Genomic DNA, 72,089 nt, shown 5'->3' with positions numbered 1-72,089 from the left:
GTTTATCTTCTCTTGTCCAAACTTACAGTTACTATGAGGTGATAGTGTTTATTTTCGAGCCAATTTGAGTTAAATTTTCAGTAAGATGCTTTGAGGCAATGTATTAAAAAGTTTAGCAGTCACTAAACCCATTACGTCTATTACATTTTGTTCATATAATAACTGAAACTCTTGGTAACAAAATCAACATTGAATAAATAATTTTACCTCTTTCTCCATATTTTGTTTCCTTTTTGCATGGTTAATCTTTCATGTGTCCATAGATCTCTCATATGTCTTTTTGATAATATAATTTCCCATGATTTATATCACAATAATATTTATGACTGTATTGGACTCCCAAGGGTTTCAGAAAATGTCTCTGTTCCCTTAACCTCCAGAGCTCAAACTACCCATTGCCATATTTTAGTCCACATATTTTTTTTGAAATGGAAAACACACTGGAAATAATCTGGTTATCGGAACTTGTGTTGAAAGTCCTCCATGCTCATAAATATTTGCACAGAGCGTAGAAATCTGTATGGATATTCTCTAATGCAGAGCAAAATATCACATGTGACATATGAATTTAAATTACAAACAGTCCCCCAAACATCTCAGTAGAATAAATCACTATAAGAGCTGTCCATTTCTCCTTCCACATGGAAATGCCTCCATTCAGAAGCCCTCCTCAGAATCAGCTAGTGAGTGCTCTGTCTCTGGAGTCCATGTCATCCACATACAGAGGCTTGTCCCCTTTGTTCAACATGGTTTACAATTTTACACATCTTCAACCATTGCTAATCTCCACAAAGCTGAAAATTACACAAGTGTGATGACATCTGCAGAGTCACTGAATTTCAATTCAATATCTATCTGTATTCCTTATGTTTCTTGGCCTGTGTTCCTACATTTTATCACTGAAATGCCATATTTTTATATTTATATTTGTTGTCTCACATTTTTATTCTTTTATTGAAGCAAGGAAAACAGCTGGGATCCCTAATTTGAAGTGACTTGAAGTGGTATATATTAATGACTTGTAAAAAGCCTAAAGCCAGAATAGTTTTAAACCTCTTTATATTACACAACTTGAGTTTCAGTTACACCTGAGAGCCTTCTTTACTGTTTCATAAAAGATCTATTTCCCCCCAAACCTTCATTTATTTCTAAGAATAATGTACACATTTAATATGTCTTCTTGATTTTTAATGCAAAATAATGTATGTGTATGGTGTGTCTGTTACTGGGAAAATGATGTTGAACACCTCGGCTTTTTTTGAAGGCAAGATTTTAGTTAACAGACAGTTGGTACAGCATGAACAGCAGAAGTTTATCAGTAAAAGAGAGTACATCCTGAGACGTGGAGAGGCTGACCCAAGAGAGGGGAGCAGAGCCGCCTTACATTGTACGAAAGCTTTTGTTTCTATGGGTAAAATTGAATCCCCCTCTCCTTTATCTCTCTTTCTTCCCCTGAGGTGCCTAGTCCTCTGGCATTTAGCAATGCATTTCTTTGATTTAGGGGCATGTGTAAACACATCCCTTAATCCTGTTGGGCCAGTAAGGTATTGGTTACTGACAAACAGGATGTGTTCCCCCTTCTCTGACTTTTAACAACACATCTATTTGATTTAGAGGAATGCGTAAGCCTGGAATTCTGCTGGGCAGCTGCCAGGCATCTTGACCAAAGTAGGAGCTGCAGCAAGGGGCTTTCTAACTGGGGCTACATTTTTTCCTACTCCTGTTCATTTTGAATGTGTCTACCTACCCTATTGTGTCTAGCCATCTGTAGTTTCATACATACTTAATAAGTATACTATGTCTATCTTCAAGGAATGGTTTTGCTGGTAGGAACAAAAAGGAGATGAAATTTATTTTTATGATTCATTTATGAGATAGAAAAATTATAGGCGATCAGGAAAATGGCCGCTATAGATGGGACTAAAGAGGAAAACATAACAAAGCCAGAGGAAATAACTTTATTCAAGCTGCAGGACCATCAGAGTAAAACTCAGGTGTAGGGGGGGAGGGAATTCAGTTTGTAATAAAGACATACAAGCTGAAAAGCCGGCCAAAACTCTTAGCCCAGGTACAGGGAAGGGAGCCAATCAGCTTGTAGTTAACAATTTCAAACTGCAGAGAACGTGCACAGTCTGAAGAGATAAGGTAATATAGCCTCTTGTCAATCACAGGTGTCAGTCAAGTGGTCCCACACCTAGAGAGGAACAGCACATCCCAGATAAAACCTGCAGACTCCTGCAAACCACACCTTTTTGAGCTTTGCTTTTGTTCAGGGGCCCTTTCCAAACTCTTTGGAGTGTACTTTCTCTTTTAATAATGACCCTTGAGCCACTACTTTTTGCCCTGCCCCCTTCTATTTCTTTGAAGTGTACTTTTTTTTTTTTTTTCCCCCTAATAAACTGTTCTTTCACTACTTTACCTCTGTATCTTGTTCGGTTCTTTGCTGGAGATGCCAAGAACCTGAACACAGTGTCAAAGTGGGTCCACTCTCCAGTTAACATATTTCAGCCAGGAACAGCCCGCCACTTCTCTGCCTCCTGGTTCCACGGCCCCCCACCCCGACCCTCCCCACCCCCAGCTTGGTGTTGCAGCAGCAGCCACCAGGAGGGGCCACAAGAGCCTGGTTCTGCCACCGCCAGGCCTCTGGGAGTAGTGCCCACGCTCCCGTAGCCACCCCTAAATCCACTTTTCTAGTTTACACTTCTACGAGTGTTTCTCTTGTGCCTGTTCTCTTACACTTTTGCAATAAACTACTGCTTAAAACCTTGCTTGCCTCTCAGGATCTCTGTTTCCATTCTTTGGTAAGGGCATGATCATTTTCCCGGGGAAAACACATCAGGATTCTAAATCATTTACACTTTCATCTTATCTGTACTACAAGTCTTATTCTTTAAGCTAGCCCTTTACTCGTTATATATAACGCTTTTGAAGAGGTGGAATGTTCTGTGCCTGAATCCCATGATTGGCCTCATTCCACGCGCAGCCGCTGTGCTGTCTAACCTGGCATTCCGGCACATGCACCTAATTGCAGCTTGCCATCCACTGGTTCAGTTCAGTATTTCCTAGTGCTACCTTCTTTTCTATCTGTACACATTGCTATTCTTTATTTCAGGATCTGTGCCTTAAGCAAAGAGGAATTCAAGGTAGTGACAAGGTCGGCACCCAGATAATCTGTTAATAAAGCCACTTCGTTGTTGTTGGTAAGCTAATGAAATTAATACGTTTCAAGAATCCAGGTCCGTGAAATTTTGAAGTGTTTTTGCTAAACTGATCTTTATTACCTTTGAGAGAAATGTTGCCCCTCTGCTTTTTGTGTACTCTTAAGTCCTCACACCAACAGTGGAGAAATAGTGTATGTTTCCTTATGAGACTCTTTTTTAAATCTTTCATTTGATAAACGTCTATATAAAAAATCAGAACAGAACCATGAGCCAGCCCAGTGCATCCATAAACCAACGCAAGCAAACTTCAATTTCTGCCAATCCTGCTTCATCCATACCATACTTTCCCTCCTCCATTCTTAATTCACAGCATGTCCATGACATTCAATTATTTCACCAATATATATTTCAGTTTGCACTTCTATAACAAAAGTTTCTTTTTTAAAAATAATAAAATACTGTTATCCAAACATTTAACAAAAATACATAATAGCCAATCTGTGTTCAAAATTTTAATTACTCTATAAACACCATAGTTTTTAAAATATCAGAATCAAATTAAAATCTATGTATTTTAATTGGCTAATATGTTTCTTAATTCTTTAATAAAAAACACTTTTATCTTTAGAATAGATTTCGATTTAGAGAAAATAGCAAAGATATTCTTGACCGCTCCTATAATGGTTAATTTTATGTGTTAACTTGACTGGTTATGGGGAGGCCGGTTACATATTATTTCTGGGTGTGATTGTGAGGGTGTCTGGATGAGATTAGCATTTGAATCAGTGTACTCAGTAGACTACCCAGCCCAAGAGATCATCCAATCCCCTGAGTGATTTCAAAAGAACCAAAAGCAGAGTAAGGAGGAATTTACCCTTTTTTTCTGAGACAGCGTTCTATGATTTTCTAGTTAAATCTCAGTCTTTGAGTGGTTTTGTGTCACAGTGCTATGGCTTTAGAAGAGGTATCCCAGTCCTATATTTTTGTTTTGTTTTATTTTGTTTTCACCTTGCTTCTTACTTCCCTCCCTGATTATAGCATTTCTAATTTACTTTTTTAAAATCACTGACCTCTGTTGACTATGCTTTTTGTTTGTTTGCTTTCTTTTTCCTTACAATAGAAAGGAAGACTAGTGTCATAGGAATTCCCAACCCCCCAAGGGGGTTAGGCTCTCACAAAGTCTTTTTCCCTGGAGAGAAGGTTTTTTGAATTTATTTTTTATTTTATTTTTTTTCGTCTTTTTCTCTCTAAAAATTATTTGACGTAATATCCTTTGAATCCCAGCTAATATTTATAAAATATTAGTAAGCTTCTTATTCAATTTTTGTATATTATTTTTATCCTCCTCCATTGTGATAGATTACTATATCTATATTGTCAGAACATATAGGTGCTGCATGTCATAATTCATCTGTTAAAACCATATTCACAGTCCTACAGGTAAATATATATGAAACACTAACAGACATCTTGTAGTTTCTCCATTTCTTTTGTTGTCTAAAACTCATTCTCTAGTAAATTCTTTATGAAGGAAACAATGTCCTAAGTATTTAGTTGTCATTACAGTTTGTCTGCAGCTTTATAGTCGAAAATCAGTTTGGCTGGATCAAATCCTAGGTTCATGGTCATTTCCTTTTCTTATGTATCATAAGTATGAGTATATTCCTCCCTTATTTTCTGACATAAAGTGCTGTTATTGTACAACATGATGATAATCTATTTTTCTTTCCCTCGTAAGTGTTTTTATTGGATATCCACAGGATTTTTTGTTTTAATCCCAGTTGTTTTACCAGAACATGTTTCACTGTTGGCAATTCTGGATCTTTTTGTCTATATTTGTGTTGTATTCCTTCAAGTTGTAGTTACTAGTCTTCTTTTTTATTTTAATCTCAGGAGTGTTTCCTTGCAGTTACAACTTTTAATATATTTTGTTCTTTGATTTAGACTTCTTTTTCACAGAATCACATAATGTGCTTCGAATCATTTTGTCTCTCTGCTATGTTTGTTATCTTTTCTCATACCTTTTATCTATCTTTTCCATTTCTCTTTGATTCTTAAAACTTTTTTCTGTTTACCCTCTGTTTTTATGTTATCAGTTATGCTTATGTACTCTTGCCTTTCCCCCACTAGTTTAGTCTTCAATTCTAAAACGAGTTCTCTAACTCTTTCCTGAATTCTATTATTTCAGTTACGATTGTTTTACCAATTCTGGTTTAGGTCATTCTTTCAAATCATTCATTATTTAAAAAACAGTTTAGGTCATTTTGAAAGATTGAATTATAGCCCTCCTCTGATTTACCCTTGTGTCTGACTCAGCATATTCTAGATCAATGTTAATGATCCTAAAGTGTTCATTTCTGCTGAGAGCCCGTTGTACAGTATTCAGCGAGGGCTACTGTGTATTGAATGAAACATTCCAGTCTGCTTCAGTCCATCCACTACCTTTCGTCTGATAACTACATTATGGGTCTCATCAGACATGTTCTTTGTCCATTTTCAAGGTTCTATCCCTGCAGGCCTCATCTATTCTGGTCTTGGTTCTGCTATTAATACTTTTAACAGAAAGCAGAAAATCACTTAACTTCTCTGAGTTCTATTTAGAGTCCTCCCCAGTAAAATGTGGGTTATATATATTTTAAAGAATTACATTGTAAAAAATTTAATAAATATAAATGCGCAACACAGTGCCTCACTCTATAAGTGGTGGTTACTTTTGTTATCATTTGACGAATCTTGATATAAATTATGAAATCTCTTAAGCAAAAGTGTTCAAGTACCTCTTTTTAGTAATGAGGAAATCACATTTCCTTCCAAAAATATGGAATTACATATTTTTCACTGATAACTTCGTTGAATTCTTTTTCATTTTATACTTATATGCGTTCTTGCTTCTCTAACTTGAATTTACCTTCTCTATTTTATTATTTGCTACAATTTTATATCTGTCACTTTCCTGATTTTTTTTTTTCAGTGAAATAAAGGTCCTGACATGCTGAACAGTTGCTCAATTCTGAAATTCTGCCAAAAAAAAAAAAAAAATAGAAGATGTGCTTAAAAAGACTCTTAGAAAGCACCTATGTTACACATGTGGACAAAATAAAGAAAAGGTCAATGTGAGTGGAAGTTGAAATGTCTCCTTTTAGAGGTCTTTTAAAGATAACTCTGCACTTAATATGGATCTTCTCCCCACTTTTATAACATGTATTCCTCTCTTGTATTTATTTTTATTTTATTTTATGTCACATTCTGATTTCAAATGTCTTCCTTCCTTCCTTCCTTCCTTCCTTCCTTCCTTCCTTCCTTCCTTCCTTCCTTCCTTCTTTCCTTTCTTTTCTTGCTCTTTTATTGCTTTAGTGGCTTTTACTTGGAGACACAGACATTTAAATGAATAAATGGGAGGGGAGAAATACAGATGTCCCAAAGGAGAAGAGGGACTACTACCGTGTTTCCCTGAAAATAAGACCTAGCCGGACCATCAGCTCTAATGCGTCTTTTGGAGCAAAGATTAATATAAAACCTAGTCATATTTTAATATAATATTATTTTATATTATAACTATTATATTTCATATTGTATTATTTAATATAATATTTTAATATGACTGGGTCTTATACAATATAATACAATACAATATAATATATAATATAAGACAGGGTATAATATAATATAATATAATACTGGGTCTTATATTAATTTTTGCCCCAAAAGATGCATTATAGTTGATGGTACAGCTAGGTCTTATTTTTAGGGAAATATGGTATCTAGCTGTTCTGGAAAGTTCTGTCTCCATCATACTGAGCTTTGACTAGGCATAGTATGCATAACCCAACTGAATTATGTAACCAAATTCACGGACAGTGTTTGGAGAAAGGTTGATTTGAGTTCAGGGCCCAAATGATGAGGTGGATTTTTGTTTTGTTTCATTGTTGTTTTGGTGATGACTCAAGTCTCCAAGGCTATTGCAGTTCTGTTTGTGCATAGTATAGGTATAAGGTAGTGATTGCTTGTCCTGGTTGTGCGTAAGGTCATCCCTAAAACCATGGGTCCCACTCCCCAACAGTCTGATTCAGGAAACTGAAAAATATAGTCATAGTTATTAACATCTTAGATTTAATATTAGCTATGAGACTTGGTAGTTAGGTAGTCTTAGGCAAGTTGCTCAATTTCTCTGAGACATTTATTTTTTTTTAATGAAATGATGGTAATAACATACATGTAATAGTTTTGGGGAGCTATTTATCATAGTGCTTAAGTTGGAAAGAACATGTATCAATGTCAAATTTTAATATTTCTTAAAAATATTCGAATCATGGAAGTTGATTGAACCAAGGTGGTGATTTGTGATATTAGAACTCAAAGACAACTTTAGAGCATGTGTCTTTTGTGTCCCAATCGTTTTCTCTCATGTTCAGAATTTTAACTGAGACACAATAGTAGTTCTGTCCATACTCAGTGGCATTTGAAGGTAATTTTCGCTCTCCATCTCCCCATAAATATTCAATAGTAGTTCAAAGAAAGAAAAAAATCATAGATCTGACGTTAAACTCTAGTACATTTTCCAGAAGAGAGGTGCTATCAATATGGCATATCTTCCTATGGCAAGATATGTTACCTCAGCACATTTGCTCTCAGTAACAACCAAGCCTCCTCAGAAAAAGGATGACTTCCTGGGTGTCGTACCTTCAGAGGAGAAATGATTACAGTTATCTTCTCAGGTTTTTGGAGTACATAGACTTGATACACTTATCATCTACATGTCTTGTTAACTGTTCTCACTGCAATAATAAATACTTTGTTTTAAAACCAGTTTCTTTTTCAATTTCCTAATCAATTATGTCAGTGATAGAAGAAAAGACTTTGTAGAGGATATAAAGGCATATAAAACAGAGATGCATTTAAAGATTCATATTATTTTTATATTAGATACTACATAGATCCCATTTGGTCAGGGTATAGTTCTTTTTTATAATCCCTAATTTTTAATCCCATCTTAATGTCCATTTGACCTGATGCTTTATAGATCCTAGTTAGGTGTTTTTTTTTTTTTTTTCCTTTGTTTGTTTTCATTGTTGTTGTTTGCTTGTGTATTTGATTTTCAGTATATCAAAAGCATTTCGGGCTACATGATTCTCAAGATTCCTTTTAATTGTAAAACTCAATCATAGATTCATTTTAATTTATTTTGAACTCTATTGTCTTATTTCAGAATAACATACATTTCAACATCTTCAAATTGGAGGAAAAAAAGCTCTCTTGTCATCATGGCAAATTTTGAATAATAATGCTGTGGATGAGTCATTGGGAGATAATGATAATTCAGTAGCTCATAGCATTACCCAAACACTGTGTATATATAACTCAATCGACTCAGCAAAGTCATACACAAGCTGAATGTTTTCAGGAGTAAGAGTTTCTTGCTTCAGAGCAAGGAATTCATGAAATTGTCTTAAATCTACAATGGTTACTCAATCTTTCTGATACGCAAGATCAAATATGTGGCCTATTGTTTATTATCTATTTGCATTTTATATCCCTCCCCTTTCTGAATGTGAGCTCGTTCAGAAAATATTTTTTTCTGTTTTTCTTACTTTTTGTTTTCTCAGACTATAGGTTAGTACTGGCACATCGTAGATGCTCACTAAATGTGTATTGAATGAAAACAAATTGCATTCAAATGTACAATCATTAGTTACAGAATTATAATTTAAGGCTATTTATGTTGGTAATGATGTATCAATTGAAAATCTTCACTGAAATTTGTCATATCGTTATGATCTTCCCCCCTTTCCCAACTTAATAAAGTATTATAAAAATTAGAATTTATCATTTAGTTTTAAAAATAAACATAATTTATTGAACTTTAATTTGATTTGATTATTCCTAGCAAAAGAGCAAGACATGGCATCTGACAAAGTAAAGCTTCCTATGGCTTTCTCCATAGAAAAAACAACATAGCTGTATAGTTTGAGAATTGTAGCTTCTGAAAAAAATCATCAAACAAAAAGTATCCTTTTTTTTTTTTTCAGATCACTGTGGTTTAAATATTTTTTGCACTTATAAAAAGATATTCTATTTGAGAGGGAGAATTTTTTTCAGAAAGTCACTCGAACTATTTACTCTTTCAATTCCTAAATTATTTCTATACTGTTACTTGCAATCAGAAGGGACAGAGGTCAGTGGTAGGCAGGGAAATAAACCTAAACTCTGGTATTCACTTGACTGCAGTCTATCCTGTTGTACTTAACCCTTTTATTATGGTTATGTTGCGTTCTGAACACACAGTCTTGTCTTTGCTCAAAAATGGTCCATGGTTTTGAGTGAATCTTTCTATGTTTTGTCTTCTCAGCTCCTTACTTAAGTTTCTGGAAATGAAGTTCCTTGAAGACAGGATCTATATGTTTTCTCTGCATATCATTATTGCCTTGTACAGAACTTGACATACTAGGTGCAGGCCAATAAACTGTTAAATGAATAAGTGAATAAATGAAGTGAATCCATGAAAGAATGAAGCTAGAAGTAAACTCAAAGCCCTTTGCTTATCTTTCTGCCGTTGAACATGATTATACTTAGTCAACTCCAAAGAGTAGGGTGGATCCTCTTCAATAAAGATTGTTAGTCCTCATGTTCCTTTGTTCGCAGCAGGCACCAAGCCTCAGTGCTTCCAGGAAGGGTGATGACCCTCATGCCTAATGATCACTTTAAGTTTATTTCCTTGTGCTGGCTTGTGTTCCACAGACAAATTACAGTGTTCAGGCAATTATTGCGATAACTCAGGTAATAAACCTGCTTTTGCTAAAAGATTCATTGCAGTACAAGTGGAAAACACCATTAGATAACATTTTTATAGAGAGGATTGAAGTCCCCATTTAACTGTTTTGGGGGGAGGGCAATATGTAAACCCCAAATAATTAATATTTCTTTCTTAATAGATGTATGTCTCTTTTGACCTGTTTTATCACTTCAGCCTTCCATTTTCTTCTGTCATATCTGCAAGTTACCTGAACAAAGTGAGTACCACATTAGAATCAGTGTTTTAAGTTCTACCATTTCTATCATTGTTACTAAATGATAGAGCTATGTTTGTAGAGAACTTCAGTAATAATTGTCCTGTTTTAAGCAATGTCCCAATGTAAGCAAACATGTAAAGGACCCCTTAATGGTAAAATATTCCTTGAAGACTTGATGACCTTTCAACATTACATCCAGCTGTACAATTTGATTTTGTAAATATTCTCAAATTGTGTAGCCGGCAGTATTTTTCTCAGGAAAAAAATCAATAGTAATTTGTTTTTATATCACATATGGTACCTGCGAGTCTCATTCAAGGCTGTCTGTGATGCCAGCAGCTGTGAGAGCTTTCAGAGTTTGGGAGGTGGATAGAATATGCTTCACAGGAAAGTTTCTCATGCAAGGCTCCTGCGTACTATTTATATGGCACAGTAGGTTTACACAGTGCTGTCCAGAAAAGATGAATTTCAGTCTAAGATTGTCAATCTTTACGAAATCAGAAACCAGGGCAGTGCACTAAACCACTGCAAATGGAAACAGAAACAGTGGGCCTAAGGAGAATTTTGCCTAAAGGCACAAATCACTCTGTCTGTATCCTCCAATTAGACAGAGAAAAACAGTGAATTATAACAAGGCTGCTCCAGAATCTGAATTTTGATCAGTAATCAGAATTTTCATAGTAGTAATAATTTATAAACACAATTAGGGACACTGAGGTTTCAAGTATATGATTTCCCCTTCTCTGCCTTTTAACATTTTATCAGAGTAAGAGGTGAAATTTTTCAAATAAGAACCATCGTGATGACCTACAAAAACTAAATAACAATTACAGCTTTCTATGAAAGATCAATAGCAAATACTAGATTGATTAGTAACTAACACACAAAAGAGAAGACTTTGATATTTTTCTCTGCCTGCTATCATTATTTCAGAGCAAACTCCCTTTGTTAACTAATGTCTACGAATTTTATAAAACATGAAAAACAGGAAGAGGGCAACAACACAAATACTGTATATAAAGTCTCTATATATTAGTTAGTGGTTAATTATTGGTAATGGACTGCATACTTATGTATTAGCTGTTAACTCGTTACTTCTGACTACCATTTTGCTTTCCAAAATATATTATTTTGGAATATTCCCTGGAGGAAATCTTACCTTTTCTCTTAGGATTATCCATCAAAACTTAGTAGCTATGTGTATAAAAAATCTTGAAGATGTGCAACTCCAAAAGAAATACACCCAGTTTCATTTTATAAAAGCTTCTTATGACCTCAGTGATCGGTAACAAGCTTTGGAAAGTGGGTGAGTGCTGCTGATAATATTGTTCATAAGCTTGGACAATTATTATTTTGCACTTTAAATTACAATTAGGTCCTTCCATTAAAAAGAAAGCTATATATAAGGCACTTTTTCAGATTGACATAATGGGCTTATGTCAGTTTCTTTTGGGACTTGCAACCCAGAAATACTATAATGAGATGTCATCTACACTTGCCAAGTCATATTATATGATTTAGCTACAGCTATAAGGAAGGGATATGAGTGCTTCTTTTCCCTGGTGAAGAATTTAACTAAAGTTTCTGTAGCCTTGGCCAATCAGGCATACTGTATTCTGGTAATGGAATTGCAGTTACTCAATGTTCCACTTAAAGACAGCATTGAAAATCTTGTCAGGAAACTTTCACATGTCTGGGGAGAAGAGTCCTTGATGTTGAATGGACAGGAAATTTTTTCTTACACAGTTTGGGAATGAAGGTACAGATAACTGCAACCATAGTCTCACTAAAAATGTTTGCCATCAGCAGTATATAGTTAGTTGCTCCTTGTTACCCTGAGAAGTAGACGGAAATTTGACTAAAGCTAAACTACCCTGAAATTCTAAGCATCATTTCTTCTTTCAGACTTATTGGTTTTTTATGAAAATAACATTTTACTGAGGAAATACAATTCTTCAGATTCTAGCTACTAACTAAAGGGGCAAATGGATCTTCCAATGAAACAAAACCAAAACAGAGTGTATTAAAAGCAGATAGTTAGAACTAGAGAACTCCACGAGTACCTCAAAACTTCTGTTATGTCCTTCCTACACCTGCAAAGTGAGACTATTCTAACAGAAACTGGTGAGAACTGAGGACATTTCATTGGACCTTAGTCCCAAAGAAGTAGGATATGCTGTTCTGAAGGAGAGAATTAGTGATTAGAGCCCAAGGAAAATGTGTCTCTTTTTGGATAAGCTTTGCTTTTCACGATGTCTTCCACAAGGAGTGGGCCATGGTAATTGAGAACTCAAGTAACTATAAGTGTATGTCTAAATGTTTTTGAGTTGGTAATTGATTGAAGGTTTAGGATTTGAACAGCCTACATAATAGAAGTATAATTAGAACTATAATTTAATTGAAATTGTGGTAATTATCGGTTTTCATTTACAATATTCCAGGTAAAAAAGTCATTTGATCATCAGTAGGATTAGCTCATACTGTGTATGTCCAAATAATATAAAGTTTCAACTTCTGATTATTAAATCATGTTTTAAAATAGCAATCATTTTTGAGTAACAAAGAAGTCATTAGTACTGTTCAGCAAATATTTCCTGCTCTTAGCTCACTAGGGACATGTTTTCTGGCCCTTTTATGAGTGGGATGAACATGTGAGTAGTTTTGGCACATGAGTTGTGAGCAGGAGTGATGTGTGTTACTTCTGGGCCAGAATATTTGATGGCTGATACAAAGTTGTCTTTTGATGTTGATTCAGAGTTTACTTTCTTTCTGATGTCATACCCAATCACGGCTGCTTCATCTGCCTTCCTCTAGGATATTAATGATGCACAATAGAATCATTGGCCACCTACGATGGACATATAGCCGAAAATGGAAAAACAAACAAACAAACAAAACACTTGAACATTTTGAGCCAAAATGATAAAGAGATTTAGAGTTGCTTGGCCAATCACAACTTAGCCTATGCTAAAAAAAAAAGTTTTGAATTAAGAAAAAAATATATTTATATATGAAGGCACTGTGGTCCAAAATCAGTAAACTATTAAGAATTTCGTATTTACGAGGAGCCTCAGTATTAAACAGCCGATGTAATAGCCTGGTAACTTTAGTTCTCTTGAATCTCTCATAATGCTTTAATTGTTCTTGAGAGAGTTAAGTCCAGACTGTTGTTTATTTTCTATTCTGAAAGCATCACTGCCAATGCTTTAGATTTAAGATATATATGTATATATATATACATATATATACACATACATACATACATACATATATACATACATGCATATATATATACATACATACATATATATAAATATATATGCATATGTATGCATATGCATACATATATGTATGTATATGTATATATGTGTGTGTGTGTGTGTGTGTGTGTGTGTATATATATATCTCAAGTGAAATTGACAGGGCTTGGTAATAAATTGGATGTAGGGAATGAAGTAGAGGGAGGTGTCAATCTTGGCTCTCAGGTTTCTGATTGAATGTCTGGATAGATGGCAATGATTTTCACTGAGATAAGGAACATTGACAGAGAGCCAGTGCTTTGAATGAAGACTGTAAGTTCACTTTTGGGCATGTTGACTTTAAATCACCTCTGAGACATTAAAGGGCAGATGCAAGATGCTAATTAGATAGAAAAGTCTGGACTTCAAAGGAGAGGTCTGAAATTCAATGTACATTTGTGAATTATCTGTATCTGGGATAAGTCATGTGCATGAATGAGATGGTGGAGGGAGAAAGAATGGCATGAGAAACAGAGAGGCTTTAAGGCCAAAACTTGGATATTAATGTTTATTATACAGACCAAATGCGAAGCAGATATTGAAGGAGCTATAAAGACGGGATACATAAATAAAATTGGGGGAGTATTTCATAATAAAAAAACATTGCATAATAAAAGCCAAGAGAAGAATGTCTTTTAAGAATTGTTCCATAGTGTTGATGGTGCTGAAAATGCAAGTAAAATGTGTACTATGAGATTTAGCAAAATTGAGATCACTGTTGACTTCACTAACTTCATAAGAGCTGTTTCAGAGTAGCTTGGAAGTAGGGCATCATTTAAAAAAAAAAAATGTGATGCTATTTTAAGTAGATTTTTTCCCTCTTCATTTCTACCTACTTTATTGGTTTTTTGGTGTGTTTTTTTTTAATTTGTAGGAAAAAAATGCAGAAAATACATTTGATAAAATATGGACAGTGCTTAATTAAAATCTTAAAAGCACTGCAATAGTAATATAGCATATATTATATGAAACACTTTCATGTACATTAATTCATAAGAACCCTGGGATCCTACCTTTACGAACACTGTTTTAAAATGTATAAATGAACACCTACTTCATTGCTTTAAAAGTAATCATTTACAGAACAACGTCTCAATATTTTGTTCACAAATTGAACAATTCTGAAAATAGCAGTTTATTTACTTACATCTTAATTTTTCAGAAAGTCTATGTGCTGATGAAAGATTAAAATGTACATGCTTTTTACTAATCAGAAACTACTTTAGTATTAAATTTCTATCTAAACAGTGAATATAGATATTAAAACGTAAGTCAGATGTTCAAGGGGTTTAGTAGGAGAATTAAGGCAAGCTCTTTCAATGGAAGATATAGCATATATAGCTCCATTTTGAAAGAGAACAAACAGGCAGGAAATCTGACTGAGCTTTATCTGTTTGGACAAGAATTTCCCTAGAAACTCATGAAGGACAGTTGTCCATTTCTAGCTCTCCAAATAAGACATGTACAATTAAATCCAGCACATGTGCTATTTCTTCAAACATCTATAAAAATAGCTTTTAAAATATAAGATTAATTGAGCACTAATATGCTTTGAAGCTACTCTCTCATTTTGAATTAGCACAAATGCCATGCATGAAATCATTGAGACTGCATTTATGGCAGACCATGAATGAGTAAAGTGGAATAGTAACAAATCTGAAAACAACAAACTGATTAGTGTATGATTTAATGTGATTTAAGTTCCATTTTATTAACTTAAAAGCTCAAATGAAAGAGTAGTGCATATTAGACTGAAAAAAAACTCAAAGTTGATCTTTCATTTATTACTTAGTGTCTATTTAATTTATTTTATTTGCCAAATGTTTGCAACAGTGAAGTGATCTAATTCATGGTCCCATTTGTTAAATATTTTGATTTATTCAAGTATCTCTTTTAAATATTCATTTACTTGTTGCTAATTATTATCATTGGAAAAAATAAAAATTCTGTCCCTCAAATACAAGTCTATTTTACTAAAACAAAACCTCTTTTGATTTATGTGGGTGCATATGCTGATTTTAATTTTAGAGAGAAATTTTATCTGAGAGGCAACTGGACATTAACCTTTACATCTTAAAATAAATGTCCTGGAAAACAATTCAATCAGCCCATATTATCATTATATCAATACAACAGTCAGAGCATGTTTAATGGTAGCAATCTAACAAGAGGTTAGGAAACTAACAAATATTTAGGCTGGAGTCAGTGGCTAATTAAAATCATATAAACAGGATCAGATATCCAAACCTCCAAATTTATTGTGGGCCTTTTAAAACTCAAAATCCAATGAGCAGAGCCTTTAAAGAATAAATAAAGATGGATGGATGGATGGACAGATAGATGCTGGGCGTAAGATAATTTTCTCTTAAAAGGTCCTTAAAGCTTTTTCTGTATCTGTCTCAGTTTTAAAGTAGCTTTTTAGTATTCCATTTGTAATTATAATTTATTTAGCCAGTCATCTGATGATGAACAGTTAGCTTGTTCCCAATGTTTTACTACAAAAATAAGTTACAAGATGCCACAATGAACATATTTTATGTGTGTATATGTGTATTCTAATATAATAATATACTTTTAAAATTAAACCTAAGAATAGCATATGTACATTTAAAATTTTGACATTGCCAAATTTCTTTGTATTGAAGTAATACTAACTTACATTTCCGTCAATCATAGATAATGTTTCCACTTTCCCACATCATTTTTAACACAGTCTAGTAGGAAAAAACATAATATAATTATAACTTTGAGTGACATTATGTACCTTTTCATATATTTAAGGATTATTTATATATTTTTAAGTGAAACTTCAATGTTGTTTATCTGTTTTTTCTAGTGTTTATTATTTTTTGGAGGTAATATTTTCATGTAGCTTTTTGTATATTTAGAAAATTAGACTTCATCTCAAATGTGTAAAGATTTTTCTTTCTTCTTGTTGTTTTATTTTGCCATTTAGATAATTTTAGTATTACATAATCAAATCCATTAAACTTTCATGGTTTTTGGGTTTCTATCATCATTAAAAAATCATCTAGTCTCCAATATATTTCTAATTTAAAAAAATTTTTAGTTCACATATAATTTTTGTATACATTTATATTTGTCATTCATTTTCAATTTATTTTAAGAATGGTGATTCAATACATTTATTTTCCAAAATGATGACCATTGATCATGCAGATATTATGAAACCATTTATTGAAAAATCAATTTTCACCGTTTAGTTGCAAAATTGCTCTTAAATATATATTAAATTTATACATATATATTAATATTGATTTACATATACATACATATGAGTATGTATACTCTTCTGAACTTTATGTTCTATTTTACTCTATTCATGCTTTACTATTGCTTTATAATATATTTTAATATATTTATTGCTTTATAATATATTTTAAATCCAATAAAATCCTTTCTCCTATTTTGGCATCTTTATTTTTCCATATGAATTTAGATCCTTTTTTTTTTTTTTCTGGATCTAAAAATCAAAGTCCTTTTGGCATTTGTATTGTGACTTTATTAATTGAAGTTTAGTATAAGAATTGGCATATTTATGATACTGAATGTTCCTCCAAGAATGGCATATAGAATGAATTATCCTTTGGGATATATTTTCTTACCTCATCATTGTAAAATAGGTTATGTATGTGATAAACAGTATGCTGTGAGACAATTGTACTCTTTTTCTTCACTTGTGATTTACAATGAACCTTATCTGTGCTTTGCTCTCCACAAATGACCTAACTCTTGACTTCACAGAGTAAATAAAATCCAACAAAGTTTCTTCAATTTTCTGTTGTAACATTCTTACTTTCTTGATTCTGTATCAAACCTTTCCCCCTTTCTTTCAGAAAAAAGCTAGAAATAGTTTTTTTCTGAGCTATGCATTACTTGTTATCCAAATACATCTTTTCCTGCTCATCAGAGTAAACTGTCCATTGCCTTTGGTATTTAAATTTTCCCTCTAAATATTTTCAGATATATCCACTTCTTTCTATCTATGCCACCATTGTGACTGTCCCAAATATCAGCATCCTTTGCCTACATAGTTGGAATAACTTCCTAACTGCTCTGCATAGGTCTGGTGCCAATTTCCACCCACTCTCCCCAAATCCATTCACCAAATTTTCATTCACAGCGTTCTTTTTCTTTCTTTTTTTTAATTAAAGTTTATTGGGGTGACAACTGTTAGTAAAGTTACATAGATTTCAGGTGTACAAACCTGTATTACACCATCTATAAATTTCATTGTGTGTTCACCACCCAGAGTCAGTTCTTCCATCACAATATATTTGATCCCCTTTACCCTCATCTACCACTTCCCTCCCTCGTTACCCTCTGGTAACCACTAAACTATTGTCTGTGTCTATGAGTTTTTGTTTCTCATTTGTTTGTCTTGTTCTTTTATTGTTTTTGGTTTATATACCACATATCAGTGAAATCATATGGTTCTCTGCTTTTTTTGTCTGACTTATTTCGCTTAGCATTATATTCTCAAGATCAATCCATATTGGCACAAACGGTGACACTTTTCAACTACTTTTCAACTACACATTTTATTGTTACACTGTCTTGCTAAAAATCCTTCATTGATTCTCATTGCTTTGGGAATGAAGGCCAAAATTCTGACCCTGTCTTACAGAAAGGAGCCTACGCATTTTGGCTTGTTCACTTTTCTAGACTGATCTTGTTCTAGTCCTTGTGACATTTGATATGCTCCCAAGGTAGCCAGTTCAGTGTCTTGAAACTTAAATCCACTGTGTTCTCTATCAGTGCAGAATTGTTGCTTTTCTCTTTGCCTATAACTTTCTTCTTTTAGCTTCCCTACCTCCAAAGGAAAGCTCTCTTAATTCGGGTCAATTTTACTATTTACTGACTTATTAGCAGCAGTGGAACATAGTAATTGAGAGTATAATATGGAGAATCAGAATTCCAGGGTTTGAATCCTGGTTCTACCACTTATATACTGTGTGATCTTGGGTATTTTCTTAACTAGTCTACACCTCAGTTTCTGATTTAAATGAAGATGGCACTAGAATCTACTTTACAGAATTGTGATAATACATGAAGCACTTAAGACGTTGTATAGCTCTGAATAAGTAGTCCATAACATTGATTTGTCCTCTTACATCCATTCCTGCCCTCTTTCTTCAGGCCATTTTTCACAAAACTGAGCTTTTCAAAGCAAGAGTATGTTGGAAAATCTTCAATATCTATATAGCAAAGAGCAAATCCTTTCCTTTCTTGATTCAACACATATTTGTTGCGAGTCTTTATTAGGCATGTTGTTGTGTGGAATGATACTAAAACAGTGGTGAACTAATCACATGCAATACACTGCCTTAAAGGGTACTTTCTAATGGGAAAGTCGGACCTATTATTTATAGAATCTAACTCTCTTAGATTCTAAAGAAGAATTTAAGAGTGTTATGAAACAGTGAAACTGTGTATCATGGGCCCCTCATGGTTTAGAGGCCCAGAAATAGTTTCCTTAGGGAAGTTAATTTCTAGCATAACCTGATAATATGACCAGAAATTATTGAGGAGGACACTGGTGACTTCAGTAAAAATGAATTGGGCTTATAGGTCTTTAATTTGGTTTGAGTCCTGTCATGATCTTGCCCCAGTTTGCTTTTCCAGCTCCTTCTGTTGTTATTGCCCTTTCAAAAGCCGTGCATAGGCCATAAAAATTATCTAAATTTCCCCAAAGATACCAGATTCTCTTGACTCAAAGCCTTTGCATATATTCTTCTTTCCCCCTTGGGCTGATTTTCTCATCCTATTTCTTAGATAACCCTCCTTTTTCAGGTCTCAGCTTGGCTATTTCTTCTCTGACATTTGGCAATGCTTCCTACACCTCCTAAAGTTGAATTAAGATTTTTTTTTCAATCTTGGTTCTCTAAATTAGTTTTTTTTTTATACATACCTACATTTTTTTTCATAAATAATACTGTACTGTATTTGTCTCCTTAGTTTGTAAACATCCATGAAGACAAGGGCTACGTTCTGTTCTGTTTCCTTAGTTCCAAACACAGTGTCTGGACCACTGTAGGTGGTCAAGAAATATTTGTTGAATGGGTATACAAATTTAAAATATAAAAATAAAATGCAAGTCATATGTATAAATCAGAATGCAGTGTTTTCTAATATACTGTTGGATAATGTAGTGTGTGCCAAGATGTAGGAAAGATGACATCACCCCTTCTCAATCTAAATAATAGAGCATCCTTCTTCCTAACAGAACAAAATCAGAAAAACATTATAGCACAGAAATGGCTTTGGAAAGTGAACTGTCATTTTGAATAAATGTAGTGGAGCACACCACTCCACTACTCTAATAAATATTGGAATTATTGTGTTTTCATATTGCAAGTGAATGTGCATATTCTCACATTTAAAACTGATGTATGAAAATGGTCCTAGCGAGATTGAAAGGAACTATAAAAATCTATGTCCATACAATGACTTACACAAAATGTTCAGAATTATTTATTATTTATAATTGCAAAAAAACAGGCAATAATCCAAATTCCATCAACTAGTGAAATAGTAAACAAAATGCATCAGAATAGCATACTTTTCAGCAATAATAATTAACAGACAACAAAGACATGCTATGGCATGGATAAACCCCCAAAACATTCTAAAATAGTGAAAGAAACACAGACACAAAAGACTATGTGTTAGATGATTGCATTTATATAAAATTTCTAAAAAAGACAAATCTTTGAGAGACAAAAAGCAGTGTTTGCCTGGGATTAGGAGTGAGTTTACGGATTTGACTGTAAATGGTCAGGAGTGAATCTTTTATGGTGATGGAAATGTTTTTCTGTTGTGATGGTTTCACAACTGCATAAATCCACTAAAGGTCATTGAAATATAAATATCAGTGGGTGACTTTTATAGTATATAAATTATACCTCAATGAAGCTCTTTACAAAAAGATTGAAACAAATACATCCTAGTGCATTTTGATTGGAGTAGAAATTCATATAGACTTTTGGAGGAAATTTTGGTAACATATATCAAATGCCTGAAGATTACATTCTCTTTGACATAGCAATTACACTTCTGAAATTTTTGCCCAAAGGAATAATAGATAAATTATAGACAGATACATAGTTTATACAAAATAATTTCATTTCAGCATTTTTTTTGTTAAAAACACAAAATGTCCTTTACTTGTAATCATCTTAAAATTTTCCTTTTGTTTGCATATAATTAGTGCCTTAATAAAATATACAAATTCTGGTTTTAAGATGAATTAGTAGTAAAATAAATTAGAATTACCTTAAATGTTCCAAGGGAGTAATGGAAGGGTTAGCTAACTCTCCTCCATTATCAGTGATCTCCTTTGTAATGGAAATAATACGACTTCTTTTCGCCCTCACCCATACCACCAGCTTTAGCTGACTGCGTGGCTGAGGACACAGAAACTGTTTTTTCTAGCGTATCTCAATAGCCAGATGTACAAATGGCAAATGGAATGCGAATGAAACTGATGTGTTCAATTTCTGGATCATGCCTCTTAACATGAAATTACTTATACTATACTTTTTTTTTTTCATCCTGTCAATTGGAGTGTAAATGTGTTGGTGAGGCAATTTAGATCATGTGAATGATGGCAATATATTGTAGGTTATAACAGAGTCAAAAGATAGAAGGAATCTGGGCCCTGAGTGATCTCACGACGCTGAGTTGTTCTTCTAGCCTGGACTGGTCATTCTCGATGTAAAAGAGAAATATACTTAGATTGTATATGAACTGCTATTGTCCTTGTTCTCATTGTTAGAGCAGCTTATAACACTTTCTAATATAGGAGAGTTCAAGTCAAAATAATGCATAATACATTTAAATGAGATTTAACCATTAATTATATATTAGAATTGACTATTTAAAGCTTTTGGCACGAGGTATTATATATGCTATATTGCCAGATTTAAAAAAAGTTTATATATACATACATACATATATATATATGCAATGTACACAATGTATGTATGTTGTGTATTATGCCTTCTCTCTCTCTTCCTCTATGTAAATAGATAGATAGATAGATAGATAGATAGATAGATAGATGATATAGATATCATTCCATCAGTTGACACACCAAGTTATAACAGCACTCAACATTGACAAAGCATGGAAACAGTTTACCTAGTACAGATATTTGGGATTTCAAAGGTAAAAATGTATTATGTGCAGGATGATAAAATGATGCTAAGATATTTATTCATACCACACATACCAGTATAGCAGTATGGTATTTTCCATTATTGTTTAATGCTTTATCTTTGAGAACTCATAAATTCATAGGACTTCAACTCACTTCAGATCTATTTCTCTAAGCCCAACAATTTCTTTGAGTCCAAAACCTAATGTACATACAAAGTTGAGGTAAATATAGCATCTGTTTATGAGACGCAGGAGGAAACTTGGCTTCAAGGAATCTATTTGGTGCCTAGGACCACTGACTGTGTGCTACAGGGATAGATCTGAGATTGTTGTGATATTGAACAGTGAAAGCTATCTGACTAGGAAGTGAGCTGGTTTGGAGGTACTGGAGCTATCCTCTTTATTCTATTATAAGCTAGTCAACTGCTGAAGATATGAGATGCTGTAGAGGAAAGGAAACGTATGTGTTGGCCTAACTGCTGATTCAGGCTCCTGATCAGTTCTGAAGTCACCACTTTTCGTTGTCACCATGAATTGCCGGACAATGCCACACCTTTTTTTCTTTCTTTCTTTTTTTAAAACATGATAGTATTTTTAATGTATTAATCTTCTAAACCAAAAGTATAAATAAACATTCTGGGCTAGTTTGACCCAGGGGCATTTTCCTAGTGTGTATGTTTTTTTTTTTGTTTGATTGTTTTTTGTTTTTTTTATTAGTTTCAGGTGTACAAAACAATGTAACACTTAGACTACTACACCCCTCACAAAGTGATACCCCCCAGTCTGCTGTCCTTCTGACATGGCATACAGCTGTTACAATTCCATGGTCTATATTCCCTGTGCTGTACTCCCTATCCCGTGCTGTGTGTGTGTGTGTGTGTGTGTGTGTGTGTGTGTGTGTGTGTGTTTAATTATAGTTATCCCCCTTGTTGTTGTTTTCAACTTCATTTTATTTTTTTTGTTAGCTTGCATGATTGCCTTTAAAACGTTTAAACAATGCAAAATATATAAAGTGGCAGCATCTACCCCAACCTGGCCCAAATAATTTTAGTAGCTAGAATGGTATTTTCCCTTACAGAACTGTTTATGAACCTCTACATATATAATATTTCCTACAGTATTGAATAAAATACACACAAATGGGATCATACAATCCATACAGTTCAACAACTTATTTTTCTCATTTAGTAATACTGTATTAGACATTAAAGAGTATTTCTTTCTTTTTTTTTTAAATTAGTTTCAGGTGTACAAAACAATGTAATAGTTAGACATTTACACCCCTTGCAAAGTGATAACCCCCCCAATCTACTACCTCTCTGACATCGCATACAGCTGTAACAATTCCATTGACTATACTCCCTATACTGTACTTTACATCCCGTGATTATATATATATGTGTGTATATATATATACACACATATATATATATACACATATATATATATAATTATAGTTGACATTCAATATTATTCAGCTTCAGCCTCAGGTGTACAGCACAGTGGTCAGACATCTACACTCACATATAGTCGGGGATATGAAAGACAGTATGAGGAATATAATCAATAATATTGTAAAGACAATGCCACATCTTGAATGCTTGCTACAAAGTATTTCCTCTCTGAAATAATAATTCTCTTAATTTTTGAAAATTTTATTGCATATTAAGCTTCAAGGCCTATGCTAGCTACATTTATCTTCATAATTAGAGTTTTTGCTATAGTTACTAGAAACTCATTGCTATGGTGTGCTATTATTCGATTTTTTTTTCCAGTTTCTTAGGGCCTCAAATACTGTCTTTTTGGGGATATTTTTCAAAAACAACACATCTTCCATAAAAAAAAAATTGCTATTTTTTTTTGGCTTCTGGAAAGTTTACAGTTAATTTCTAGCTTTATAGATTTGGTAACCATTTTTAAGTTTACTTACACAAGCAAGTAAGTGTATGTTATCTATGGTATTAAAATACAAATTTTACATGTTGGTGTAACAGAAGACACAAAGAATGTTAACTAGAAAAGTACTCAGAAACATCTTCAAGTTTTGAGATAGAAACAACTGCTGTTTTATATGTCCCTACTAAAATTATAAAGATGATTAAACAAAATCAAAGCACTTGTGACTAATTTTTCTATTAAAAGTTAAAATTAACACTCTGCTTTTCAATACCTACTCTTTTAATCTTCTGCAGACTGGTAGTTTAGCCATGGGGAAGAAAAAAAAAGAACGCTGATTGATATGTGCCTTTGATGAGTTTCGTAAAGCTAGGTGCAACTGCAGGCTATGATTCAGAAGTCCCATAGCTGAGTTAGAAGGGGCCTGTATATTGCCAAGGGAATACACTATCTGACCTAAATTAGCCTAACAGCGTATTCAAATGCAAAGTGAAAATGCTAAGCACTTAGGTGTTTTCAGGTCCAGTTCAGCTCCCTAAATGGAAAAACTGGCTTGATAGAGAAAGTGCCTGGCGGCAGAGATAGTGCCCTGAACGTGGCAGGCAGACATGATCTGGTTACATCCCCATGCACATTCTGTCTACAAACCACATAATAAATGTGCGTCAGCCAGGGTGAAGTGAAATGACGAGCAATATACAACAGAAATATGAACTAGCTGAACACATCAGCAAGTGAAAGCCTGGCCTCCCATCTTTATTGTGAGATGTCATTTCCATTGTGTTATGTTTCTTCCACGCTAGTCCTCCTCATTTTTCTTCTTTGCACTTTCTCCCCAGACTTGGATGGAGTCAGTTAACATTCACCTGCTCTATTATCCCCACCACTGAATAAAAGAGATATGGCTGAAAATTCAAAGGTGCTTGCTGCTGCGTGAATAAGGGCAGCCGGCACTTGCCTCAGCAAAACAACAGCAGGTGAAACATGGTGAAATGCACATATTTATAGATGACCCTGCAGTATTTACAATGTGAAGCTGGAGTCTCTCCGGGGGAGATCTGGCTCTGGGTGACTGCGCCATCGGGGTCAGTTCAAGGCAGCTGACGGGCTTTCTATATATGGCCCGGGGAACAGCTGTTAAGTTTTGAGAGGAGAGCATTTAAAACAAGTTTTGGACCTGTTAAAGGCTAATAATAATTGAAATGAGAAATGGCAGGACTGGGAGCATAAGATGCCATAATCCTGACGTTAGGGAAACATTTCCCAAAGAAATGATTTAATGTCAAGTTATCGTTGTTAAAACAAAAATATTTCATTATTTTTAGGGTCTTAGTAACAAGTAGAACAAAAAAATCAATGCAATAAAGTTTATAATTTTGATTATGTGACTCTCTCATTGAGTAGCACTTTAGCAGAAAAGCAGATAGGCTCTGATTAGCCTGATAAATATAGAAATGTATTGATCACCCAGACAGACTCCTTGAAGTGTTCCCTGCATGAGGTCAATGCATCTTTAAAAAGAGAGAAAGAAGCTGTAGCCTGTCTTTCCAGGCTCCAACTAACTTTGTGGAGCTGACATCTCAATAAATGACAGAGAGCTGTATTGACTTCTCTATGGCCTATGCACAAACACAAAGGGATTACGTTGAGCAGCATTTACAGAAATGTACAGAGCCCAGTTTTGATTCCAATATATGGACGTAAATATTATCAGTGCTAAAGAGTCCAAAGTAGTGGAGAGAAGTGTGGACAAATTTGCATTAAAGGATGGGAGATTTCTGTAAAGTCGGAATATTTTGGCTGCAACCAATTCTGATCCATTCACCTCAACTCCGCTCCTTTTTGCTTATACAATGAATGAAATATGTTTTCGCCTTCAAAGCCTTTTACCCACCCCTACTTTTTGTGGCTGTGAATTATCTCTAAGCACCCATACTAAACCCAAACAAGAAAGTGTTCCTGCTGAATGTCATCCTATCACTCCAGCTTCCACTAGGAATTTTGAAATCTTGATGGAAACTCCCGAATAGGCCCCTGGCGACTTTCCCTTCTTCCATGTACACCTTTGGTTCAATTCTCTCTTTTTCCGGGGTAAATAAAGAACTATATCATTCCTCTTAGTAGCCAACTATATTTGTCATAAAATTATGTTATATGAAGCACATAGCAAATATAAAAGAAAGTAAGCACTTCCTCAGAAAGCAGCTCTCATGGACTATAAACATTTTTGTTAAAATAGCAATTATGTAAAACGTCTCAATTATTTCTTTATGGCAAATATTTTCAAGACCAAAGTAGTCAACATCCACTCAATAAGCTTTAAAGCTAAACTTGTCATTTAAGTGTCACGATTTTATTCCCAAGTTACTCAAAGATTTTTAGAAATAAGACTCATCCTATTCATCTTAGAGCTTTTTATCATGGCCATTAGAAGTGTAACTCAGCCCAAAATAAACCAGGCTAGAACTGAAGGCATTTAGACTAAAGACATCTCTATTTTAAAATATGAGTATTGAAATCGTATTATCAACTCATGTCATGTTTCTAGGATCATGTGATACATTTTATACAGTTTACTATTTTATATCTATATCTATGCCTTCAAGAAGATTTAGAACAGCTATTATAAAAAATTAGGGGAAATCAGAAACTGTGTATACAATAATCAAACTGAAAGAAACATTGGAGATTTTAAAAGATACAAGTCTCTCATTGCATATTTATTTATGTGTCTCCTCAGTTAATAAAAGACAGTTGGTAAATATCATGCTAAGGGTTTTGTAAATATCATTTCAACCATTTCAAGAATTCTTTAAATTTGATATTACTAACATTACTCCCATTTTATTAATGAGAAAACTGACACCAAAATAAGTTAAATAATAAACCTATAGCTTGTAAGTGGCAGAAGAGGCAGTCAAACCTTGCTGTATGTATACCGTATCTACCTCTTAAACATTAGTATACTGCATTTCTATTCAGCAATGGAAAACAAAGTAACGAATAGAATGCCAAAGCCAAGCAAAGTAATTAAGGTCTCTGATCTAACTAATAGCAAAGCAAGAATTGAGGCTGGAATCCCCTGACTCAGAATCATTGATACATTTTTACTACATAAAAATACATATATATATATATATATATATATATATATATATTAGACCTATTTGTATAAATATGGTGTGGTACATATCATCTTATGACTGTTGTATTTATAACTTACACAATTTCATTATATAAAAATGACTAAAACATTTAATATTTTATTATTTCAGTGATAAACTTTGCAATTTTGCCCATTGTTGTTGAAATGGATACTCAAAAACATCTCTCCCATCTATTTTACCAAAAATCTTATGGTAAATCCTGGAAAGAATTACTCAATAAATGAGTCATTTGCATTTTTGGGTGGTTTAGTTTAATTGAATGATTCAGTTACTCTCCTTTGAATATCTGTCTGCATTTAATTACATGGAAAGCACAGAAATGTGGTGGTCACCATTAATTGTTGACTTAATTAATTTTTGGTTGGTTTAGTGGATTTTGGAAGAGAAAAATTTGATATTGGCACCCCAGGGGATTTGTATGGAATAAAGCTGGGTGAGCTTCACCTACACAATACAGCTTAGGATGATACCTCAAGCTCCAGGAGACTGGGTAACTGCATGGTCAGAAACTAAGGAAATCTGCCAAAAGGGATGGAAAAGTCACCACAGGTACTTCAGGTAGCTGTTTATTTTACCAAGGGAATTAGCTGTGATTCCATGTGGTGCTATAAGAGGTGTAAAGGGAGAACATCCCCCAAAATAACAAGCCAGTAGGACTATGAGGGGTCAAGAATGAAAAATGACAAGCTTGCCTTTACTCATACTGTTTTGTTTTCCTGGGACAACATTCAATCTCCCCGTATCCACCTATTAAATCCGACTCCCCACAGATAGCCCTCTTTTGTTTGTCCATGCCAGAAAAACGGGGTCAGTAGTTTAGCACCAACCTTTGTAAAGGTTGTTCATCTGTGATTCAAAAACTCAAATACCTTCCACATCCATGCAGGTGACTTAAAAAAGAAAACAGGCAGTGTTACTCTAGGCAGACTGAAGGGGGCATCACCTCCAGTCACTGAATGCTCATCATTTACCTTAAAACTTGAGTTGACATTGTTTTCTGAGATGTGTTGCGTCTTTTGCCAATTTAACAGTGCCTGCTGAGAGCCTGATGATTTATGGTTGCTGAAGGAAAGTCCATTATTATACTCCACAGTGGTACAAAAAGCTGGGAAAGTGTCTTCCAATATTGAATACAAGTAGCTCCTATGCGAAATGGCAACAATTTTGAGGCCCTTGAGCCTATATTTTATACATTTTTTTAGTGGTTATTCACTGTATAGATATTGGTTCACACCAACATCTTTGGAACTTTTTCTTCTACCTTTCAATTTATTGCTTCTAATTGGTTGTGGCCTAGGACTCTGGGCTTTTTGGAATTTTGCATAAAATTAGTATAGATTTGAGCAAGCAATCAGAGCTATCTGTAAAGTGCAAGATACATTTTAATGTAATATTTGATAGCTGTTAAGTATATGTAACCTAGAGGTAAATTTAAAAGTTTAATAAATATTTATTATAAACTCACTGTCAAACTTAAGAATTATTAAATACTGATAATACTGATACTATTTGTCTGTTCTTCCCCAATTTCATGTCCTAAGTTCCCTACCAGAACTAACTACCACTCGGAATTTTATACATATCACTCCTTTGCTTTTTTAAAAAATACTATTACTACATATTTAAGTGTAAACAATATGTTGCTGAATTTTCTTATTTTTGAGATTTATGAAAATATCAAATATTATGTTATCCACTATGAATTGCATTTTTTCTCTTTACATTTCTCAGACTCATCTATGTTGTTTTACATAGTTACAATTCATTCTTTCCATTCTTTCATAACATTCCACTTGATGATTGCAACGTTTATTTATCCACACTCTTATCAATGTATTGTTTTTAGTTTTTTTACTTTTTTGTACAATACTGTTCTGAACATCTTTCCTGGTATACATAGGCGGTCATTTCTCTCAAACAGTGTGTGCAAACTTTACTATTATTTACATTAAGGGATTAATTTTTATGTATCTGGTACACATTTAAAATAAGGAGTCTTCCAATCCATGAATATGGTATGTTACTCCACTTATTTAACTTTCTTAAGTATCTTTCAATAAAGTTTCATATTGTTTCCACAGAGACCATTCGCCTCATCCAATCTCTTTATTCCCTCCTTCTAGAATTACAATCAGAAGGTAGACCTTCACATTTATCCCATCTCTTAACTATTTTCATATTTTCTATTTTGTTGTGTCTCTGAGCTATGATATGGGTACTTTCTTCAGATCTCTTCCAGTTTTCTAATAACCTTTTGACTCTTTTGTTATCTACCCGTTAATTGTAAGTCTTTATTCTAGAATTTTACTTTGTTCTTTTCCAAATCAGTCTTGTTACTGTAAGTTCTTATTCACTAAAAAACAAAACAAAACAAACAAAAAAACCCTGTCTTTTTTTTTTCTTTTGAATATTTCATGTTATTTTATAATTTTTCTAATTCCCTAATCTGGAAAGGAGTCCTTGGGGATCTAAAGTTGTCTGCTGAGTCGCCCTTATATTATCCCATTTTATGAGTTCTTTTGTACTTAAAAAATTTCTTAGCTATATTAGTTTGAACTTAATTGGTGAGACCACTGGGATGCTTATTTAGGGGTGTTTTCTTCTAGAGAAGATTTAATTTGTTTCTGCAGGGGCCCAGAACCTACTATGAACATGGGAGGCCATTTTATAACCTCTTTAGGATTTCCATCTTGATCCACACATTTTAGATCCAGCTTCTGCACTTTATGGCAGGCCCAAGGACTTGGCTGTAATCTCAGCATCACTATAGGTATTAGTGCTTAGGGCAATCATATGCCACTCACAGCTGCCTTCTCTAGTTAAAGTTTGTTGTTATTGTTGTTTTGACTTTTTTTTTATTACCATCGTAGATTTTCCTTGTTCTGAACCCATCAATATCTTTCAAAGCATGTTTTATTCAGATTTTAGTAGTATTGTAGTAAGAAGTCCTTTAGAGTAGCTAGTCTACCTACCTTCTTCATTGTCAGAAATGGAAGTCTAAGTGCACGATGTTGACTTCATGTCTCTTTCGCATCTACTCACTGAATAATGAATGCTTTTCATTAACAAAATAGAGAATATAATCAGCAGGATAGAATCATTGCTTGTGTGGATATATGTGGGGAAATGTGTTTGTATACCTGTGCTCGATTTAGACAAATAACTGTATATGTTACTTTGGAGAATTGAAATTAATGAACTTCTTTGTGGACTATACAAGTATTAAAAAAATGGAAGCTAATTTGTTTTTATCTTTTGGATATAATGGGATTCAAATAAGAATCAGATGCTAATTTCCATTAATGAGATGTCTCTGATGCTATGAAAAACAAGGTTTTTGTTTTATTGTAAACTATCAACTATTAAATAAATAAATACTTTTACATGTTCAAATTAAAATGAGAAGGCACATTCTTGTTGGAAGTATACTTATAGCATTTCATTCTTCTAATTAGGTGGACACCTTTTCCCCTCCTTTTCACATGGAATACATATAAATATGTAGTTAAGTAAATGCCAGTTTTTAGACCAAAAGGGATTTAATAGTGTCTGAGAAAAAATTCACCTATCTGCTCATTGTTTTATGCTAAGGAAATACCATAAATTACCCATATAACCTTAAAATTCTTTGGGTCTTTCAGTGTATACTGTACATATCATCTTTTGATAGAATATTCCATACTTGTCATGGTTTTGCTTTATTATTTTGGCAAGTACTGTCAAGTTTGTGTATGCATCAGAATGGCTAAACAGGTCTCCAGGGTGTCCCACGAGGTGGTGGAAGATAAACCCTAGGGTTGAAGAGGAGATACGGGATATTGCATAGAGACACAATGCTGTCAGAGTACCCAGCTATAATTGGGATTGGAAAGGCCACTACAATTTAACAGTCATGTAAAAAATAGTTTTTATTGAACAGACAGAAGAATTAGGTGGTAGTAGGGAGGTTTATACTGCATGACACACACTAACAAAATTCATTATGGCATATTGTTATTATTGTAATTAGTTTTGTGAGTATAAAATTAAAGCACTTATACGCAGATTTAGGTGTTAGAGTTAGTGACTTTAAAAGGCTTAAATATTGAATTACATTCTCAGGATTTTACACTTTATTTTTTTTTCTCTGTTCCTTTTTGTAGTTTCTACTCTCAAAAAATGAACCTCCCAAAAATATATAGCTGTTGGTTGGTGTTTGAATAAGTGATTCATTCCTGTTTGACCGTATGCTTTCTGATCTGAATTATATATTGTTGTGTAATAACACCTAAAACTTACTGTCTTTTGAAAAAAACTATGCTGGATTGGAGGAGTGTCCTAATTGATTATTCAAAATGAGTATTATAAGCACAGCTGTGTCTTTTGATGATTATTCTTAATTATTGGAAGTAGAATAATCATGATTATTCTACTAATTCATAAAAAAACATGTAAAACAAAATTCATAAAATGAATTAAGCTAGGTTACTGTAAATTTACTTCATTAAGGTGTAATGTGAAATAGTGGAACTGTCTTTTCCCTTAATCATAAAAATAACTGTTTTATACTGACCTTTCCATAAAAAATTCTTAAATATGCCTAAGATTGTATGATAAATAAAAATACTAGAATTACTCTTGTGCTTAATTACAGAAAAGAAGAATAATTTAATTCTATACTGTGACAAGGAATACTGGAAATTGAACTCAATATGTATCAAGTAGCTGGGATAACAATCCATAATTAATTTGATAAATACTTTTAAAAAGTCACAAAAGAATCGTCATAAATGCATAGATTGTGATATAGCGTAGATAATCGAATTGCTTGTATAATTATAAATTTTAGAAATGCAATATCTTCTGTTTTGCTCATGCAATAAAAATTTGAACCTAAAGCCTCCTAATTATACATTCAATATATATGCGTACTATAGGTGTTAATCATGCAATTAATCTTTCCAAATGTGATAAAGAAGAGGATTAGGGTAGAAGCTGAATGTATGAGTTTTTAGAGATAACTGATGGTTGAAAATCTAGGCAGCTGAGCTGGGTTTTGTTTATTTTTCTCTGGAAATAAGAATCATGGGTCAGAGCACATAGGAGAAATATTGAAATCAAACTGGAATTTGAAAAGAGATCATCTCTCAGAGAGTCAGCAAGCCTGAATGCGATTAGAGAGAATAAGTGGAATAATTTGAAGAAAAATTAAGACTTCTGTGAGACACCTTTATCAGGGGAGACCAGAGTCATGAAGCATAATGTAGCTATAGGAAGGTAATAAAAAGAAAGATTATGGACCAAATGGGCAGGAAAAAATTGGAGATGAAAAAAATAAATTTCTGTAAAAACATTGGGTGCTTGTTAGGCTAAGGGCGTGGAATATCAACTAAAACAGAGGCTGATGGTCTTATGGTAGTGTTTTAACCTCCTGCGTAGATAGAAGCATGGAAGGCAGGCTGGTATAGTCCTTTGAATGGGCAAATTGGTCTGATTAAGCCATACTAATTGTATGCATCTTATGACTGAGCAGTTTTGTTCCCAGGCATATATCCCATATATATATGTGAAGGTGTTAATTACAACAGTGTTTGTAATTGGAGGCAGAAGTTGGAGGCAGAAGTTGGAGGCAATTTGGATATCATCACTGGGAAAGTGCATATGAGTAAATGTATACCATGGGAATCTTTCAGCAATTCAACACAGTGAATCAGGTATACAGTAGTCCCTCCTTATCCACAGTTTTACTTGCCATGGTCTGTTACCTGCAGTCAACCATAGTCCAGAAATATTAAATGGAAAATTCCTGAAATGAACAATTCATAAGCTTTAAATTTCATTCCATTCTGAGTAGTGTGATGAAATCTCACAGCACCCTGCTCTGTCCTGGCTAGGACATGAACATCCCTTAGTCCAGGCTTTCCATACTAGATAGCTACCCACAATTTGGTCACTTACTAGCCAACTTAGTTATCAGAACTACAGTTGTGGTATCCAGTTACAGTGCTTGGGTTCCAGTAACCTTTATTTTACTTAATGTTTGATTCACCTCCTTTCTTCTCATCATGTAGACATTGTATCATTTCACATCAAAAGAAGTATGAGTACAGTACAATAAGGCATTTTGGGAAAGAGAGAGACAGACTGCATTCACATAACATTTATTGCAGTGTCTTGTTATAATTGTTGTATTTTATTATTAGTTGTGAATATCTTACTGTGCCTGATTTATAAATTAAACTTTATCATAGATATGTATGTATAGGAAAAACATAGTACCGTGTTTCCCTGAAAGTAAGACCTAGCCAGACAATCAGCTCTAATGTGTCTTTTGGAGCAAAAATTAATACAAGACTTGGTCTTATTTTACTATAAGACCCGGTCTTATGTAATGTAATATAGTATAGTATAGTATAATATAATATAATAATACAATATAATATAATGCTGGGTCTTACACTAATTTTTGCTCCAAAAGACGCATTAGAGCTGATTGTCTGGCTAGGTCTTATTTTCGGGGAAACGGTATATATAGAGTTCAGTATTATCTGCAGTTTGAGCATCCACTGGGAGTCTTGGAACATAAGCTCTATGAATAAGTGGGGACTACTGTAGATATAATAACATGTGCAGATTCTTTTGTTTCTTTTTTTAAAGATTTTTTAAAAATTTAGCTACCATATAATATTATATTAGTTTCAGATGTACATCATAGTTATTAAACATTCAGGTCTTTTTTACTTTTTAAAGTCAACTTTATTGATTTAATTCACATACAGTAAATTTTACCTTTTTAAGGATATATTTTGACAAATTTTGACAAACCTGTACAGTCAGGTAAATACATCCATAATCAAAATATACAAAATATCCATCCCCTCAAAAGTTTCCTTGTGTCCCTTTGCAGTTAATTTCCTCTACCACACTCATTCCCTGCAACCACTAATTTATTTTTGGTATTTGTAGGTTTGCCTTTTCTAGAATATTACAGAAATAGAGTCATACTGTATGTAGTCTACTTAGCCTGGATTCTTTCCCTTAATTAACATTATGCTTTTGAGATTCTTCTGGTGTGAAAATATCAACACTTGTTTGTATCATTGAGTAGTATTCTATTATTGAGCTGCAACCAAAATGTGTTTATCCTTTCAGCAATTGATGGATATTTGGGTTATTTCCAGATCTGGAAATAACCATCGAAAACTTCCTTTTCACACTTTATTTATTTTGATATTCAATATTATTTTATATTAATTTCAAGTGTACAACATAGTGGTTAGACATTTACATAATTTAAGAAGTGATCCCCCGACTAGTCTAGTACCCACCTGATGCTATACATAGTTATTATCATATTATTGGTTATATTCTCTATGCTTTACATCCTCATGACTGTTTGTAACTACCAATTTGTACTTCTTAATCCCTTCCCCTTTCTCACCCCGCCCCCAACCCCTCTCTCATCTGGCAACCATCAAAATGTTCTCTGTATCTATGAGTTTGTTTCTGTTTTGTTTGTTCTTTTGATTCCACATATAAGCAAAATCACATTGCATCTGTCTTTCTTTGTCTGACATACTCCATGCAGATCACAAAAACTCTCTTCTATCCATGGCCGAGCAATATTCCATTGTATATATGTACCACCTTATCTGCTTATCCATTGATGGACACCCAGGCTGCCTCCACACCTTGGCCATTGTAAACAATGCTGCAATGAACATATGGATATATTCGTACCTTCAAAGTAGTGTTTTGGGTTTCTTTGGATAAATACCCAGAAGTGGAATTACTGAGTCCTTCTTTGTCTCTTGTTATAGGCTTTGTTTTAAAGTCTATTTGTCTGGTATAAGTATTGCTACCTCAGCTTTTTTGTTTGTTTCCATTTTTATTAAATATATTTTTCCATCTCTTTACTTTCAGTCTGTGGGTGCTTTTTGATCTGAAGTGAGTCTCTTGTAGACAGCATATGTAAGAGTCTTGTGTTCTTATCCATTCAGCCACCTTATCTTTTCATTGAAGCATTCAATCCATTTACATTTAAAGTAATTGTTGATAGATATGTAGTTATTGCCATTTTGTTATTCATATTTTTTATTTTTATTTTTATTTTCATTTTAAAAAAGTCCCTTTAAGATCCTTGTGATACTAGTTTGGTGGTAATGAGCTCCTTTAGCTTTTTCTTGTCTGGGAAGCTCTTTATCTGTTCTTTGATTCTAAATGATGGCTTTGCTGGGTAGAGTAATCTTGGTTGTAGGTCCTTACTTTTCATCACTTTGAGTATTTCTTGCCAATCCTTTTGGTCTGTCAAAACTTATTCAAAATAGTTATTCTGAATAAGTGGTTATGAACATTTGCATACAGATATTTGTGTGAACCTATGTTTTCACTTATCTTGAGTAAATACCTGTGAGTTGAATGCTAAGTGATATGAGTATTTGCTGGGTAATGACTCATCTCACCCAATGCTGGGTAACTGAGTATTTCACTTAGAAGAAATTGCTAAACTGGTTTCCAAATGCTCAGATCATTTTTTATTCCCCCAGCAGTGTAAGGGTTCTAGTTGCTCTACATTTACATAATCATTTGCTAATGTCAAGCTTTTTAGTTTTAGCCATTTTAGTAAATGTTTGCTGGTATGTTGTTATGGATTTAAATTACATTTTCTTGATAGCTAATGTATTTGAGCATCAACTTCATGTGCTTTATGGGCTGTTTGTTTACTGTCTGTGTAGAAGTGTCACAACTAATTTTTGCTCTTTTTATATTAGGTTGTTTGTATACTTATGTTCAGTTTTAAGTGTGCTTTTTGTGATGTGGATATATTGATGTGGATATATATATATATATATATATATACAATTTGATATATATGTATATATCTATATCTATATCTATATCTATATCTATATCTATATCTATATCTATATCTATATCTATATCTCTCCCAATCTGGGGCTTATACTTCTATTTCTAACAATATCTTGGAGAAAAGACATTTTTAATTTCAATGTAGTCCAATTTATCTAATTTTTCTTTAGTGGTTTATACTTTAGGTATCATATTTAAGACATTTTGTTATCACAGATTTTTCTGTTTTCTTCTATATATTTTATATAGTTAGGACTTAAATTTTTGTCTATAAACATTTTTGAATTATTTTTTGTGTATGATATCAAGTAAGGATCAAGGTAATATTTTGGTATATGAATACCAATTTTTTAGTACCGTGTTGAAAATATCTTTTATTTATTAAGTTAACTTGCCACCATATATTCATATATAGATGGGTACTTTCTATTTTGTTACATTGATGGATCTATCTATCTAATCTCAAACCCTATATATAAAACTTTTTAAATTTATTGATTATTCTAGCTTTATAATAAATACTGACGTCAGGTGGTATGAATCCGCTAACTTTTTTTTCAAAATTGTTTTTGCTATTTCATATCCTTTTTTTTTTCAATATAAATTTTAGACTCAGCTTTTCCATTAATACAAAAATACTCCTAGACTTTTGGTTGAAATCTTATTGAATATGTAAATCAATAGATATAGAGAAAACTATCTTGGTAATGTTGATTCTTCTGATGATGGATATAGTTCAGTTTCTTCCTTTACTTGATTTCTCTAAACAATGTTTTGTAGTTTTCAGTGTACAGGTCCTGCAAGTATTTTGTTAAATTAACCCCTATGTATTTCATACTTTTGGATGGAACGAACATTGCAAATATATGGTTTCTAAAATTTAAAATTACATGTTTGTTTGACAATATCTAGAAATGCAATTGATTTTTGTATCTTGACTTGCATCCTGTGTCCTTGCTAAACTCACTTATTAGTTCAAGTGGCTTTTTTCTACATTTCCTGGGATTCCTATATAGAGGGCATATTGTTTTCTAATAATAACAGTTGCATTTCACCTTTCCAGTTTGTATGTTCTTCATTTATTTTTCTTTTCTAGTTAAATTTCCTTTTGTTTTAAAAATAGGGAACGTTGCTACAAATCTCTTTGCTTTGGAAATTCAGGCAATCATATATATATATATATATATATATATATATATATATATATATATACACACATACACACACACACACAAACATTTCTATGTAATTTAAAATTTAAACAAAATAAATATTCATTTAAATCTGCAGTTTTTGGTATGTCAATTACATTTATAAATCTGTTTTTATATAAAATATATGATGTCATTTTTAATACATAATAGTATCTTTATTGACTGCCTTCACTGGATTTTCTAGTTTGCATTTTCTAGAGTTTTATATAAATGAAATCATAGCTTATACTATTTTTTTCTTTGTTTCTCTCATCATAATTATTTTGAGATTTATCCTTGCTGGTGCATTATTAATATCCCCTTCCCATATATATGTGTGTATATATATATATATATATATATATATATATATATCCCCTATATTAGTATGTATTATAGTATACTAATTAGTATATATTAGTATATATATATACTAATATCCCCAAATATATATATTTTATAAATAAATACATATATATTTATTTATTTATTTTTATTCATTTTAGGTAAACACCTAGGAGTGCAATGGCTTGATCGTATGGTAGGTGAGTGCTTAACTTTTTACAAAATCACCAAACTATTTTACAAAGCAGTTGTGCAATTTAGCATGCACCACCCAGCCGTGAATAAGAGATTTAGTTGCTGCCCATACACATTAGTGTTTGATATTGTCTGTATTTTTCATAGTAGCCATTCTGTTTAGTGTGTAGTGGTATTTCGCTGTGCTCTTGATTTGCATTTCTTAATGGTTGAATGTATTATCATGTGCTTATTTTCCATCTATATATACTGTTCAGAGAAATGTCTCTTTATATCTATATATAGAGACATTTATAGATATATATTTATATATATATATATATATCTATATATCTTGCCAATTTTCAAATTGAATTATTTGCTTTTTCATTGTTGGGTTTTGAGAGTTCTCTTTTTTTATTGAGATATAATTGACATATAACATTATAGTAATTTGAGGTGTACATTTACTTTTTTTTGTTTTAACTTATTGGGGTGATAATTGTTAGTAAAATTACATAGATTTCAGGTGTACAATTCTGTATTACATTATTTATAAATCCATTGTGTGTTCACCACCCAGAGTCAGTTCTCCTTCCATCACCATATATTTGATCCCCCATACCCTCATCTCCCACCCGCAAACCCCCTTACACTCTGGTAACCACTGAACTATTGTCTGTGTCTATGAGTTTTTGTTTCTCATTTGTTTGTCTTGTTCTTTTGTTGTTTTTGGTTTATATACCACGTTATTAGTGAAATCATATGGTTCTCTGCTTTTTCTGTCTGACTTATTTCGCTTAGCATCATACTCTCAAGATCCATCCATGTTGTCACAAATGTTCCTATATCATCTTTTCTTACTGCCGAATAGTTTGGTTTTATTTGGTTATATTCTATTTTGTGAATTTTTGCTCTTACCTTTATTATTTCCTTTTTTATTCTTGCTTTCTGATTAATTTGCTCTTCTCTTTCTAGTTTATTATATCAGAAGCCAACATCATTACTTTGCATTTCTTTATAATATAAGCATTTACTAATACAAATTTGATTTTACAACATTGTTTAGTTGTGTTCCACAAAGTTTGATGTTATGTTTTCATTTCTGTTTAGTTCAAAATATTATCTATTGTGCCTTATGGTTTTTGTGAACCGTAAGCTACATAGAAATGTGTTGTTTACTTTGTGATTACTTGAGGATTTTCTATACATATAGTTCAATTTTATTATGGTAAAATAATATGTATTGTATGGCTTCAGTTTTTTTGTTTCTTAACGTTTGATCTGTGGTTATGGTCTCTCATGTTGAATGTTTTGTGTCCACTTGAAAACATTGTGCATTCTGCTATTGTTGAGTTAAATGTTCTTTAAATATCAATTAGTTGGTTTTACTCTCTGGTGAATGTTCTTGTTTTGAAGAAAACTTTTTCTGATATTTATATAGCCAGTACAATTTTCATTATTCTTTTTAGGGTGTGTCATTTTTCATTTTACTTTTAAACAGCAAATAGTTGGGTATGGCTTTATATTTCAAATTGACAATCTCTACCTTTTATTAGAGTGTTTGGACAAATTACATTTAAAACAATTATTGGTATATTAGGATTAATATGTCATATTGATATGATAGCAAATATGATATATTTATATCTTTCTTCTTATTTTTTTTTATTTTTTTTTAATTTGCCCCATCTGTTCTTTGTTGTAAATTCCTCTTTTTGTGCCTTCTTAGAATTAAGAGTTTTAATTTTTTTACTGCATCTCTACTAATAGCTTAATAGTTGTATCTTTTTATTTTTAAAATGATTGTTCTAGGGTTTCCAATATGTGTCTTTAGATTATAAATACCTACCTTCAAATAATATTATCTATTTCACAAATAGTGTTAGAAACTAGACTATACTTTCATTTCTCCCTGTCTTCCTTTGCACTATTGCTGTCATATAATTTACTTGCATAGATGTTATAACCCTCAAATATATATTGTGCTTTTAGTTTGCACTTTGTCTTATAAAGATATTTAAAATAAGGAAAATACAGTTTATATTTTCTTCCATTTTTACTATATTGTTATTCTTCAATTGTTTGTGTGTGTAGTTATAAATTTATCTGTTATCATATTCTGTTTGAATAAGTTTTAAGTTTGACTTTCAGAAGTTTGATGTACCTATATGTGGTAGTCTTCTTATTATTCTGTTTTACATTCTCTGAGCTTCTCAGATCTGTGGTTTGTTGTCTTTCATTAATTGTGTGAAGTTCTCATCCACTATCTTTTCAAATGCTTCTACAACCCTATTATCTCTCTCTTCTAATGTTGGGGCTCCAATTACACATACGTTAGATCATTTGTTAATGGTCTTAGATATTCTGAGTGTTTTTTTTTTTGTTGTTGTTGTTTGTTTGTTTTGTTTTTCTCTTCCTTATATTTATATTTCAGTTTGGAGAATTTTTGTCAAAACATGTTTCAGTTCATTGATTACTTTCTCCAATGCATCCAGTCTGAAAGTCAGCCATTTAAAGAAAAATTTCAACTTTGATATGTTTTAGAATCTTTGTCATTTCATTTTGATTTCCTTACTGTGACCATCTCTCTGCTAAAATTTCATCCATGTTGTTCTTATTTCCATTAGATTTACGACCATATTTATTACAGTTATTTTAATGTCCATGTCAAATATTCTCAACATGGAGATTCTGATTCTGGTTTTGTTGACTGCTTTATCTTTTTATTTTATTTTTTTTCTGGTAGGTCCTTTTTTTCTTGATTATTTCTCTCTTGTAATTATTATTATTTTTGGACATTATGTGTAAAAGAAGAATAGAGACTGAAGTAAATAATGTTTACTCTTAGAAATCAGTATTCCTTTGCTTTTGTCGGGTTGTGCGGGGGGATTGAGGCAATCTAATCATTAGTTCCTTTAACCCTGAACTTTAGGGAGTACACAGGGGACTCTTTCTCTGCTTTTTTGTCCTTCTCCACATAGCAGCCAAACTGCCTCTTACAAATTGTGTCTTCCTCAGGGGGTCGTGAACACAAGCAGATTTCTTGTTCCTCTTCCAGTGGCAATAGCACTCTGCCTTGTGTATGATGCTTGAAACAAGAGACTTTCTATCCTTCCACCAGCAGCAGCCAAACTTTGCCTGGGGCAGGAAGAAGGCAGGTTGTCCTTTTCTTCCTAAGAGACAACTTATATTTTATTACTTGTCCAGTGACAGCTCACCGATTTGGGGGATCAGAGGACAGTCAGGTTTCCTGGCCTATACCTGAAGGAGGACAGCTTTTATTTTATGTGAGAACAGTCCCAGTCACTTGTGGATTTTATGCTTGTCCCACAGCAACAGCTCATCATAACCTCCAGGCTTTCACAACTAAGGAAGGCTTTCTCAGGTATCCTTATTTTGCCTCCACTCTTTTTCATGGATACCTGGTAAAGGTTTATGAGAAGATTCTGTCAAGTGGCTTGGGAATCATTTGTTTCTGGGACTACCAGAGATTTTAACCTGTCATACTAGTCTATACTGTCATACATTTGTTAACATTTCTTTTTTTTTTTCTTTACCTACTTTAATGAGTGCTATTCCTTTGTCTTGTGCTTTGCCAGTGCAAAATTACTTTGAATGTCCTGTCTTTCGTGGAGGAGTTTGTCATCTTTGAAATTCAATTCACGTCATTGTCTTGAGACCTCAGCTCACTGATGGACTCAAAGAAAACAAAATGAAACAAAACAGCAAAACCCCTTTGATTTTGTACATTTTCTTTACTTTTCTTATTTTTGGGGTGGGATCTATGTTCTCTTGTGGCTTGTTACATTCTAGGTAGACACAAATCTCTGGGTCTATAAGCATAATCTTTAGTGGAAAAAAATAGTTACTATAATGCGATACACAACATAATAACATTTAACTAAATTAAAATATTTGTACATTATGCAATCTGTGTTTTGTAAAAGCATACTCAAATAAACAGAAACACATTTAATATATTAAAATTGTTGCCTGGGAATGAAGAGAAGGGAAGTGGAATATACAGATATAAATGAATGATTTAAAGAATGAATAAATAGAATAAGAGAGGAATCTTGCATCAAAGAAGGTTGAATATGTGTTGAGGAGTTTGATATACTCAGTCCCCTATATTTGAGATCCACAGGTATAAATAAACATCAAACACAAAACAAATCAGTGATGTGGCATTATCTTATGCCATTTGTATTATAATAAGGTGTTACTTAATGGTGTTCATGCATATTATCTTCGTACACATCAGAATATGCTGCCCAGAATATATTATTTGTTTTTGTTTCATATTAACATTATTAAATGTCTTGTTAAATATAAAATGTTGCCCATTGAATGATTAAAATGTTTCATATAATTTTTTGCTAACTATATGTAGCTCATTGAAAGATGAAATACAATGTCTGATCAATATAATGGAACACAAGGATTACTATATTTTGGGAAAAGAGTAAAATGAAATACTGGTAATATACATCATGGGGGAAATACTGTATTTATTGATTTAATGCTAATTTATTTTCTAGAAATAATTTTAGTTCTCTCTAACCATTTGAGGTACAGGCAGTAGGCAAATAAATTTATTAGGCTATTAACCATTTGGATAGAGTGCCTCAGGTCAGCTAATTTAACACTTTTTGACCCTCAATTTTTTTCATCAGATTCATTAGGTGGTTAGATTTTAAGTCACTTACAAATCTTATAATAAGGAACACATGGAAGGTGAATGGCTGTCTAGACCTGAAGCAGTATAGACAAGGTAGTAGAAGAGTACGACCTAAAATAGGACATTTTGATAAAGGAAAAAGAGAGAGACCTTAATAGGCTGAGATTCATCAAAGTGGTTTAAAGAAATCAAGCCAATAGGATATCAAAAGAAGAAGGAGCAACATAAAGCTGTAAGTAGAACTGAAAAAAATCTTAATTCCACTCTTTTGCATCACATACACTTTAGCATGAGTCTTGTTGGCTCTACAGATTTAGAAAACTGAGATTTCTACCACAAAACCACTTATGAGTATTCTAAAAGGATTAACTTTCTCTATAAATTTCCTTGGTTTCTTACCAAAAGCAGAGATGGAACTGAGGATTTGCATATAGGTGGCTTCTTTGAAAAATTATGGGGTATCAATCTAGGGAGAGTAATTGAGGTACCAGTGAGGGTGAACAGGGAAAGATGAAGAGTCCACATGAAAGTCTGTCACCAGACTGCTTACTTGGTGTGGCCACTGGAGTTTGATTCCATTGAGACCTTTTGAGAAATAAACAAAATGTTTTTCAAATTGCCCGAAACAGATCTCCAAGGAGAGATCTTTTGTCACATCCTTTTTGAGAGCATCCCTGGTTGGATGAGCAAGGAATGCCTCGTATTTCTGAGCTGGGCCCATTTGCATGCCATGCTGTCTCTCTCCACTGCCTCACATCAGAGCGTTGGAAAAACCCTGAAAGGATGCAGAAATCACATGGAGTGTGTTGAGCCAACGTATTGTTGCCATAACTGAAGGCAAATCCTGTAGGAAACGACTCATAGAATCAGGTGGTCCTGAGAGGATGCCAGACAGAGTACAAGAGGGTCTGATACATTCTCTCGCCTCCTGAAGCTTCAGCAAAGAAAATAGGTGTTTTAATTTTTCTCTCCATCTGAGATTTGAGAGAAACAGTCCTCCTGTATGATCCTAGGGGAATTTACTTCTGATTTTTTCCCAGCTAGCCTGAAGACTATGGTTTAGTCTCAGAACCATTGCTCAGGTCTCAGCCTAATCTTCCAATATACTGAAAGGTCTGCACAGAGTTGTTGGGATGGGACATTTTTCTAATATATTGTATTTCTATTTCATGATAAAACTAATATATATTTTCAGTTGGTGGGGGTGTAGGTAGAGCACCAGTAATTCTCAGAGTTGAGCACCCTTTGAAATAGGAAAAAATATTTTTATTTATATACACTTGAAAACTCATTTTCCCCTGCTATTTTCTTTGCTCTTCTCATTCTGTTGGCAGAGGTTTTCTGAGCCTTTGAATAACCTTTCCAGTGCAGGAGTTGCCTCATTGAAATCTTGCTTTCATCAAGATCCAATAAACTCAAATTCATATTATCCTCATAGTAGAGACTCAATGTATTGGTTTTCTACTAATCATAATAAGGATTTTTAAATTTCAGGTTGCATTGTCTCACCTTCATAATACAAAAGCATAAAAGCATGGAATAAAGATATTTCTTGGACAACATTATTAGTTGCTGCAAGTATCTTCCACCTTCAGGTGGAAAATAAATTGATGTGAAAAAGGAAAACTATTGAAGTTTCAACAAAAGTACTTTTCAAAATTAGGGTTTTATATATTTTGATATGTTTAGAAAAGTTAAACAAAAAAGTCATTTAGAAAGAGTAATAGGATGTAGTCTTCAACAAAAGAAGGTTTAGAGACAAACTTCTAAGAAAAAAAGAAATACATTTGGCATCAATAAAAAAGATGGCAGTGCGTGGCAATGAGAAGATTGGAGGTAAATTGTAAGAGAAAAAGGGGGAGGAAGCCAGCTGAGAGATTAGATCAGAGAAGCTTGAGAAAAATGGATGAATCTTGGTGAAAACCTCAAATACATTTTGAATAGTAAAACAAAAACAATTACAATCCTAATTTCTTACTCAGGATTTAAAATATGTGAAACTTTTAATTCAGAATATTTAAAATAGTACATGCAATGTCCTTTTCGTATAGTGTTATGTTTCTCATGGGACTTACATTACTATAAATGTTTTTCTTTTGTAATTATTTACTTAACATAGTTTGCTCTCAGTATGAAATCAAATATAATTTCGTTACTTTTTCATAGACCTTCATAAAAAATTGTATGCTATGAAGTAATCAACAAAAGGTAAAGCTGACCTTTAAATTGCCATCCACCTTTTGGCATTATCCACTGTGAAATTGAAAGAAATAAAAGATGCAACCAGTGCTTTCCTCTCACTGTCCTTTTCCAGTCTCACAGGATGCGAGAAATCCAACTCAGACTGTTGACACCACCACTGTTGACTTCCATATCTTTTAGCTTCTTACATAAGTGTCCAACATCCAGATGACCTTTTCTAACCCAAACTATTTGTAGGTTGCCCCTTTGAGAATCAGGAATGAATTTTCCTGTAGAAACAATATTATAAAGTAAACAGAGTCACAGATATCCTCATCAAAATCGTTTGCATTTAGCATAGCTCGAGTATTAACTGGGACAGTCTCATTGCTGAGTTTTTAACTGGGTTTAGCAGTAGGTTGAGGAAAGACATGCAGTGAAGCAGGAAAAAGGGGCAGAAAGATTCTCCCTAGTAGGCATTCACAGTTAATTAAAGGAGCAAGTGTTGAAATAAGGAACTTGAAAGAAATACGAAGCTTCTCTTCTCTCATGGCTTTTCAGTTCTGCACCCATGGCCTAAGTTTCCCTCATTAGCATCTTCCTTGGTCCCACAATGCCCTCACATAGGTGTTCAGAGGGAAACTATCTAATTCTGTGTAATTGACTTTGCTGTATTACCTCTTTCATTCTCTCAAAGGGTTAAAATTGAATACTTATGAATCAAAAGATCTTGTAACTGGCTGCGTTTTAAGAAATGTAGCAAGAGCAGTGTCAACATTTTCTGATACGGAGGCAGATGTTGTGTTAGGCCGCTATGCTGATCGTCGTTCATGACAGGACATGCCAATCCTCAGGTCAAATCCATGCTGCCTTTTACCTGGGCCATTTTTCTCTTTGATAAATAACTCCCCTCTGAGGGTTAAGTTCAAATATCACCTAGCATGATATCCCCTTCTTCTGAGCTCCCAAAGCACTTGGCTGTTATATGATTAAAACAGACCTCTTTATTTTTAATAAAGGATGATGAGGAGGAAGGAAAGGGAGGGAGGGACATGAGGGTAAAAAAAGGAGGAAGAAGAAAAGGGAGGAAGGATGAAGAAAAGTAATAGGAATAAGTATCTTCTCTGTTCTCTCTCCTTCTGTATCCTCAGGAGCTTTAATACATATCCAATAATATTATTCATATTTGGTGATTACTTATAATAAATTTTACCTTTTTAAAACTAATACTACTTAATATTTAGAGGACAAAAAATTTAGATATTAACTTTACCTTACACATATTTTTGGTTGAATAAAGAAACAAAGTATTTCCTAAAAGAAAGTCCTTGCTGGGATCCTGTTCCCTTCATACTTTACATTCTATTTACCTGTTTTCTTACAGATCTCTCACAGTATCTGTGGTTTAATTTATCTTGTGTGGAGGAAGTGGCTAAGAAATAGTCTAAGAACAGGTCTTTCTAGATTCCCACTCCTCTTCATTTCCCCAGGTAATTCATGAGAACAACCGATTAAAGTTACATCTGGTGACATAGAATCTCATTCTTGACTATTACAAAATTCATTTCTTACCTCCTCTTCCATTCTACCACATTTCAACAGAACTGTGAGCCATATGTCAGATGTGAGACAGGCTGGACAGAGGTAAGATTCAGGAGAGGTGGACAGAGCAGGTACACTAATTGTAAATTGTGTCTCATGAAATATAGCACATGTGTATGTATGTGTGTGTAATGCATTATTATAAATATATCTTATTATTTGATTGGAAGATTCAATTTACCATGTTTATAGGGTTTACTTATGCCAGAAACAAGTGTTCCACCTTACATAGTACTAAAACAGCGTTTCTTGAAGGAATCCTATCACGCCTGCCTCATATTTTGAAAAAGCTCCTTTTTACAAGTTATTGGAATTATTTGTTTATTCGTTATCTCCCATAGTAGACCATGAACTTCTAGAGGGCAAAAGTATTGTTTACCATCTTTTCACTTTTCAGTACTTAGCAAAGTTCTTAATGTAAGACAGGTGTTCAATAAATATTGAATAACTGAATGGAAATTGTCCAAATGTTGTGCTGTCTGTAGAATCTTTTCATCCCTTACATTTGATTTCACAGGCCCTCTGGTAGTTATTATTAAATTATTAACTCAGTTAAACAGAAGCTCCCTTGGGGCTACTGGAAGGGCCTGTACTCTGTAGCTACAAGGTCAGCAAGAGCAGTCACCTGTGAAATAACTGTGATGGGATGGTTCTCTGTACCTCTGAACCTCATTTTTTGTTTAGCAGATGTGTTCCTAAATGGATGACTTGTTGAGATTTTTGTGAAACTTATGTGCTTCAAGGGAACTCAAAGAATTTCTAACAAATATTCATTATACAAAGTGAAAAATCATGTGTCTCCATTCACAGTCTGCTCTTTACAAGTGAGGTCTTATTTGATATCAAAGTTGCTAACCTCTAGATATACGTTTTGCTCAGTTATCACCTTCATAAAATATTTCCTTACCGTTCTCAAAGTCTAAAGTACAGATACACAAGAATTTGAAAAGGAGCTTAGTAAACAAATCAACTTCTTAAAGTGGTTTTCCTAGATTTACCTTATTCTTCCCACCTTTTCATAAAACGTCACACTGTGTAGCTGAACAGAGAAGACAGGTAGCCACAGAAAAAGGTAATATTTGGTTTAGGATTCAAGAGAGAAATACGTCGGTCGTCTAGATTCCATTGAACCCTTCAGGCTGGTGCAAGTAGCTCTCTCTCCTCACTGTGCCTGCAGTTTGTACAAAGGCTTCACCTGAGTCATATAGATGAGAAGATGGTATGTCTTCACGACACTTCCCCTACCATCTTTAGTGATTCTTAGTGGATAACAAGAGTCAACATTCAGCATAGCCAGGAAAGTACAGCCCATGACCTGGAGGAAATAGATCTTACACAGGAGGAACTGGAGGAGTGGGCTAATACACAGTAACAGCTTCCCAGGGAACATGTGCAGGAGGGGTGCAATGGACTGTAGATGTGTGCAGTGTTTCTCAAAGTCTGGGACCAGGAGCATCAGAATCACCTACAGAGTTCTTAGAAATTGAATTATTTAGCCCTACCTGAGACCTTTGAAATCAGAAACTCTGGGGGTAGCACCCAGCAATCTGTGTTTTCACAAGCGCTCTGCGGGCTTCAGATATCTTCAACAATTTGAGAATCACCTCTTTTCTGCACCACTTTACAACCTTTCGGCTTCGCTGTGCCTTGTTACAAACACTGAGAGGGGCCATTTCCTTTGCGTGGACTCTAACAGACTTTACAAGCGTTCGACTTCACTATGCCTTGTTACAACCACTTCGAGTGGCCGTCTGCTTTGTGGCGGCTCTAACAACTTCCCACAGGTGCCACCTGATAGCGCCTTCTCTTATGCCTGTGTTCCACACGCCTTGTCCCTGTTCTAAGGCTAACGTTTGATTTCCACAGGCACAAACAGAGTATGGGATTCAGCTCAGTACCCATGCATATGTAATCTGAAAGTATATGTCCTCCAACTTCCCTGAGGACATTTTTTTTTCTTTTTGACACATGACAGATAGGAATCAGGGAATATATTCTTCTCACTTTCTCCCTCTGGATTGACTGTTTTGACATGAACTTTCAATGATTTCATAGGGAACAGTTCTATGAAATCATACAATCAGCAGCTATCAATTTGATAACATGTTCTTGTAATTTACTCTATTTTTTTTAACTCCACCTCACTCCCCTGTCCCTATGGTCAGTTCTCTGGGATTGCATTTCCTGCAACAGCGTAATCTTTTGCCTTAGGCTCCAATTTCTGAGGGGACCAGTCTAAGACAGGTAGTACATGAGATTCATTGCAGTATCATTGCTGCAGCTCTGATAGGTGTTTTCTATATAGAAAATAATACACAAAATTAATGTTTCTATAATAAAATACAGTAAAAATTTGTTATAATTACTACATTAAAGGATAAATCAAATGCCTGTTAGCAAACTAAGATATTGACTATATACATTTACATCCCTATTTATTGTTAGACAATTCTAGCAGATACTCAGTGAGATCTTAGCACACTGTTTTCTCCTGTTGATCTGCATCTCTAGAAACCTGAACAGAGTTAATAGATTCTTCACTAGAATCATAAGTTTCTGCACAAGAATAAGGAGTATAGTCTTTCAGCACTAGATTTACCCTTCTTTTTAAGTGGACTGAGTTTTATGTTGTTCTTTTGGATTTCCTTTGTGAGCAATTATTTACTTTGCAAATGAGGTAATGAAGAAGAGCATATAAATACATTTGCATTTCTTCTTGAGACTCAGTGGATCTTTATAGAAATAAAATTCCATTGTGAGCAAATGCCTCAGAGGGCAGAGAGTCACACACGTATAGAGAGAGCTAATATTTTTTTGTGATTTGCCTGGACGACAGGAATGCTTAATCACTCCTCTGTTGTCTGAAAAAGTCATTGTGCTCTGTAAGTACCTAAATCATTATAGGGAATGTTTTCTTATATGTTTCGGAGACCAACCCATTTGTGTGTGTGTGTGTATGTGTGTGTGTGTGTGTGTGTGTGTGTGTGTGTGTGTGTGGTATGATTTGGAGGATGCTTTGAAAAAGACTCTGAAGTGAAATATTTTCTTAACCTGCTAACCAAAATTCTTAAATTTCCCATTAAGGATCTCTTTCTTTCTTTCTTTCTTTCTTTCTTTCTTTCTTTCTTTCTTTCTTTCTTTCTTTCTTTCTTTCTTTCTTTCTTTCTTTCTTTCTTTCTTTCTTTCTTTCTTTCTTTCTTTCTTTCTCTCTCTCTCTCTCTCTCTCTCTCTCTCTCTCTCTCTCTCTCTCCCTCCCTCCCTCCCTCCCTCCCTCCCTCCCTCCCGCCCTCCCTCCCTCCCTCCTTCCCTCCCTCCCTCCCTTCTTTCCTTCCTTCCTCCCTCCCTCCCTTTCTTCTTTCCTTCCTTCTTTCCTCTTAGTTAACACCTCCATCGGGTCACATAATTACGATTCCATTTTTGAGGTGAGAATATTTAAGATCTATTCTCTTAGCAATTATCAAATACATAATACAATATTATCAACGATAATCACTATCCTGTATATTAGCTCTCCAGAACTTACTCATCTTACAGCTGGAAGTTTTTACCCTTTGACCAACCTCTCTCCATTTACCCCACCCTTCAGCCCCTGGTAACCACCATTCTAGTCTCTGTTTCTATGAGTTCAGCTTTTTTTAGATTCCAAATATAAGTGATCTTATGTAACATGCCTTTCTCTGTCTGACTTACCTCTGGCTAACCCTCCATCTCTGACTTATTGGATCCTCATCAGAACTCTACACCATTATTTCTGAATCATACTTATCCCAAGGGAAAATCCATTAGTAATGATACCCTCATTAACTTATAGCCACATCCCTAAAGTTATGCCAACAAAGTGGGAAAATGGACAAATGGTAGAGGTCCGTACTTGGGGAGGGGAGTGGACAGAGAGCTAGTCCTCTGGGGTTTTATATCTTAGAAATGGGGATGGAAATGAGAAAAATCCATGAATTTGTCATTAGAATAGGACAGACAAAAGCAATACAAATGTCATTTAGTCTTCTTAAAAAATCCCACTTAGACACATTTCCATGGATTTTCATAGGTCTCTTTTAATGATAATTTTTAGAAGTTTTGAAATATTCATCCAATGAACATATACTGTATTTATTTTAACCACTTGTCTCTATGTGGTTCTATTGATTTTCTGCAGTTTCTTAAAGTTAAAGGTATTGAGGGGGTGGCTGGTTAGCTCAGTTGGTGAGAGCATGGTGCTGATAACACCAAGATGCCGGTTTGGGGAAGTTAAAGGTATTGTAATGGAAGCCTGATTCTGCATATAAGTAATACTTTTGTGTGGAATTATGGTCTTTGGATGCATATTCTCAAAGATGGAATTACTGAGTCATATTGGAAGGACATGTCGTCTTTTGCTACACATTGCTTATTAGAAAGCAAATAGCTGTGTTCAACTGTATTAGTTTTACCATAGTCTCACAAGCTTTGAATATTTTTACTTAAAATTGTTTTATTCACAGATAAAGAATACAATGGTGTCCTAAGAAATGTCTATTTTCTATTTCTTTAATAATTGACAAAAGTATACATTTTCCACATCTTTATGATCTTTGCTAATATAATTATTTGATCATAAGTTTTGCCTTATTTAAAAATGAAGAGCAGGAGCCCATTAAATAATCTTTAATAACACATATAAACACTTTGAAAATCATGTTTCCTGCAAATATTTTCTGAATATATTAATTTTATATCAGTTGCTTTCATTTGTACAGAATTTAAAATATTTTTTGTATATATTAACTTGTAAATTTTTAATTTTTTTAAAAATTGTTTTGTTGGAGAAGAGTATGTTTCTCCAGGGCCCATCAGCTCCAAGTTGTCCTTCAATCTAGTAGTGGAGGGCGCAGGTCAGCTCCAAGTCCAGTCGCTGTTTTCCATTTTTAGTTGCAGCAGGCACAGCCCACCATCCCATGCAACTGAACCCACAACCTTGTTGTTGAGAGCTCACGCTCTAACCAACTGAGCCATCCAGCCGCCCCACCAGCAGCTCATGGTCTTCAATCTAGTTGTGGAGGGTGCAGCTCACTGGCCCATGTAGGAATTGAATCTGCAACCTTGTTGTTAAGAGCTCATGCTATAACCAACTGAGCCATCCAGCCACCCTCCAACTTGTAAAAAATTTTTTTGATCTCTCTTCTTCTCTATTTCTAGAAGTTGGCATGCCCATGGGGTGAATTCTGTGTTTATCATCTTTTCTGTATCTGTTCTCATTTATAAGTGATTTTATTTATCTCCTACACGTTTAGTTTTAATAACATTCATATAGAGATGATTTCTAAATCTTTCCATCTTGATTCCTGAGTTTTCCCGTGAGTTTCATACACATGTCCAACGGAGTTTCACATCCATATATGCTGTTTTTACTCTTTCCCCCTAAAATATGCAGCCAGTGAGCCTAGTCAAGCCTTTTCTTTGCATAGGTCAGACCACTTGACACGTGTATGTAAAATCTTCCATTGGCTCCTCATCCCACTTAGAATACCATCCAGTCTTCTTGCTCTAGCCATCAAGGATGTGGATGGCTCTACATTAGGGGCCACATACTTACCTCTTAATTCATGCCATTCGAGTCCTCGTTCATTTCGCTGTATTCACTCTGTATGTTTTTCTGTCCTCAAACATGCTAGCTTGTTCCCACCCCAAGCTCTTGCTTCAACTGGTCTCTGAATAGAGTGCTTGTTCTTTTGATGTGTGCATTCCTGTATCTTTTTCACCATTCAAGTCATAGTTCGAATGTAACCTTCCACGTTCATCTTCAAAGACGCTTCCTCAGACCACTCTACCAAAATAAAAAGCCTCTCAAGTTATTGTTTATAGAGTATCATGCTATTTTATCTTAATAATAACACTTAATACCATGCGATATCATCCTGATTTTCTTATTTAATAATTTTACTTGTCCATTGTCTTTCTATCTTCCTGAAATAGAAGTTCCAGAAGAATAACCATCTCACCTACCCCTGTTCAGTTCAGCATGGTATCTCCATCATCTCGAATAGTGGAAGTAACGCAATAAACATTTGTTTAGAGAATGATTGAATTAATGAGTCTTTGTATTGCTGTGATTCTTAGAGAGTCATTTTGTGATGAATCTGGACATCAGTACTTTATTTTATTTGCTATCTTTTTTTCATAATTTCTTTCTTAATTTAATTTTAAATTTGATATGAAATTCCTTTGCACAGTTCCAATAATTTAATCTATAAAAAGTCATGTATGTATGCATCTTTCCCACGTCTCTTTCTTGTCTCTCTCTTTAGCTATTGCTTCCATCATTCAAATAGGGAACAATTGTTTTTAGCTTCTTGTGAGTGCTTCCAGAGTTCTTTGTGTCTATACAAATTACTGCAAATAAATATTCCTATTTTCTACCTTCTTTTTTTTCAAACACAAAAGGTAGCATGTAAATACTGTCTTGACTTATACTTCTTTAATCATATATCCTGGAGATCTTAGGAGAATTCTCTCATTTGTTCTATAACTGTATCATATTCCCATTGAGTGGATATACTATAATTAATTTATACAGTCCTAGTCCCCTATCTAGGGGAATTTGATTTTCTCCCATTATTTTACTTGTAATAATAATGCTGCAAGAAATCACCTTATTTGTCCTTCATTATACACATGGGCAGGTCTCTAGAAAACTACCCAAAGTAGAATTGCTGTCAAAAAGTATATGCCTTTGTACTTTTGGGAGATATTGCCAATTTGCTCTCCATAAATCTCACATAAATTACATTCCCATCAGCGACATATGATAATAACTGTTTCCTCACAGCTTTGCCAACAAAAAGCTTGATCAGTATTTGGATTTTTGTCAACCTAATAGATGAAAAATGGAATAATTCATCTTATTATGACTAATGATTGAACATTTTAAATATGTGTAAAAGCCATTTTTATTCTCTATTGTACAATCTGTAGTCTTAGACAATTATTTTATTGGACTCCTGTATTCCTTCAACAAATATTTACTATATGGCAGACAGTATTCTATGTACTTGTGATATAGCAAATATAAATATGAGGTATACATTCAAAAATACATATGTGTTTTGATTTAGCTTATGTTTTGTTTTCCTCTTGATCGTACATAGGTTTTGATATGTACTTTAAGTTTTACTTCTTTTCTAAACCTTATCAAGGAAGCTTCTGCTGCCAGTCTTCATATAAAGTATATTACTTTTGTATTTCAGAATGAACACCCCGGCTTCAGAAAGTATATTTTTCTGGTGCTTTTGAAGAACTGCCACTGCAGGGCTTCTTTCCACCCTCTTCTCTTTTCTTTCTCTCTTACAGCTTCTGCCAAACCTCCCTGACTTACTCAGTCAATACATATATATTAGCTAAACATGCATAGTACACGTATCTCCTAGTGACATTGAAAATGGTGTGTGTAGAAGAGATCTTTATTTTTTTTCATATAATTTCCAGGAGGAGCAGCTGTGGAGCAGGGAGCTGATATAGACCGCCATATTCATACCCAGAAGTCTCTACATATGTGTTTATTTTTATGAGACACATGTAATTATATCTTCTCAAATTGACATAGTCACAAAAAACAGCCAGAAAAACAGTTTTGGCTGCTCCCACAGTAGTGAGATAATAGGATTAATGGGGAAAATTCATTCTAGAAAGTGAATACTCCTGTCAGAAAATTATCAAGAAGGTATAAGACACAGCATTGCAAAGAGAAACTCTGACTTCTAAGACTTCTAAGACAATGTAATTCTACATAAAATACCTCTTCAATCTCTTCACCAACAAGATTAAAGATATAAACATTTTAGAGATGCTTATACCTTCAGTAGAAATGAATCTCCCCAGAAAGGGGATCAAAATGGCGGCGTGAGGTGAGCCTCTGTAAAGCTCCCCTGGAATTTACAACTAATCAGACAACAATAACTCCACAAATGACTCCCTGCACAGCAGACAGGCAAGACGAAGAGGCCCACTACTAAATTCACCTAAAGGTGGGAGAATCGCGCAAGCGGGGGAGGAGGGAAGGGAGAAGTGCGGGGACAGAGCCGCTCGGGCGCAGGACACAGACCTAGCTCAGTGCTCCGAGCTCGCTGCTCCCGGATCTTCCGCAGCTGCGGGAGAGGGAAGGACTCGGACTGCTAGGGCTCCGCTTACGGCCCACAGAGCTGAGGGGGCAGCATATAGCACGGCTGAACCCAACGCTCACAGCAGAGACCTCGGAGAAAAGACTGAGGGAACAATGCTGAAATCGGTGGTTTAAGCCCTCACTGCTGAGCACAGAACAGAAGCCTTAGGCACTGAGACTAGCCGCCCCCTCCTTACCCTCCCAGAGCTTGCCCCACCCCCACTGGCCCGGTGCTAGAAGCGGAACAGTAGCAGTGTCATATCAAAAGAACACAATATTTGCTGTTCTGAGAACTGTGGACTACAAACACAGATTTGCAGCCCAACTAGTTCCGGCAAAGGGGTGGGAGCTGTGGAAGCAGGACCAGCTGTGGTGGTGGTCAGCCATTGCTCTGGGCCACCTCTCACAACTAACCCCACTGCTGACCCCACCTATCTGGGCGGGTCCCTGCAGGAGTAAACAGAACTGCTGAAACATATGGGCTCTGAATCTGGTGCAGGAAGAGCTTTGGAACTTCAAAAGTTCTCCGCATACCCACACGGACACTGCGCCCTGTGACCCAGGCGAACTATTAACAGAGGTGAAGCCCGTCTCCCAGGAAATCCCCACCATTTTGTGAGAAACTGGATTAGTGCAGAGAATACATAGCACTACTGTGTGAGAGAGAAAAAAAAAAGGCTGCAGTCAAAGAGAAAATAAAACATTCTACCAACAAGTACTGGAAAACAAAAGAAAGACCTCTTCCTATCAACCTGTTGCAGAAGCCACTCCTGTAGATGTCTAGGAAGAGATATACTAAATCAGTAATTGCCATGAATAACCAAGGCAATAAGACAGCTCAGAAAGAAAGTGAAAAGTCTCCAGAAAAGGAACTTAAAGATACGGAAATATGTGACTTAAATGACAGAAAATTCAAGATTGTGTTTCTGAAAAAACTCAGAAAGATGCAAGAAAACACAGAAAGGCAGTTTAATGAACTCAGAAACACAATCAAAGAACAACATGAGCATTTTACCAAAGAGATTGAAATTTTAAAACAGAACCAAAGAGAATTTCTGAAGATTAAGAACTCAATAGAAGAAATTCAGAATGAAATAACCAGCTGAGGCAGTACAGTTGACTAGATGGAGGAAAGAATCAGTAACATCGAAGATAGAAACCTGGAAATTACACAGATGGAAGAAGAAAGAGACTTGAGACTTAAAAGAAATGAAAGAACTCTACAATAACTTTTTGACTCCATCAGAAAGAGCAACATAAGCATAATGCTCATACCAGAAGGAGAAGAAAGAGAGAAGGGAAAAGAGAATATATTCAAACAAATAGTCGATGAGAACTTCCCAAACTTGTGGAAAGAATTGGATCCTCGAATCCAAGAATCAAAAAATCACCTAATTATCTCAACTCCAAAAGGCCTTCTCCAAGGCACATTGTATTGAAGCTGTCTAAAATCAACGACAAAGAAAGAATCCTCAAGGCAGCCAGGGAAAAGAAGAGGGTAACCTACAAAGGAAAGACCATTAGATTATCATCAGATTTTTCAGCAGAAACTCTACAAGCCAGGAGGGAGTGGAACCAAATATTCAAACTATTGAAAGAGAGAAATTATGAGCCAAGAATAATATATCCAGCAAAGATATCTTCAGATATGAAGGAGGAGTAAAGTCCTTTCCAGACATACAGAAGCTGAGGGAATTTTCTAATAAACGAGCTGCACTACAAGAAATACTAAAGGAGGCTATTTGACCACCATCAACAGGGACAATTTGTGGCAATCAAAACATAAAAAGGGGGAGAGTAAAGGCCTGAACCGGAATATGGGAATGGAGAAAGTAAGTGTGCTGAAGAAAATGGAATACTCTAAATATCAAATTTTCTTTTACATAAACTTAAGGGTAACCACTCAAAAATATCCAGAACTGAAATATATACTGTAATAAAAAAAGAAACAGAGGGAAGCATCATAGAATACCACCACACAGAAAGAATAGACAACAACAAAAAGGCAAAGAAACAATGGAGACACAACCTTACTAGAAAACTAAAAATAGAATGACAGGAAATTCTCACATATCAATAATCACCCTAAATGTAAATGGTCTGAAATCACCAATAAAAAGACACAGAGTAGCATATTGGATCAGAAAACTAAACCCAACCATATGCTGTCTCCAAGAGACACATCTCAGCTACAAGGACAAGCATAGACTCAAAGTGAAAGGGTGGAAATTGACACTCCAAGCAAATGGTATCCAGAGAAAATCAGGTGTGGCCATAATGATATCAGATGAAACAGACTTCAGGGTGAAAAAGATAATAGGAGACAAAGATGGACATTTCATAATGGTAAAGGGGATGATACAACAAAAAGACATAACAGTCATCAATATTTATGCCCCCAATCAGGGAGCACCAAAATATACCAAGCAACTACTAACAGAAGTAAAGGGAGAAATTGACCAGAACACAATTTTACTAGGGGACTTAAATACATCATTGACAGCTATGGATAGGTCATCCAAACAGAAAATAAATAACGAAATAGCAGCCCTAAATGACACATTAGATGAAATGGACATAATTGACATATATAGAGCACTTCATCCTAAAACATCAGACTATACATTGTTTTCTAGTGTACATGGAACATTCTTAAAGATAGACCACATATTGGGACATGAAATCAGCCTCAGCAAATTTGAGAAGATTGAAATCATACCAAGCATATTGTCTGATCACAAGGCTTTAAAATTGGATATCAACGGCAAAAAGAAAGCAGGAAAAAACACAAATACATGGAGATTAAACAACATACTTTTAAAGAACGACTGGTCAAAGAAGAAATTAGAGGAGAGATCAAAAGATACATAGAAACAAATGACAATGAAAATACATCCTACCAAAATTTTTGGGAAGCAGCAAAAGCAGTTTTAAGAGGGAAATTTATATCATTACAGGCCTATCTCAAGAAACAAGGAAAATCCCAAATAAATAACCTCATGTCACATCTTAAAGAACTAGAAAAAGAAGAACAAGTGAAACCCAAGGTCAGCAGAAGGAAGGAAATAACAAAAATCAGAGCAGAACTAAATGAAATAGAGAACAAAAAGACAATAGAAAAAATTAATGTGACAAAGAGGTGGTTCTTTGAAAAGATTAACAAAATTGACAAACCCTTGGCTAGACTCACTAAGATAAAAAGAGAGAAGACACTAACAAAATCAGAAAAGAAAAAGGGGAAGTTATCACGGACACCACAGAAATACAAAGGATCATCCAAGAATACTATGAAGGACTATATACCACCAAATTCAATAACCTAGAAGAAATGGACAAGTTCTTAGAAACATATAGCCTTCCAAGGCTGAACCATGAAGAACTGGAAAATCTAAACAGACCAATCGCCAGTAACGAAATTGAATTAGTCATCTAAAACCTTCCCAAAAGCAAAAGTCTGGGACCAGATGGCTTCACTACTGAATTCTACCAAACCTTCAAAGAGGATCTAATACCAATCCTGCTCAAACTCTTCCAAAAAACTGAAGAAGAGACAGTACTCCCTAACTCATTTTATGAGGCCAACATTACCCTGATACCAAAACCTGGCAAGGACAACACAAAAAAAGAGAACTACAGACCAATATCTCTGATGAATACAGATGCAAAAATTCTAAACAAAATTCTAGCAAATCGAATACAACAATGCATTAAAAAGATTATTCATCACGACCAAGTGGGGTTCATCCCCGGGGCACAAGGATGGTTCAACATCCGCAAATCCATCAATGTGATACATCACATAAACAAAATAAAGGACAAAAATCATATGATTCTATCAATTGATGCAGAAAAAGCATTTGACAAGATGCAACATCCATTTATGATTAAAACTCTTAATAAAATTGGTATAGAAGGAAAATATACCTTAACAGAATAAAGGCCATATATGACAAGCCCTCAGCTAATCTCATAATTAATGGTGAAAAACTGAAGCCCTTTACTCTATGTTCATGAACACGGCAGGGCTGTTCCCTATCACCTTTGCTTTTCAACATAGTGTTGGAAGTCCTCGCCAGAGCCATCAGGCAAGAGAAAGAAATAAAAGGCATCCAAATTGGGAATGAAGAAGTTAAATTATCACTCTTTGCGAATGACACGATGCTATATATAGAAAATCCTAAAGACTGCACGAAAAAGCGATTAGAAACATCAATGAATACAGTAAAGTTGCTGGCTACAAAATCAACGTACAAAGGTCCATTGCATTCCTATATACTAACAATGAAATCTCAGAAAAAGAAGTACAAAAAACAATTCCCTTTGCACTTGCAGCAAAAAGAATAAAATACCTAGGAATAAACTTAACCAAGGATGTGAAGGACCTATATGCTGAAAACTATAAGACATTTTTGAAAGAAATTGAAGAAGACATAAAGAAATGGAAAGACATTCCATGCTCATGGATTGGAAGAATCAACATAGTTAAAATGGCCATATTACCCAAAGCAACATATAGATTTAATGCAATCCCCATCAAAATCCCAATGGCATTTTGTAAAGAAATAGAACAAAAAATCATCAGATTTGTTTGGAACCACAAAAGACCCCGAATAGCCAAAGCAATCTTAAGAAAAAAGAACAATACTGGAGGTATCACACTCCCTGACTTTGGCTTGTACTACAGGGCAACAATAATGAAAACAGCATGGTATTAGCTGAAAAACAGACACACAGACCAATGGAATAGAATTGAGAACCCAGAAATAAAACCACATAAATATGGACAGATAATTTTTGACAAAGAAGCTAAAAACTTACAATGGAGGAAAGACAGCCTCTTCAATAAATGGTGCTGGGAGAATTGGATAGCCACGTGCAAAAGAATGAAACTGGACTGCTGTCTGTCACCATGTACCACAATTAATTCAAAATGGATCAAAGACTTAAGCATAAGACCTGACACAATAAACTGAAAAAAAAAAAAAAAAAAAAAACCACAAACAGGTACTAAACTTATGGACCATGGGTTCAAAGAGCATTTTATGAATTTGACTCCAAAGGCAATGGAAGTAAAAGCTAAAATGAAGGGGACTATATGAACCTAAAAGCCTCTGCACAGCAAAAGAAACCATCGACAAAATAAAGAGGCAACTAAGTGAATGGGAGAAGATTTTTGCAAACAGAGCCTCTGAAAAGGGGTAATATCCAAAATATACAAGGAATTCATGAAACTCAACAACAAAAAAGTAAACAACCCAATTGAGAAATGGGCAGAGGACCTGAAGAGACATTTTTCCAAAGAGGACATGCAAATGGCAAATAGACATATGAAAAAATGCTCAACATTACTAATCATCAGAGAAATGCAAATAAAAACCACAATGAGATATCACCTCACCCCAGTCAGAATGGCTATAATCAACAAGATGAATAGTAACAAGTGTTGGAGAGGCTGTGGAGAAAAAGGAACCCTCATCCACTGTTGGTGGGAATGCAGACTGGTGCAGCTGCTGTGGAAGGCAGTGTGGAGGTTCCTCAAAAAAATTACGAATAGAATTACCATATGACCCAGCAATCCCTCTCCTGGGTATCTACCCAAAGAATTTGAAATCATTTATCCATAAAGACACGTGTGCTCCAATGTTCATTGCAGCTTTGTTTATGGTGGCCAAGACATGGAAACAACCAAAATATCCTTCGATAGATGAATGGATGAAGAAGTTGTGGTATATATACACAATGGAATACTATTCGGCGGTAAGATGATATAGGAACATTTGTGACAACATGGATGGATCTTGAGAGTATAATGCTAAGCGAAAGACAAATGAGAAACAAAAACTCATAGACACAGACAATAGTTTAGTGGTTATCAGAGTGAAAGGGTGTTGGGGGATGGGAGATGAGGGTAAGGGGGATCAAATATATGGTGATGGAAGGAGAACTGACTCTGGGTAGTGAAAACACAATGGGATTTATAGATGATGTAATACAGAATTGTACACCTGAAATTATGTAATTTCACGAACAATCATCACCCCAATAAATTAATATATATGTGTGTGTATATATATATATATATGTATATATATATATATATATATATATATATATATATATATACACATATATATATATATATATATTTAAAAAAATGAAACGAATCTTCCCTGAGACTGATGGCATTGGCAGTTATTAAATGTAATATTTAGCTATGGCTTGGGAAAAAATGTAAGTGATGTTTCTGTTTCTTAATTTCTTTCTTGCATGGAAACTTTTTGGGAGGTGTTAGGTCTTGACACTGCCTATTTTGTATAGCGTATATTCCTAGGCATATTGAGAGAACTACTGATGAAAATGAAAGAGAAATATTTAGATCACAGTTCATCCAACTAATTGAGGACTAGGTCTGACAGATATCATTCCATCGTAATGAACGGAATACAGTCAACACATGATATTTTTAGGGGTATATTAACCAATTTAAACGTGATTCAAGCACAAGTAATAAACTGGATCGTGTCTTTTTCTCAACCAGTCTCTTTGGTCAGACCGTAGCCTTGCAGAGTTGGTTATCACTCTCTTCTGATTGGGAGGCTGGCAGAGCTCAGTAGGGTAGAGGATGATAAGAGGGAAACTGAGCAAGTACATGTTATATGGTTGAGAGTTTTAGTAGTAGCCAACTAAAGTCTATGTACTCTATTTTTTTATACATTTTTTAAAAATTTATAACCCATGTATTCAAATGAAAAGCAAAAGTGAATTCACTTGTTTTCTATTGTTACTAAGTGGGGACCTCATGGAGATAGTTCTGAAACATAAGATTCTACTTAATGAAGTATCCTCAGTAGTAAGAGTAATAAGTGATACTATCTTTATACTAGCAGAATAAGGCTTGTAAGAATAAGGAATACTGTTCTCTAATTAATCAGGCAGTAGATTTGTAGTTTGAGGTGATATACATAGAAATGGGTAATGGAGATGAGCAACACCAGATTTGAGGAATCTGGAATATGTGTTCAGAATAATTTAATTCATTAGGAGAGGAACAAAGTCTACCTTGGTATTTATAGGCTGATAGACCCAAATGCCAAAGGGATCCCTGCTATAAGGTCCGTAAATCCTACATTCAGTAAATATAAGCCAGGTGTTTCTGGATGATTCATTAGAAAAACACTTCGTAGAAAACAGCTGTAGGACATAGCTTTCAGTTTATTTATCTGGAACTTACTCCCATCCCTAATTCTAACAATGAATAATATCTTTCCAATTGCATATTCTTTTTCTTTATATTACAGACATTTTATCAAAGGATTATGTCCTCTAGTCTTCACTATAATAGTAACAGAATTTACTAATGGTTCAAACTCTTTATCTATATAGCCAATTAAATGTTTTTTTTTGTTGTTTTTTTTAATAAATTTCGATTAGTGCAGCACTGACACTCAGTAATGAAATAAAATGAAGGATCTTTATAATTCAAACGGGCAAATTTAGATTATCTGCTGTGCTCTGTATCTACAGGCAGAAGTGTTTTAGATGGTGCTCGCAATACGTAGGCTGTCATGTACTGAATGATTTCAGAAGGAAATAAATTTTATTTTGTATGACATTATTGAAAATGTTTTTTCTCTCTCTCTAAAGAATATGTGCTACATCCAAATTTGTTGTATGCATAACCTTGAAAAATCAATGAATTAAGGTAATTACTTAGAAAATTCAGAATAACAAATGCCTTCACTAAATCAGAATAATTTGAGGACAGAACACTTTGTAGCTGGAATAATAGGTGAGTATTGCATGCTTTGAAGCCAGAAGAGAAGTATGAAATAAGTGAGCATAAGTGTGTGCATTTATTTTATTTTATTTTAGTGTTCTGGATTTATTATACCAATGATCACACTGAAAATTAAATGTACTGTTTGAGAATCACCCCATTTTTGCATTGTTTCCATATTTTTCTCACAATAAATACTAGGATACTGAAAATTTTTCTAGTATACAATATTTATAATCAAGTAATTAATCAATGACTACATATAAAAACACATTCATGATATTACAGGAATTCATAATTTTTCAAGAAACAATGAAACTGCAATGAAAAAGTTGGCATTTTGAAACTACCCTATCCTACAATTTACACATCCTTAACTTTCTCTTTCAAGCTGTATTACCTCTCAGGTTAATACAAAGGACCTTTCTAAACTGGTCTCTTCTTTCTCTTTAAATTCACTTACTTATAAGAGCTTTTTTTTTTTTTCATGCCAACAGGGATTTAAAAAGATTTTTTTATTACACTATTTATACCAACTAAGTATGGCTCCAAAAAGAGTCGTCATGTTTACTTTATAAGTCAAATGATTAAAATATCCTAGAGAACTATTCTTCATATTTCATCTTTTAAACAAATCTCTATAATTATTTATTTTTAGTTTTTCATTAGTTCATGTTCTGCTCACAATTTAGCAGATTAGTGATCTCTCTGCTCCTGAGGTTCTTTTTTGCCCCCAAATCCATGAAATTGAATTAACTCCTGAAATTTGCCAAATCCATAAAATTAATTCTTAAAATTTGCAAACTTTAATTTTTTGGATTTTTTTAATCACATAAGCTCTAGAAGACTATTCAGGTGATCTGTAACAATTTTCTGCATCCATTTCTAAAAGTTAAGGAAAAACACTTAATGGTATTTGAAAATCAAGGACTTAAATCTTTGACTTGTTGAGAGCCTTGTATCTCATATATTTCCTCTGAAGAGTTTTGTTGCTCAAAAATGGCTTTAGGCTTTAGGTTTGTGGGTTTTTATCCAGGGGCAATGTTACTATAAACCTCTCTCACTGCCCTCCTCATCAACTTCCTACTCCACTTATTGGTAAGAGTCCCAGTTTTGCTATGAAATACTCCTTTTTTGGAATACCAGGCTGCTCCATCCTGTCAAGTGGATGACGGTCAGCCTGGAAGGCACCTGTACATGTAAATTAATCAGCTTTACTTTATCTGCCCAAGTACATCTTCTGTTTCTTTGAAAAAAAACTCCAACCATTTTCCAATGCACCATGCAGTGAATGTAGACTCAGGAGATTTTTGTATATTTGACTGTTTTCTTCTGCAGTCCAGCAGGGCAGTTGCATTGTCTCCCGGAGCCCTTTGTGAAGCCATTTATGAATAAAATGATGTAATTGGCCTTTCTAACAAAAATTCTAAAGGGTTCATTCGGTGGCTCAGGACCATGGAAACACAGTGAACTTTGCGGGTTCCCCATTGCCTTTCACTGTGGTTCTCGAGCTCTGGTCCTTGTAAAAGCTGCAGCAGAATCATCTTCCCATTTAGAACTCTGGAATAGAGGCCAAAGAAACTGTTTTGCATCTGAAATTTCATTGAACAGTTTAAAGTCCAAACCTGGTTTGCAACCTGGTTCTAACTGACTTTCTGTGGCTCTTGTTTGATCACTACCTTCCAGGCACACTAAACTTCTCATGTTATTTGGCATGCCCTCCTCTCTCTTCCCTCCACTCCTTTGTGGTTTTCTCTGCCTAGTCTACCCACTCTGAAAAGCCCTTGCTCACTCTGTAAAAACCCAGTTCGAATATTATTTTTCCAGATTGTATCTGTAACTCCATCTAATATGCACCTATGGCCCTTTGTATGGTTCTAGCATCATGTTTTTGTACATCAGGCTGCAATTTACTAATCTGATTCTCTCTTGGATTTTGCATTGTCAAGGATCAGAATCATCTTTCTCTCTCTTTTTTAAATCCCTACAATTATTGGATTTATTTTCCAACAGCATTTAATCTATCTGCAACAATCTTCTAGACACAATCTTTGAAAATACTTTTAAAAATTATATAGAAATGTGAATGCTTTCCATGATATGTAATGTGACACTTGCCCACTTACCCCCTTAAATATGTTTTGTAATTTAGAGTACATTTTTAGAGCTTTCCAAAATTATATCTGTAGAAAATCAGGAGTTCAGAAATTTAAGCTTTATTCTTAAAGTACGTTGGATAAAACTAACCCTTTATAGCTTTGAAGTACCTGTCAGTTACTTGTTGTCACTGAGATTCAATTTGCAAATTATTTGAAGAACTATGTGATTTGTTTAAAAGTTAATTTAAGCTGTTGTTTTCTATTAATGAATCTTAATAGGAGTCATCAGAGATCAACTCTCATTACTTTGTCTCCAGGTTGAATCAAACTATTTACTTTTTATAAGCCTGTGGAGAAGAAGAATCTGTAACCTGATTTATTGCAGTGATTAAAAATGATCACTACCAAGACAATTTTATTTATTGTTAATCTTACTCGTTCAGTGTAAATATACTTTCTTTGGTCCTGTTCTCAGAAAATATGGGAAAGAGGTCATTATTCTCTGTGTAGAAGCCCTGCATCTATTTGAAGAGTATCAATAAACCATTCCCCTCTAGGCTTAACAATCTCTGTCTCTTTAGCTTCTAAAATGGTTCTTAAATTCCAGCTGTTAATCATCTTGGTAGCTCTTCTCTGAACACTCTCCTGTAAGTTGTAGGTTTCATAATGATTTTCTAGGTGAAGATTCAGTACACTTGTGTGTGTGTGATTGTTTATAAACAAAACAGCATTTTTCTATAGGTAATTTACTAAAGCTGAATAGTCACATAGTTTCTAGGCCACTCCCCACTGGAAACTTTTCCATGTGCTTCAAAGATGATTGAAAAATTAAAGAAGACACAAATAAATAGAAAAACATCCCATGGTTAGGGATTGGAAGACAATATTGTTAAAATGTTCATAATACCCACAGTGACCTACAGATCCAGTGCAATCCCTATCAAAATCCCAGTGGCATTTTTTATAGAAAGAGTAAAAAATCTAAAATTTATAAGGGTACAAAAGAACCTGAATAGCCAAAGCAATTTTAAAGAAAAACAAGATTGAAACATTATATGTCCCAATTTTAAATTATATTGCAAAGCTACGGTAATTAAAACAGTATGGTACTGGCATAGAAAGGCATGTAGACCAATGAAACAGAATAGAGAGTCCAGAAATAAGCCCATAAATATATAGTCAACTGATCTTTGAAGGGGTACCTAGAATACAGAATGGAGAAAAGATAGCATCTTCAACAAATGGTGCTGGCTACTTTGGATATCCACATGCAAAAAATTAAAATTTGACCCCTTTTCTTACACCATAGGCAAAAATCAACTCAAAATGGATTAAAGACTTAAGTAAAAGACCTGAAAGTATAAAACGCCTAGAAGAAAGCATAGGGGTAAAACTTATGCCATTGGTCTTGGCAATGATTTCTTGAGTATGCCATTAAAAGTACAAGCAACGAAAGCAAAAATAGACAAGTGAGGATACATCAAACTAAGAAGCTGCACAGCAAAATAAACAATTGGCAGAGTGAAAAGGCAACCCGTGAAACGGGAGAAAATTTTTCCAAACTAAATATTTGATAAAAAAGTAATATCCAAAATACGCAAGAAATTCATTTTTTAAAAAAGAAAAAGAACAGTGTTGGAAAGTATGGGGAGAAATTAGAACTATAAGCTGTTGATGTGAATGTAAAATGATGCAGCTACCATGGTAAACAATATGGAGTTTCCTCAAAAAGTTAAAAACAGAATTGCCATGTGATCTAACAATCCCACTCCTAGATATTTATTTAAAATAATTGTAAACAGGATTTTGAAGAGCTATTAGTATTCCTATATTTATTGCAGCATTATTCACCATAATCAAGACATGGAAACAACCTAAATGTCTATCACAGATAAATGGATAAAGAAAATGTGGTATATCTACAAATAAGGAAATGTTTTTCAGCCTTAAAAAAGAAGAAAATTTTGCCATAAGCAACAACACGGATGCATCTTGAGGGCATTATGCTAAGTGAAATAAGCCAGTCACAGAAGGATAAATATTATATGATTTCACTTATATGAGATAATCGAAAGAGTCAAACTCATAGCAGTAGAGAGTAGAATTGTAGTTGCCAGGGGCTTGGAGGATCATAAATAGGGAGTTGCTATTCAATCGGAATAAAAGTTCAGTTTTGCCAGGTGAGTAAGTCTAGAGATCTGATATAGAACATTGTGCCTACAGTTAACAGGATTGTATTGCACAGTTAAAAACGGATTGAGTGAATAGATTTCATTTTAAATGTTCTTACTACAATTTTAAAAGTAATAATTTTGAGAGTGTACATTTAGTCAATTAATTTCATATCAGGAGACTTCTTAAATGTATTGCTATGGCAACTCCAGCAATCCAAAATAATACGTTATTTAGAGCCTGGCTCCATTCAGTGTAAATGGAATTTAATGCTATAATTGACTTGAATTTACAAATTTATACAAACTTGGTATAATACACATAGTGAAAAGAGATTATACACTGGCCATGAACAGATCACTATTTTAGGAATATTGATGGGCTAATGTACATATATAACACATCACTTCCATTTTCTCATCAACAGTGCCCAGTAACCAGACATCTATAAATGGATAGCTGTGGCTCCAATGTAATTTATGGCCAAGAAAGATTGTAACTATATGCATGGAAGTGCACAGAGCCTTTAACTGTAATGTGTGATCTCCTAATACAGCAATCATACCTATTGCAAATTCCCCTTTAGATACAAAAAGGATAACCCTTTCAATTTTAACATTGCTGTTTTTTTTTTTTTTTTTTTTTATGCTCTCCCCACACTATTAATAAGCTGGAAAACTTCAAAAACTTAAATGGTAGATGCTCATTCTAGTTCACCATCACTGAAGAGGCGCTGGAATAACAGTGGTATTTTAGAAACTGTGGTGCTACTAAGGAGACTGATGCTTGAATTTTTTTTTAATTTACTTCTATTCTTCCTCTGTTCTTGACAGAACATGGGTATCATAACAGTAGATCCTTATATGCTGTTAATGACATACTCCAAATTATGTGGAAAATATAAGGCCTCCACTTCCCACTGCTCACACCTGCCCTCCAACCAATGATATTATATGTCAAGGCCAAGGATATGTAGCTAAATACGGAAATTCAGATTTATAAGGAGATTTTGGATTTGTATCTGTAGGCTTTTACTTGTTAGTGTCTGTCCTTTGGTCTTTTTCATTAGTATATGTTCTTTTATTGTATGAATTAGAATTTCATTAGCTGGGCTGCCTCAACCAACTAAGCCTGGGGCTTTGTACTGCTAGAAAGGAAATGCTTGACATGAACAGATCAATTAGGAATCTGAGCGGAGAAGAGAGAAAGAAGCATTTCCCAGACTTCTTAGAAATGCCTTGTCTAGGTAAATATGTAGTCAATATATTTGTATCTGTCATCTTTCTTTCTCTCTCTGTCTCTCTGTCTCTGTCTCTGTCTCTGTCTCTGTCTCTCTGTCTCTCTGTCTCTGTCTCTCTCTCTCTCTCTCTCTCTCTCTCTTTCTATGGATAAAGAGGGAGAGGGAAAGACATACATAGAGAGAGAGAGAAATTCAAGAAATCGGTGTACATGATTGTGAGGACAAGTGAAGTAAGTCTGAAATCCACAGGGAAGGAGGTCAGAAAGGGAAGATCATGAGCAGACTGAAATCCCCATGGGCACTGGCTGAAGCTATTGTCACAAGCAATTGGGAAAGGAAGACCCTGTAAAGGGAAAATGAATTGTAGACCAACATTGTTGAAGTATGGCTCCGGGGAGTGCCTAAGTCTTTTTTTAAAGGGCTTCCACAGATTAAGTCAGCTACACCAGGATAGTCTACTTTTCTTAAAGCCAAGATGTTAGAACTTCAATTACTTCTATATAACTTACAGCAGCACCCAGGTTAGTATTTGATTGAAAAGCTGGAAGAAAATGTGTGTATCTTGCAAAATGGCTGCTACACTACCTTCCATCCTTATAGTAGTATTATCAATTTAACACATTAAAAAAAGAATCACAGATAGATTGGTGTTTTTCTGGATTTTTCCAGTGGGTATTTTCCTCATTTGATTTGGTTTATCTGAGGTTGCTCTCGCCACTGCAGTTGTGAGAACAGAATTCAGAGTTCTCATCTTAACTACTTGCAGGCAAGGCTATAGACCAAATTGTTATAATTAGACTCTAAATTAAAAATCAAACAAAGAAAAAATGGATGGCATAAATCTTGAGAGCTAAATGAAATCTTAGATATGACTATGCTTACTTCCTTGTTCATCAATGAGATTCAGTGATTTTTCTATTGTTACAGTGCTATATAGTAATAGAGTCATATTAATCGTCATATCATATCACATCATATCGTATCATAATGACTGAGATTTAAAGATATCATTCTAGTTTTGGTCAAGATGGCAGAGTATGTAAAGGCTGTGTTTGCCTCCTCCCATGACCACATTAAAATTATGACTAAACTACAGAAAAATCAACTTGGAGAACCATCTGAAGACTAGCTGAGCAGAAGTTCTATAACTAAGGATATAAAGAAGCCACATCAAGACTATGTGGTAGAAAGGGTGGAGATGAGAAGTGGGCTGGCCCCACGCCCACTGGTGGCAGTTGAAAATTGGGGAGATATCTCAGCTGCAGAGGTCCCCCCTGAAGAGTGAGGGGTCACAGCCCCACACTGAGCTCCTAGCCCAGAGCACCAGTGCTAAGAAAAGGAGTCCCCCCCACCCCCCAACATCTAGGTGTGAAAATCAGCAGGAATTCTGTCTACCTGGTTGAGAATAAAGGCTGCTGGAAACCTAGGCATTCCTCTTAAAGGTTCATACATAGACTCACTCCCAGGATCTTGTCCTGCGCTCCGGCAGAGAACAGTTGCTCAGGCGGTGCCAGAGACACACAGGGAAAGACTGAGTTTTGTAACTTCAGGGTGAGGGCTGGAGAGACAGCTGCCATTGTCCCTGGGTTGAGCCCTCCTTCCGTGCAGCCAGTGGGTGGGTGCCAACTTTCCTGTGTTGAGCCCTGCTTCCACACAGCCAAATATGAATCTGCATTAACCTGGAGAACACTATTCACCCCACTCTGGTTACTCTCTGAGACCCTACCTCACTGCAACTTATGTACTTCCCAAGACTCTTTCAGCAGTTGAGCCTTACAGGCAGCTGGCAGGTGACATCAGGTGTCGGAGTGCCCTGAGCCTTTTATTAAGCTTCCCTAGGCCCACTATTGGTAGCAGCCAGCCTCACTTCTCAATATGTCCAATCCCACATGCCTCCAGGTCTAGTACCAGCAGTGACCAACTGCGGATTTCTTTGTAACTCCTATCAGGTAGGCCCTGGCCAGTCAAAGGAAGTGGCAGACCTTGGCTTGCACAGGAACCCCTCCCAAGAGGCCCCAGAAAGAAGACACGTGGTGGCCTGCTTCAGACCACAATAGAGTGCCACATAATTAGTCCCACAAGTGGCACATCCAAAGGATGATCTCAACAGGTAACAGAGCCTATTGGGTCAAATCCTGCTCCAATGACTGGAATCAGCCATCAGCCCCCGCAGCAGTGGTGATGGCAAATACTCAACCAATCAGCCTGAGGGTCAGTCCATCAACTGATGTACCTACAGCAATGAAGCCTCAACTACAATAGGAGAGCACACTCAACACACATAAGGGACACTCCAGGTAATCATGGACACTGTGTCACTGGGCAACATAGGAGCCTACTACCATGTTTCCTCCAAAATAAGACGGGGTCTTATATTAATTATTGCTCCAAAAGATTCATTTGGGCTTATGTTCAGGGGATGTCATACTGAAAAAATCATGCTAGGGCTTATTTTCTGGTTAGGTCTTATTTTTGTGGAAACACAGTATACAAGGCCACCCAGCCAAGATGGGGAGACAGAGCAGCTCTACCTAATACAAAGAAACAAACACAAAGAGGCAGCCAAATTGAGGGGACAATGAAACATGTCCCAAATGAAGCAACAGGAGAAAACTCCAGAAACATAACTAAACAGAAAGAGGTAGTCAATCCACCAGATTCAAACTTCAAAACACTGGGTATAAGGATGCTCCAAGAACTTAGAACTTCAGCAAAGACATAGTAAGCAAAAAAAGGACAAATCATAAATGAAGACTACAATAACTGAATTGAAGAATACACTAGAAGGAATCAACAGCCGATTAGATGAACAGAGGATCAAATCAGTTATTTGGAAGATAAGGTAGCAGAAGACACCAAATCAGAGCAGCAAAAAGAAAAAAATAATTAAAAAAAAATGAGGACAGGTTAAGGAACCTCTGGGGCAACATCTAGTGTAAAAACATTCACATCATAGGGGTACCAGAAGGAGAAGAGAGAGAACAAGTGATTGAGAACCTATTTGAAGAAATAATGACTGAACCCTTTCCTAACCTGATGAAGGAAATAGACATACAAGTCTAGGAAGTAGAGAGAGTCTCAAACAAGATGCATGGGAGCTCCCATAAGACTATCAGCTGATTTCTCAACAGAAACTTTGCAAGGCCAGAGGCATTTAGCAGGAAACATTCAAAGTGATGAATAGCTAGGACCTACAACCAAGACTACCCTACCCAGCAAAGTTATCTTTTAAAATCAAAGGACAGATGAAGAGCTTCCCAGAGAAGAAAAAGCTAAAGGAGTTCATTGTCACCACACTAGTGTTGCAAGAAATGTTAAAACGGCATCTTGAAGAAGGAGGAGGAGGAGGAAGAGGAATAGGAGGTAATCAAAACATGAATAATAAAATGGTAATAACTGCATATATAGCAATAATTACTTTAAGTATAAATAGATTAAATGCTCAAATCAAAAGACATGAGGTGGCCAAATAGATAAAGAAAACAAGACCCATACACATTCTGTCTACAAGAGACCCACCTCAGATTGAAAGTCAAGGGCTGTAAAATGTTATTCCATGCAAATAGAATCAAAAAGAAAAAAAGCTGGGGCAACAATACTTCTATTACACAAAATAGACTTTAAAACAAAGGTTATAATAATAGACAAACAAGGACATTACATAATGATAAAAGGATAGATCCAGCAAGAGGATATAACCTGAATATATAAAGTAAACATAAGATAACCTGAATATATAGAGTAAATATTGACATGCACAAAGGAAGAGATCAACAGTCATAGCAGGCAACTTTAGCACTCCATTGACTTCAGTGGATAGACCTTCCAGAGAGAAAATCAGCAAGATAAAAGTGGCCAGTAATGACACATTAGACCAGAAGGATTAAATTGATGTTTTTAGAGTATGTCACCCCCAAAAAGTAGAATATGCATTCTTTTCAAGTGTACATGGAACATTTTCCAAGATGGGCCACAAAAGAAGATCCAGTAAATTTATGAAGATTGAAATCATATCAAGCATCTTCTCTGACTACAGTGATATGAAAATATAAATCAATCACAAGAAAAATACTGAAAAACACATAGACACATGAAGGCTAAATAACATGCTACTAAGTAATGAATGGGCTAAACTTAAGATCAAAGAAGAAATCAAAAGATACCTTGAAACAAATGAAAGTAAAAACACAATGACCCAAAATCTATGGGACACAGTAAAAGCAGTCCTAAGAGGGAAATTCATAATAATACTGGCCTACTTCAAGAAACAAGAAAAACATCAAATAAACAATTTAACCTTATACCTAAAGGAACTAGAAAAAGAACAACAAACAAAGCCCAGAGTAGAAGGGATGAAATAATAAAGATCAGAGTGGAAATAAACAAAATAGAGGCTGAAAAAAAAAAGCAAAAGATCGATGAAATCAAGAGCAGGTTCTTTGAAAAGATAAACAAAATTGATAAACCTTTAACCAAACACATCAAGAAAAAGAGATAGAAGACCCAAATAAATAAAATCGGATATGAAATATGAGAAGTAACAACTGACACCACAGAAATACAAAGGGTCATAAAAAATATTATGGAAAATTATATACTAAAAAATTAGACAATCTAGAAGAAATGGTTGAATTCCTAGAAACATACAGTCTTCCAATACTGAATCAAGAAGAAATAGACAGATTACTACTAATGAAATTGACTCATTAATCAAAAAAAAATCACAAAAAATGAAAGTCCTGGACTGGATGGCTTCATAGGTGAATTTTACCATTCAAAAAAAAAAAAAAAGAAAGAAAGAAAGAAAAAGAAAGAGAGAGAGAGAGAGAGAGAGAGAGAGAGAGAGAGAGAGAGAGAGAGAGAGAGAAAGAAAGAAAGAAAGAAAGAAAGAAAGAAAGAAAGAAAGAAAGAAAGAAAGAAAGAAAGA

The sequence above is a fragment of the Rhinolophus hipposideros genome (genome assembly GCF_964194185.1).
Source record: "Rhinolophus hipposideros genome assembly, chromosome: 7".
Taxonomy (NCBI): Eukaryota; Metazoa; Chordata; class Mammalia; order Chiroptera; family Rhinolophidae; genus Rhinolophus; species Rhinolophus hipposideros.
Note: the sequence above shows the minus strand (reverse complement) of the source record.